Source organism: Triticum aestivum, chromosome 2D (assembly GCF_018294505.1).
Source record: "Triticum aestivum cultivar Chinese Spring chromosome 2D, IWGSC CS RefSeq v2.1, whole genome shotgun sequence".
Taxonomy (NCBI): Eukaryota; Viridiplantae; Streptophyta; class Magnoliopsida; order Poales; family Poaceae; genus Triticum; species Triticum aestivum.
The window spans coordinates 437,421,457-437,493,545 of record NC_057799.1 but is presented as its reverse complement, the minus strand read 5'-3'; the positions used below and the strand labels follow the sequence as shown (position 1 = coordinate 437,493,545).

The 72,089-nt window shown below is 49.1% G+C and overlaps 1 pseudogene; it reads right to left on the bottom strand.

Annotated features, from left to right (window-relative positions):
• Nucleotides 1-12,752: 12,752 nt before the first annotated feature.
• Nucleotides 12,753-69,965, bottom strand: LOC123055825 (BAG family molecular chaperone regulator 1-like; annotated as a pseudogene).
• Nucleotides 69,966-72,089: the final 2,124 nt, after the last annotated feature.

The window sequence follows — 72,089 nt, the reverse complement described above, 5'->3', positions numbered from 1 at the left end:
TTATCTCCACAGCCACAGCAGCACGGTCCCTCGTCCAGTTTCGTGTTTCAGCCAGAGCAGACGTCACACCCAGCAGGTATGTGTCTTCATATTTATTGTTTTCAATATTAATTGACGCGACCTCATTCTTCATGATGAAACGTTCCATCGCGTAGGGGCCTATGGATATCAGGCGTCTATGTCGGCATCACATGATACGTGGGGGAGTGATCAACATCCCGAGGACAACATACAGGCTTAGATGTCGCAGCACACCCAGTGGATGAACATGTTTTCGACTCCTCCACCAGGCCCCACACAGGATACACAGCATGACCAGGGAGAGTCTGAGATTCCTCCTCGTCACATTAGGGCACCCGACAGGTTGGGATGGTCCCCGATTCCAGATCCGCCTCCCCGCCAGGCCAGACGTCGTCACTGACGCTTCTATGTATCAGTATAGACATTACCATCTATTTCTGTGTAAAACTTATGTCTATTCTATGTATGAGACAAATGACTATGTACTTATGTACGAGACATATGCCTACTCTATTTTAGTACTCTGTTATCGGAAGTACAATATCATATTTAGATAGAACATAATATTCACACAACGAGACATTGCAAACAATTAGATAGAACTACATCTAAATTAAATGGTACGTAACTGAACTCACAACATACAGCATAAAAACTACATGAAGTCATCATCGTCATATGTTCGCGCCAACTTTTTCCCTCCATATGTTCGCGCCAACTTTTTCCCGCCACCCGTTTCCCGCCACCCGTTTCCCTCCTCCCATTTCCCGCCCCATTTCCCGCCACCCGTTTCCCGCCACCCGTTTCCCTCCTCCCATTTCCCGCCATACCGCAGTCGTTCTTTCCCGCCATTTTCTCCTCTCTACCTATAAAACCCCCTTCAGACGGAGCTGGATAAGCATTGCAGTGTGCTGGTGGTGAAGTTGGGGCACTGTGGTGGAGGTGAAGCTGTTGTTCGTCGTTCTTCGTTGGAGCCGGAGCACCGGCAGTTTGGTGGCCACCGTTCGTCGTTCTTCCTTCGCAAGCACGCTTCAAGGGTATATTTCGGCCCACATTTTATTTTTCGTAGGTGCTCCGGTAGTATTTGTTAATATATTTACATGTCAACTAATTAGTTGTGTAAAAATGTGTAGTTGCTCCGGTAATAATCCGTCCTATATGTGGATGTCAAGTATTTAGGAGTGTCAGTATATGTAGGAGTCCAGAAAAAAGGTCCGTAATATAGGCAGTCCAGTCAAATATATTAATCTGTCAATATTTGTAGTTGCTACGGCAAATATTCGTAATATACTTGTAGGTGGGTGAATTGTATTAGTTGCTCCGTTAATATTCTGTAATATATAGCTTCGTAATATATAGACATGTCTAATATTTGTTAGTGAGGATATTAAGGGGTAGGTTAGGTACTCAATGCGATTTGTGTGTTGCAGATGGCTGAGGGTACTCAGTGGGTGCTTAGCCCTATTGTTCATGTCCAAGGCTTGTCTCCAAGTGTTGTGCAAGTTAGTGAAGTGGGCCTCACTTTTGATTGGTTGAAGACTAAATTCATGTTGAAGCAAGGGTTGAAGGAAGACGATTTTGTGTACTACGTCAGCAGAAAGCATTCAGATGGCCGTGGGGAAAGAAAATTGATTGACATAACTGATGATGGCAAGATTCAAGAAATGCTGAGCGAATGGGAATGGAAAAGGGTTGATCAGTTGCATTGCTATAGGAAACCGAGTTATATGTGATGAATTTGTCATTCGAGATCCGCCTCCCCGGCAGGCAGACGTCGTCATTGCCGCTCCTATCTATCAGTAGAGACATTACCATCTATTTCTGTGTGAGACTTATGTCTATTCTATGTATGAGACAAATGACTATGTACTTATGTACGAGACATATGCCTACTCTATTTTAGTACTTTGTTATCGGAAGTACAAGATCATATTTAGATAGAACATAATATTCATACAACGAGACATTACAAACAACTAGATAGAACTACATCTAAATTAAATGGCACGTAACTGAACTCACAACATACAGCATAAAAACTACATGAAGTCATCATCGTCATCCTCGATCGATGCAGAACTCTTGCCCTTCGACGATGAAGAACTCTTGCCCTTCGACGATGCAGAAACCTTGCCCTTCGATGATGAAGAACTCTTGCCCTTCGACGATACAGAAACCTTGCCCTTCGATGATGAAGAACTCTTGCCCTTCGACGACGCAGAACCCGGAAGCGGCGGCATGAAGATATCATCTTCGTCCTCGCTCTCCTCAGTCCATAAACATGGATTATTTGCTGCAATCCTTCTGAAAATTTCACTCTTCGGCACCACTACCTTCTTCCACCTGTCATGCAACCTAAGAAGTTCTTTACGTACCTCCTCATAGGGTCCTTTCAGGCCACCCAGACCTACGTAATTGGTGAGACAACTCATTCATTATGGTGTCACTACCGGTGAGTTCGTCCCATGGAACTATCCTATTATCCATCCTGAAATCGGTAGCTAGCCTCAGAAGAGTCCTACTCATCCCAGGGTGAAAACTACGATCGAAAGGATAATGGGACATCTCAACTACACTACACTGCAATGCTTATCCAACTCCGTCTGAAGGGGGTTTTATAGGTAGAGACGAGAAAATGGCGGGAAAGAACGACTGCGGTATGCCGGGAAAGGTTGGCGGGAAATGGCAGGAGGGAAACAGGTGGCGGGAAATTGGTTGGCGGGAAATGGGTGGCGGGAAAAGCGTAGTTTGGAAATGTCGATAACTTTCAAAACAAATGTTCATCACAATGAAAAAAGGTTCCCGCCTTTCAAAAAATGCATGCAATTTTTTTGGAAAATATGAAAAGAAATGGTTCGTGCCACTAAATGAATGTACGTCACCTTTGCTGAAATATTCTCGTGTTTCCAAAAAATATGCATGACATTGTAAAAAATGGTACTCCCTTCATCCCATAATATAAGATGATATTACAATCAATATACTCACATATCACGTGGGTTAACAAATGTTTAGATGGATCATGACATTTTAAGAAAATATTCGCGTGTTTCTAAAAAAAGTTTGTGAAAATTTCAGAAAAGCATTTTAAAAAATGTTGTGTGGTTTACAAAAATGGTATTTCCATTAAAAATGTATTTGAAGAAATGTTACCATGTATTCATAACGTGTTAAAATATATACTTTTAAAAAATATCATCATGTATTATTAAAAATAGGCATGCACCAGTCGGCCCACAGCAGGCCAACTGAGCATAGTCGGCCCACTGCAGGCCTATCGGTGTACTGCAGGCCGACTGGACCCTGTCGGCCAACTGCAGGCCGACTGGGCTTGAATCTGGTGGCCGACAGCCCAATCGGCCAGCAGCAAACTGATGGGCCACCAGTCGGCCTGCTGTGGGCCGACTGGGCTCAGTCGGCCTGCAGTAGGCCGATGGTGTATTATTTTTAAAAATTCTTTTTTTTTGCGTATTATTTCTGTAATTTTAAAAAAATGTATTATTTAAAAAAATAGCACGGAATCTGCATTATCCCCGAGCAAAGCTTCTGTCTCCATGACACGTACGGAGGCTCCCAAGCCACATGCGCGCGGCCGGCGCCTTGTTGCGTTGATTCGGATTCCCCGGCCCCGTCGTCTGCGGCGGCGATCTTGCCTGGTGGCTCGATCCACCTGGTGAGGATATCGCGCCACGCAGGTATGTTGATCCTTGTAGCACATGGCCGTCTGAGATTGTAGAAGAAGCGTAGAAAATATTAGCGCAGTTGGTTAGGAGAGCGGCGATGTTGCACACGGGCTCGCCTGCTCGCGCTAAGTGTGCCAATCGAACACTGGCGAGTGTAAGCGGGCATTGAATGCGATCGAGGGCCAAGACATATGTACGTACCGTCGAACAGTCGTATACGGTGAGCTCGCCGCTTAGAGCAAGGACGCGCGCTTTGTCTTTTTTTTGTCTGTTTGGGTCGGCCAGACGGACGTGCGCGTCCGCATTTTAAAATGTATTGGCTTGACCGCCCAACAGAGAGACCGCCCCAAATGTGCCAGCGTGGAAAAAATACAAGTTGCACGAAATAAACATAATTAAACATAAAGTGGTCGGTCAAACGTCGGCCAAAGTCCACCTAAATCTAATAAACATTAAATAAAACATTGAAAAAAGTCTGCGCCCGCCTGCTGCCGCCCCGCACGCTGCCCTAGACGTCGTCGGCCTTGCCCTTGCCCTTACCCTCGACGTCGCCGTTGTCGGTGAGGTCGATGAAGACCGGAGCAGGGCCAGCCCGCCCGAACGCCGCCTGGTACGCTGCCAGGGCAGCCTCCTCCGGCGTCTACTAGGGCGGCGGCATTGCGGCAAGCCGCGCGCGCTCCTCCTCCTCGAGCCGGAGCGCCTCCGCGTCGCGTTGGAGCATGGCCTCGTAGCGCATCTGCTCCTCGCCGTCGGCCTGCTCCTGGCGGAGCCAATGCTCCTTCCATCGCTCGAGGTGGGCCGCCTCCTCCTCCGGCGTCGCGGCGAAGTGCACGGGAGGCGCGCTCACCCACTCGCGGTACTGGCCCGTCCACAAGTAGGCCTCCTCCGGCCAAGTGGGTGGAGGCGGGGAGCGCTTACGCGACGGCTCCGGCTCCGGCTTGGGCTGTACGGGCGGCGACGGTGGAGGCGGCGGCACGAAGAGCGGGGTGTGGACGGAGTCCTCCGCCGCCGGCAGGGCAAGGGCTTGCTCCAGCCCATCCCAGTGCGCGTCCTCCTCGATGTGGCTAGCCTCCAGCGCGTGCTGCAGGGCCTCCTCGAGGGCGGCTTGGTACTCCGCCTCCGGCTCCATGTCCTCCGGCTCTACCTCCGGGGGCGGCGGTGGGAACGGCGGCGGGACGGCGTCAACACCCGAGCGCCGTTGCTCCTCGTGTTCGAGGGCGAACCAAGCCTCCCAGTTAGGAGATTCGGCGGCGTACTCGGGCAGCCGACGCTGCTCCGGCGTGAGCAGCGCGCGGCGCCGGCGCACCTCGTCGTCGTGCGCCCGCTGGGTCCGCGGAACCGCCGGCACCGGGATCCGGTTTGGATCCAAATGCCAACGGTGCGGCAGCGTCACGTCGAGATAGGGGAGGGGCTGCCTGTACTCACAGTGCCACCGCGCTTGGTGCACCGGGATGTGCAGGCGCCGGCGTTCAGGGCGGAAACGCGCCGGCGGTGGAGGGGGAGGGGGAGCACGGGATGACGAGGCGTCGGGGGTGCCTTGCCCTTGCCATTGCTGCTGCCGAAGAGGCCCATGGCGCGCGCTAGGGTTTGCGGTCGCCGGCGAGGAAGCAAAGGGAGTGGTGGGGGGGCCAGATGTGGACGGGGAGAAGTGAATGAGGCCGACCCCGCCGCACGCGTGGTTAAAAAGGGACGCGCGCACTGGCTGACGCGTGGCGGTGTTCGTCATAAATAAGACGACCGGTGGCGGTTGGATGGCCGCCGGGTGGGGACACGGCGGACGGCGAGGAGACGCGCGGCGCGTCCGCTTCGCGTCCGCGCCGACGCATTCCAGGCGCAACTTTGGGCCGGAAATGGGTCTGCGCGGACGCCAGGCAGACACGATTTGAATTTGGGTCGGCGCATTGAGCCGCCACTTTTATCCGCCCCGACCTAAACGGACATGAACGGACAAAATGGGTCGCCTCATTGGAGTTGCTCTTAAAATAACGATCCCGTCACGCCGGGATGTTACCTGTTCCAATTGTACATAACGGGATGCATTTTCCATGGCCCATGCGTTATGGATACATGCCCGCATCAAATTGGGTCAAGTGGGGCGCCACCACGTAGGCAGGGCTCATACGTACGTTTCCGAATATCTGCAAGTCGGCCGGCAAATACGTGTACGTATATCTGAAGGGTCTTTTTGATTCGTAGGATTTTGAAAACGTAGGAATAGAAAAGTATGGGGTTGGAGTGCCATGCCCATTTAAATTTTATAGGATTATCAATGAATGTTTGATGTCACAGGAAAAACGAAGGAATTATAAAAAAAGATTGGAGTAGATGTTAGATTTCCTGTGAAATGTAGTACCAAAGATTCTATAGGAAAAATTCCTACAGAAACTAATCCTATAAATCAAAGGACCAACATAGAAAAGAATCCTAAGGATTTCAATCCTTCAAAAATCCTATAAAATTCCTTTAAATGAAAGGAGCCCGAATATCTGATCGATAGTTGCGGTGTTGCAAATCGATGGAAGAGATAAACATCGATACTGTTTTGCCATCTGTATCTCTTCCATCACCTGAGCCTTGCTCCTTTGCCTATAAATACACAAAAATGCTAGGCTGTTACAGACTCCTTTCAAACTTAATTTTTTTTCGAAAAGAGGGGCTTCCTAGCCTCTACATCAGAACGATGCATACGGCCACCTTTATAAAAAAGCAATACGTTCAACAAGGTCTTATAGTCTCGAAAAAGTAAAGAAAACCTCACAAAGAACCAATAAAAAGTAGCCAAAAAAGCCACAACCGGCTGGCATAAAAAAGATAGGAAAATTAATTGTTTATCCTATTACATGACGGCCATCCATACCGGTTGAAGATATTCTGTGCTACCATCTCCCACCGGATAGATCCAGTAACCAAACGCTCCCTGGCCTCCGTCGGAGTGAGTGGCGACCACATAGGGATCAACGCAGTGGCACGGAAGATATCCTACAAAAAATGAATATTTGTTGTTCTGTTAAAGACCAAATCATTTCTGCAGTTCCAGACTGCCCACAATAAAGCACATACTCCTACGCGAATGTGGCTCGCTGTTTCGGACTCTATCCCATTAAGCCACATTGCAAATAACATGCTGACAGAACTCGGAGGAGTAATGTTAAAAGCTATGTGCACCGTCCGCCATAGAACCTTGGCCAACGGGCAATCCAGAAAGAGGTGTTTGATAGTTTTATCCCGATCACAAAAGCTACACCTAGTAGGTCATGTCCAGTTACGCTTTGCCAGATTGTCGTTAGTTAAGATGACCTATTTATGTACAAACCACATAAACACTTTAATTTTCAACGGAACCTTGACTTTCCAAACATATTTGAAACTAGGAATGGAGCTAGAATTGATAACATCGAGATTACCTTGTCCTTCCAAACTTAATAAACATCCCCTCTGATTTTCATGGAGGTGGACCCGCGTACTCCCCTTACACCCAATCAAAAACTGCCACATCAAATCAATCATGTAAACTCCTGTAAAAACCTGTATGTGTAGCATTGCTGATAAATACAGGGGACACACATCAGAGAGCACCGGTGGAGCTGCAGCAAGGCTGAAAGAGCCATGGCCCGCCCTGGGCTGGAGCAAAATAAAGTTTTATATGAAGTTCAGCCGAAATAGATCATTGATTTCTATTTCGATAGCATTGTTTGTATTACCCGGCCCGCCCTGGAGCCAAGTTGAAGTTGAGACGCGCCCACGGCGGCAGCGGTAACGAGATGGACTGAGGAGGCCGAGGAGAGGGCGCGCCCACGGCGGCGACGCACTTGCCCAATAACATGCACGCGGCCTGGTGCTGTCCGGCGGAGCCAGCGCGTGCGCCGAGGAGGACGCACGGCAGCGAGCAGAACACGTTGGCGGCTGCGTCTACAATCCGGCGGATCGCACGTTACGGACCACGCCCACTCGAAGGTGGCGTGCACTAGTGCAGATCCTGCGCGGGACGCCTGACGATCGTGCTATCGATGGCACAACGTGGAGCTTCGTCCAGGTCAACATAATTTTTATACATTCATCTATCTCTTGTGTACCCAGCCAGGATATTACTTGAGTGTCCGGGAGCAGCACCTCCAAGACACGGAGGAGGGAGACGCGCCCATGCGGCTGCGTTGAGGAGATCGTATCGACGGTGACAACTCACGTAAGAGAAGATGGCAGCACAGAGGGCACCAGCCGAGAAGGAGATGCGCCCACGGCGGCAGCGTCGAGGAGGCCCGGAAGGAGCGCCCACGGCGGCAGCAGCACGTTCGGCATCGCGGTGACACCGGCGCCCTCGCACACACCACTCCTGTGTGTCGGGCTAAACGAGCCCGCGGCGGAGATGCGTACGCCAGGTGAAGAATATGCCATGCAACTGCATCGTATCATTATCTAAGCGGGACACGATGTAGAGCGCGGCCGGTGGAGACACGCCCACGGAGGCCGTCCGAGGAGATGGAGGCAGGGGGAGACACAAGAGGCCCTTAGCACTTGGTGCACTTGCTCCAAAGGCAGGCATGGACGACGTGACTGGCGACTGCAGCTCCATGAACGTATCACGACGTCGACGAGCGCCCGCCTACTAGTAGAAAAACAACTTTTAGTACCGGTTCGTAAGGACCTTTAGTACCGGTTCTGGAATCGATACTAAAGAGTGGAGACTAAATGTCCCCTTTAGTCCCGGTTCAACACGAACCGGGACCAAAGGCCCACCACGTGGCACGAGGCACGCCGTGGTCTGGGGGACCTTTAGTCCCGGTTGGTAAGGATTTATTATTATTATTATTATTGAAATAAAGCAAAAACAACCAGCCTACTGGGCCGGCACGGCCTGCATACGACTAGAAACCCAATCTCTAGTTGGGTCAGGATGCAGGCCCGTACGGCCCAGTAGGCCCCACAGGACAGAAGACTTGCAATAGGCCCACAAAGGCCTGCTTAGAGAGGAGCTCGACACGGTAGCCGCGGGGCTTATAAACCGGTGTGAGCTCCTCTCAACTAGCGAGATGGGACTAAACATTGTGCACTGCGGGTGGCAGCGCACCACCTTTAGTACCGGTTGGAGCCACCAACCCGTACTAAAGGGGGTCTTTAGTACCGGTTGGAGCCACCAACCCGTACTAAAGGCCACCACCTATTTAGTAAGGTTCGCCACGAACCGGTACTAATGAGCGCCACCCGCCTGGCCGTTGGAATCGACACTAATGATCACATTAGTGCCGGTTCAATTACAAACCGGGACTAATGAGTTTCACATTAGACCTTTTTTACCAGTGGCCGGAGAGCTCGCTAGCGGTATCTCCTTCCATGTACGTTTCCACGACAACGGCAGCGAGGCCGTCAGCAAGTAGCCCGGCACGAACTCCACCTCGGCGGCGATATCGAAGGGATGACCGGCGTGCGGCCCGACAACATCTACACCACCACGACGATGTAAGAGCGCGGGCAGCCCGGCGCCATCTCCTCTTCCTCGAACCCCTGCACGTACACGACGGTGATGGACGCGCGCTGGAAAATGACCCGACGATGCTTTCTTCCATCTGCACCGACACTTGCATCCTGAAGTAGCCGGCGGTGCCTTCTCCTATCTACATCGAACCCCTGCACGTACACGACGGTGATGGACGCGCGCTGGAGAATGACCCGACGATGCTTTCTTCCATCTGCACCGACACTTGCATCCTGAAGTAGCCGGCGGTGCCTTCTCCTATCTACATCGACGCCCTAAACGTACTACGACGATGTCGGAGGGCCGGCTGGCTGTACCTTCTTCCATCTGCACCAACACACTGCATCGACACCCATCCAGGAGCGGTGACGCCGAGAGCGCCCCAGACGGAGCATCCACACACGTGCCCAAGGTGGCCACAAATGGCGCGCCAGCCAGCAGGGCGTAAGTCGAGACGATGAAGCAGCAAAGGCATCCATCATCAGGCGAAAAGGTTAAAGCCGTGTACATGCAAGGAGGAGGAGGCCGATGTCCAAGGCTTCATCACCATCTACCTCAACTACGTGAAGAGTGAAGTCAAGGCATCCATCTTCTTGGGTGGCATGCCTCCATAATTCATTTTTCATCTATTTCGTTCTCTCTTTTTCCATGGAAAAAAATCCTATACGACCCGGGTCGTATCGTTTCAGTCGCGAGACCCACTCACTTGCGCGACATGTGGCATTGTGAATCTCAAAGCAACATGCTACCTTCTTCCCCAATGCCTAGCGATGAAATCGAACGTCGTGGCCACTCCCAGACCATCCCAATTCCCAACCTGCCGCTGGTGCTAGCTCCGCCGCCGCCGGCGTGGTTTTCCTCCGCTCACATCGTGCGTCCAGGCTGCTTGCCCGATTGGCCGCGTCCAAACTCTTCGACGCCGGCACAATCACACTGCTCAGCCCCGCCGGCCGAGGGCAGGCTCCTGGCGCGGAGCAAGTCCGCTGCTCGCCGCCGGTGTAACTCCACTGCTCGCCGCCGTCATGAGCCCTCTCACTTGTCTGGGGCTGGGCACCGGTGCAGCCAAGAAAATCAATCTAGTCAAAGAAGACGAACGCCAATGGAGTTTGCTGGTTGGTTGCTGCCCTCTGGCTATGTCATCGCCGTCTTGCTGCGATGACTTCGCCGTCAGGAACGAGCGCGGCAAGGTGAGAATCGAGATTTGGCAAAGGGAATCGGGGAAGAAGTTACCTTGTTGCGTCAAGATTCGCGCAGCCACGTGGCACTCGATTGAGTGGGTCTCCCGGCTGAAACGATACGACCCGGTCGTATAGGATTTTCTTCCCTTTTTCCATCTCTCATTTCAGGGCATCGAGCGAGTGGGCGATGCAAACCACAGCGGAGGGAAGATCGGAGCTGGCCCACGTGCAACCGGTTGCTAGCTCTGTGCCCCACAGTACATCACCAAAAACGAATATCATATGACGACTGCTGGCGAGCAATCCTACCTCGGCGTGGCCCTGCATCGTCTTCACATCTTCGTCAACCTCGCCGGTGCCGTCATCACCAACCTCCGGCTCGACGAGGAAGGCTCCTACATCAACATGATTTCGCCTTCTTCATCAGCTTCTCTCCTGGCAAGGACGGCGACTGCATCGACACCCCGCCTGACTACATCGACATGGCATCGCCAGCTTAATCAGCTCTTCATCCGGCGAGGAGGTCGTCTACATCGGCGTTACTGGATGCCTACATCGACATGATGTCTCCACCTTCATCGACTTATCGCCCGACGAGGATGCCTACTACACTGGCACGTTCTCGTTCTTCTACATCAATCGTCTACGCCAAGCAGGGGTTGTCCCCATAATTGCGACGCCTTGAGGTCTACACCGACGAGCTCATATTGTCGTTATCTTCAAGCAACGCCGCCACGCGGCGACACTCAAGTCTACTCAGACTTCTACATCAACATACTTCCCCAACCTCCTCCGACGGGGCGAAGCCATTTTACCGACATGCCTTTTTCCGATGAAGCTACCCATATCTTGCTGGGCACCGACGACGCGAAGGCAAGCTACCATGTCCGAAAACGACGAGGCGGACACCACCAGGCCGGGCACCGACAAGGCGAAGGCCGTCTGTCTGAGCGGACGAGGCCAGACATCTTCATCATCGGACATCGACAAGCCGGAGGGATACGACTAGCATTGCCGGAGCGACAGACGTACCGCTCCTCCCTCCTCCCCCGCCTATTCTGCCACATCATCACCATCGTCTACACCGAGCACATGGAGAATACGAGACTTGAAGACGACGATCATCGCAGCAGCTTAATTGGAGGTGGTCTGCGACTTCGACGAACTTCACAGTCGCCCAAGTCACATCGGCCGCGCTACCAGGCCACGGAGCACCTTATATAAAGGGATCATATAATTTGTATCTCCGATGAGAGATTAATAAAATACAAATTTCTCTATATTTTATTTGTGTACTTAGTATACTGGCATGTTCTCAATGTTTATTTACCGTGACGCGTAGAAAGATAATGATATAACAACCATGTTATTTTTATTATTTCTTCGTGTCAAACAATTTCATTAGATTTAAAAGTAATGAGACTTTCCATTCAGTGCCTAATTATGGCGACAAGCATACCACCTTTGTTTCCTAACTAGTGGTTGGGGCCCGCCATTGCGGGCCTCCTGAGAGGAAGCTGGGCTGTGCCAGGTAGTTAGTTGCCCCTTCTGATTCCTTAGTTCTCTTCATTCTCAACTTCCTTCTGATTCTTAGATTCTGTTCATTCTCAACTGATGTATACATAACATGCATGCTTGATTGTCCTAACAACTAATGGCATGCATACTTGGTGCTTGACACAGTGGAGCAGATTGTTTCAACAGCTTGCCTGGCTGCATAATAAATCTGTAGTTTCTGACCTTCCAAAGACGTACAAATTCCAGTGCTAGCAAAAACAAATGAAAAGGAGGCAAATTTGGTCCATATGATACATGGTTTATGTTTACATACACCACCAGTTCACCATATATACAAAACAAAACATGCACTTAATTTATTCGGACATATGTATGTCTGCAATTTGCACTTCGTACAGACAGACTAATTTTTCATGACTATGTTGCACATGCAAATATTAGTAGTTTTTTAAAGGGTGCTCTATGTTAGCAATCTACCATTGGCAAAACCAGAAACATGACTCATTAGCAATGTCTAAGACACACTACTTTGTAAAAGAGCAGATAGAAGACGTCAAGTTGAAGGACTGTACTTCTCAACCAATGCTAGAAGGTTTTCTAGTTATTTTGATCCTCCAACATCGAAGAATTCATCAACAATGGTTCTGAGCACACCGTTTTTGGCCCAAGATATGCAAGCATCAGAAAGTTCAGGGGGGAATTGTAGCAGCAGCAGATAGATAACAATATGTCATTTTCTGTGCAAATTGTAGCTGGTTCAACTTGTTTTCTTTCACCCACCTGTTGCAACAATGCATTTTTAAAATCTCAAAGAAAAAAAGGAAGTTTCCATGACCAGACAGCAGGATAGCCAGATAACCTATCAAGATGCAGAAGTTCATCCTAGTGGATAGATTGAGAGAATGTGAAATCTTCATCAGCCAAAGCAAAAAGTTCTTGGTTGATACCATATGGCCTGATTCAACAAAATGTTTGAAATTTTAGTATGATATCTAATTAAAATGATTTGAAGTACGATACCATATGGCGCGAATCTTACAAGTATTGTGTCTTCAGGATGTGAGAACCTCTAGCATCAGAATGTATGATGTTCCACTTGCGGTCTAGACGTTCGAGCGTGGTATAGAAGGGAAACTTAAGCGCATAGTCCATCTGAAATTACAAGAGCACAGAATTAGACATAACTTGGAACTACTAAGTAACATAGGTATCTGAAATTTCATGCATGCACCTCTCCAAATAGTAGCAGTTGGGGCGCCGCCCTGTGTTGCCGCCTGAGAGTACTGGTATTCAATGTCACTTAATTTGAAGCATTCTATACAAGATTACGTAAAAATGACACAAGTAGGATGTGTGTGTAAAACATCAGAACTCATGTATCCAGGAGCATGGGTCCGAGAGATGGTTGGGCCAGCCATCTAAATCCTGATGTACTGACAATTCACCCAACTTTTCATGGTAATGAACTCGCACCTGAGAAATTTGGGGCTGTCTATATACAAACCAAAGAAAAATATATCACAAACCTATACCAATAATGTCCTGAATGTTTCTAACATGAAAAATAGTATATATTCTGAAGCATGACGATATCAAAAATAAATATGATCGATGATACTAAAAATAGAATATATGTTAAAACAATGCACCGTTATCTTTCAGTACCTGTACTCAAACAATTCAGGATAGCTTTCTAAATTGGCAAAAACACCAAACTAAATGAACATTTTACAATTTCTCTGACAAAGAAGTACTCACCTTCAAGCTAGTGCTGCAAAATCCTATTGCCCGCAAAGGAAAGAGTTCATAGTCTAAACATGTCTATGGTATAGCTAAGAACCAGCTAGAATTAGCTAGCTAGCTCAGATATGTTTCTTTTCCAATATTTTTTAAAATAGATAAAGAAAGTTGAGAACTACCATAGCAAGTTAAGAACTAATATCGCAATAATCTGTAGTCCTGCATGCGTCTACTTTGGGGATCAACCAAGCATTTGATAGCAGCCAAAAGAAGTTGTAATACAGTTATAATTGGATCAACACCTATGGTTTGCAAGAACACAAACAGTCACTCTAAATCCATAATTAAAAACAATATGGAAATAAGGTATGCTACTGATGATTTATTTCATATAAAATAAGGTCATGGATATTGCATTAGTAAATAATAACTAAGAAATTGTACTTGTGTCTAAATCTACATATGACACTCCTATTGGAAAATAGAGAAAAATAGAACAGCTAGCAAAGTGATGAATTAGTCTCAATACGTAAATTCGTGAACAAAGAGGTTCCTTTGGCACAGCAGCGGTGTCTTGTGGTTAGTACGAAGGCTCAAAACATTGTAAAACAAATGTAAACCAACGACGAAAACGAAGAGAGCTACATGACAATGGGAAATCGAAATTTCTAAATAGCATGAACTACTGACATTTTTTTTGGAAACTTGAAAGACAACTGTTGTAGACTACATTACTCATCTTATCGCAATTAAAATAGAAGGTTGCTACACTGGATGGTCAGCAAGACTAAAAGATCGCCATACTTCCCTACCACTATATGTATGAACAGCGTAACAAAATGATTTGTCGGGAAATTTTTGAAAACAGGGGAAAATCAGAACCTATACTGAACTGAGAAACTTCGTCGGAACCTGTACTGAACTGAAACTCACAAAAATCAAAGGAAAACCAGTCTTACTTTGACCACAAGCAGGAAAATACGTGAATAAAAAAAAGAAACATAAATTGAGAGAAGTGAATTAGTGCATCTTGGACCATGCTGAATATTTTCAGGTTTAACCATAAGCCGCTTACATGATTCAGCTAGTACAGGTTGCTTTTGTGGTTCAGCTAAGAACAGTCATAGTTATTCAGAATAGTTATTGTTTGCTTTTGTGGTTCAGCTGCATCACACAACTGGAAAAATGTGAGAGGTTATTAGTTGCCATGGAGAGGAGACATTATCCCACGCGTCTAAATTAAACCAGCAAGTGGGCATGTAATTTATTTTGAAAGAAACACCACGTACAGCAGGCTAATCAACAATTTTCCTTCTTCACTAATTTCCTTCTTCTTTGTAGCCCTAAATTAACATGGCACAATGATTTATCCCCTATTTTAATCTTACACCGAAATCTAAATTCAGCGTGTGGAACATATGTTTATAAAACTAGCCTAAAATCTGAGAAGAGCAAAAACCCAAAAAACTGAGAAAGTCACCTTGGTCATTCTAAGTTTGCAGCCAAACAGAACATACATGACAAAATATGCATTGTTGGTTATCCAATATTTGTCCAGATGACCTGCTTACTCACAAACCTGGAGATAGTATGTTAAGATAAAAGCATCAAAGGGTGTCCAGCACAAACAACTACCATGATCCATCTGCCATGCCAATCTTATCCTATCACATAAAGTCCATACCTGCATCGTCATCGTTGTTGATTACTCGGCATTGTAATCCTAGAATGCAAAAACCCGATTACCATCTTGCAAGGACTTGATCGCCTACAAAGCAGCCTGGTCATAAGCAACCAAGCAGGCTCTCTGTGCACATGCCAAAAAAAAAACCTTCACTCCATCGAAGGCGACTGAAGTTTTACGCCACCTGTAAGAACTCAACCTCCTCAGCAACCTCACAAATGTAGGACAATTAAGGTAAGCGACAATATTTCGAGGATGAAAAAACTGCATATAGATACATGATTTGAAAAGGCACTATATACCTTCAGATTCAACAACTCAATTATTCCAGAAAGATGTTAGGCTTGAAGAGTCCTTCAAACCGAACCAAAACCAATAAGCCCGCAAATCAACAAACACAAGAGGCAGTTTGTTAGGACGGCGGGAGAGACAGAGAGGAGGGACTGGTGGTGCCACTGCAGGCTTAGACGCCAGGGCTGCGGTGTAGTGGCCGGAGGAACAATCCGAGTTTTCGCATCCTTGGATAGCACCTTCCAAACCTGAAATCAAGCAAACTATTAGCCCAATTCCACAGATGAATATGACATCAAATAGATTTCTTGAAGAACTGATGCATTTCACAGAATAGTCACACCTGGAGTCGGCAGTCTCTTGCCTTTTTTTTCCGAGGAAACAGCAGGAGCTCTGCCTTTGCATTAAGAAGAGAATTGACTAGTTTATAAGGAAAACTAGCCGAAAACCGATACATCAACACACACCAGCCCCGGGGCTGCGTACCTAACGAACCGACTTCCCTGTCGCCCACACGACCAGAGTTGCCACCCCACCACACGACCTGGAGCCGCCACTCCGGCTTACAAACCACTTAAACTCACACACGTCGGCCCCGAGGCCGCACTCCACACGAGTCGACGACTCTGCCGTCCACGCGACCAGAACCGACACTCCACAGCACAGAGGTGCTCTCCGGAGCCGCCGCTCCGACTTCCCCGCCGGCCCCGAGGCCGCGCTCCACCTGAGCCGACGACGCTGCCGCCCACGCGACCAGATCCGACACTCCACAACCTTGTTCTCCGGAGCCGCCGCTCCGACTTCCTCACCGGCCCCGAGGCCGCGCACACGCCTGGCCGACGATGAACCCGCAAAGCCACCCGAGCCACCGCGACCTGACGAAGGACCAGACCTCCAAGGCATCGCCCCCAAGAGGGAAGCGACAAGTACGCCGCCGACGCCCGCTCCGACCAAGGTCGAAACTTGGGTTTTCACCCGGAGAGCCCGAGACCGAGGCGACAATGGTGGTGAAGGGGCTCCACGACGACGCCTCCAAGGAGGGAACGACGTCCTAGGACGCCGTCGACGCCGGCAACGACCGAGGTCGAGCTAGGCTTTCGCCCGGAGCTCACCAAGTCCATCCTCACCACAGCCTGCCCAGCAAACCGTCTCCGGCAACATGCCGACCGTCCTCCCCCAAGCTACGTGACCAAGCACGCAAAGCAGCACGCCACCGCCAACCACCACCGGCTGCAGAAACCATTGCAGCCCACCACGCTCCACAAGCCGGGTCTGGGAGGAAGTAGCGCCGCGAACACAGCCCGAGGCAGGACCACCCGCACCATGCAGAGGCCACAACCCGGGGTGCCCAGCAGCCCAAACCGGCACCACGCCGGCCGGGGCACACCACAACACCTTCCCAGAGGGCCGGCTCTGCCAAACAGCTCCGCCAAGCTAGGGAGGCCGGAAGCTGCAGCTCCAGATCCACCCACGGCCGCCCCGAGCCACCGGCCCACCACCACGCGCGTCCGCCCTGCCGCCCGCGGGGCCCAGGACGGCCAGCGCCGCCGCATCCCGCCGACGGCCTGCGCCCCGCCGGATCCGGGCACGAAGCCCGCATCCACCGCCAACCGGCACGCCGCCACGACTCCACTGCGAGGAGGAGGGGAGGACGACGCTGTCGCAGTCTGGGGCCGCCGCCCCAGCGCCCAGCGCCACCGCGCAGCAGAAGAGGCCAGGAGGCCAGATCCGCCCCGGCGCGCGGCCCCGCGAAGCACGCCGAGCCGTCCAGGGCCGTCCAGCGCACACGGCAGAGCAAGGAGAGGCCCGCCGCCGCCGGCTGCCGCACGGGCTTTGCCCGGCGGTGACGCCCGACGGCGGCGAGGGGGGCGGGGGCTAAGTGGAGGGGGGCGGCGGCGCGCAAGGTTTCGCCCGAGTCGCCCCAGTCTCTTGCCTTTCGATGTCGAAGGAGGATTATTATGTTGATTAATTAGATGGTTCTTCACATAAAAGGGTACTTTTCTTGCCTGTTAAGTACATATATCTCACATGACCATGCTATTCATAACTCACCAATCAAATTACCGTTAATTTGGTGCGTTGCCCAATCAGAAACCGATAATAAAGTAGGAAAAACTCTACACCAACCGACAAGACATGGTGATACACGACAAAATTCCAACTTATCTTGCAACCAATCAACCAATCACAAAAAAGAAGAAAAAAGAAAGAAAAGGAGCCTCACCTCATGGTCGCAACCAATGGCTGCTCAGAGAGCACCTCCATCTTGCCCGTCAGTAGATAGTTGCCCTCCCCCAATGCCCCGGACGCGCTGACCGCTGAGTGATCAGCGCGATCCACAAGAACCCACAAAATCAACAAGTTCAGGGACGGGGCAAGATCGTAACATAAAATGACCAAAGAATGAGAGGAATCACCGCACATAGTCAACTCACCACCTCGAGTAGGGCCACCGTCAGAACCTCGATGCCATCCCCTTCCTCCCCTCCTCTGCAACCATCATGGCGGCCTAGCGGAAAGGAAGACCAGAAGGTTTGGGGGAGAAACGGATCTGAGGAGGAAGCCTTGTCCGGTAGCCGACGCTGGAGGAGCTGGGATGGGCTGATGGGGAGGCGGCAGCGGCGGCGGCGGCGCCAACCCTAGCTATGCGCCATGGGGTTTGCTTCGTGGGGAAGGGGCGAAGAGAAAAAACCTATCCAGGTAACACCTCGCTCAGCGAGGGCCCTTCTGTCTTTTTTTCCTCTCCCGTCGAAACAGTGCCCAGTGCCAACATGGACATCGCCAGAGTGCGCGCATTGCGCGACTCTTATAGTGTTTAATGCTTGCTTGAGCAATGGTCTGGTCCAGGACTGTGCAGGTACGAGCACTCCCTCTGTGTGCCCACGTCGTAACAGGTGTCGAAACATGCACGGCTCCTCAATGCAGCCGGGCGGCCGTTTGCCTACGGCTCACGTTGGTACAGTACCTCGACGCTGTCGCTATGTCCTGGACGTCCGTCCACCCTCACTGAACAACTATCCTGCGCATACTCCTTGACTACGGTGACCAACCCAAATCCCATTGCAAACTAACGAACGAAGATACCGTGAGCAGGCGTGGACGAGCACGCCAATGAATTTTCGAGTTGGTTAGCCGCAGATTGGATTGGATTGGATTGTATCGATAGCCCTGTCGTAGGTGCTATCAAGGATTCAAGGTCGTTGAGTTGCATGGTAAATTGGTAAGAGCATCTAGAATGCAGGCGCAGGTGCTCAGCTCATCCTCTCCGGATATTTCTTTCAGGTGGGATTTGTATGGCCCTTGGCTTTTTTAGGCAGAATCTTCTCTTTAGATTGAATTTGGTTAACCTCACGCAAGGATGAGATGTTTTTCGATGGAATCTCACCACATATGGGTTCTTCACAGTTGAGTTTATGGACCATGCACTTTCACATTTAGAAATTTCAGTAGATAATAAAAAGCAAATTTGAAGGGTCAAGATTCCAACCTCGTTAGTCGAAATTGGCAAGGAAGTAAGAAGAGATCAAACTTTCTGGTTCTGACGGTGATCTGTTAAACAACTTGACGATCTATCATAATCTCACCGGCACTTTTGCAGTACATGACCATTGCTCGTCCCGATCTCTCTTACATTGTTCAACGAGCTTGATCATGCAAGCTCCTCTCTTCCCACTTTAATCTAATCAAAAGGATTGTCCTGTATCTCGAGGGAACCTCGCATTTCAACCCCCACATATACCCTTTTGCTCCCTCTACACTCCTAGCTTATTCAAATGCAGGTTGGGCCAATCATCCTGACACTCGACGCCCCACCTCAAGATTTTGCGTATTTCTTGAAAATAATTTCATATCTTGGTCGTCGGAACTTTAACTTATTGTTTCCAGGTTGAGCACCGAGGCGAAGTATCGGGTCGTTGCCGAGACCTCTTAGTTGTGCCAACTTCTTCAGGAGCTCCATCACCCCATCACAAAGTATCTATTATGATAATATGTGATTGTTTTAACAACCGTGTACATGACACGTTTTTTTCGAAAAGGGGGAGCTCCCCGACCTCTGCATCAGAACGATGCATACGACCATACTTATTAATAAGCAAAAAGGTTCAACACAAGTCATCATGTCTCAAACAAAAGAAAGAAAAATGCTCACAAAGAGCAGAGAAAGAAAAATAAAGCCACAACCGGCTGGCATAAAAAGGATAAGAAAACTAATTTCCTATACATAACCGCCATTCAAACCGGTTGAAAATAGTCCGTGCTACCATCTCCCATCGGATAGATCCACACGTGGGTAAGAGTTGATAAATTTGGCATCACAAATGTGAACTCTAAGCATTTATTTTACTCTGGTGTCCGACCAACCATTCATTCTGGCTTCGCAAGCAACTCAAGTGTATTATGCCCAAGATCCCATTGACAAATCTCATCCACAACTTAAGCATGAGCACGTCTCATGACACATTGATACATCTCACCCATCTAAGCTTGCACTCTCCGATCTAACTTGTTAAGATGCATGACATCCACACTTAGACTTGCAACTCTGGGAGCCTAACCCTTGCATTATCTAAAAAAAAGAACATAAAAACTTGCAACCGGCTTCAAATTGCACAATCATGCAATTAACTAGTCAAAAGTTGGTAGTACTCAAACTCTCACACGAGGAGGCCCTTTGCCCTTCCATTCCATGCAGTGGTACTCAAGTACTCATGACCAAACAGCAGCGAACCACGCCATGCATCAGGCTCCCAAATAAGTTTCTTTTAACAACTTTTTCTGAGACTGACTGGCTGTGGCTGATGATGTGATTGATTTGATTTACCCTAACTGTTAGCAAGGTGGGCGAGGCGGGCCTGCCTACACCTTGATAAAAGTGATACGGGCTCTGCACGGCAGGGCCCGCGAGCGCGGCATGGAGCTTCATGTCCTTGAGGGTAGGGTCCTCAAGGAGCGGCAAAATTTCGTGTTTTGACCCTTTTGTCAAACAAAATCGAGATCCGACCCCAGTTTGAAAGTTTTTCGAGATCTGACCCTTTTGCTACCGCCAGGCCTTCAGGCGGTAGGGTTGCACAATCTACTGCCGCAGGTTCTGGCGGTAGGTGTGGCTGACGACCGTTAAGCCGTTAACGGCTGCTTACGGACCTACCGCCATAGGCCACGGCGGTAGTCAGCACAAACCTACCGCCGAGAGCCCTGGCGGTAGGTTATCATAGTGGCATGAAGTTAACTGCTTTGATTTTGTATTCAATTTTTTTGCCATAGACATAAGAAACAATAAGCACAATTTCATAGACATAAGAAGTTTGATCACATAACGTAGTTTGATCACATCCAAATAGTTTTGCCATTACGGACTAAGAAACAAGTACCAAATAACATAATTTGATCACATAACATAGTTTGATCACATCCAAATAGTTTCACGAAGCCAACATAAGAAGTTTAACAAGTTCAACGGTCATCGACCACATAAAAGGTTTCATCCATAGGTAGCAATCAAACATGACGATCATCAGCAGCCACACGCATATATAGTTCTAGATGATATCGATGACGATCATCATCTTCAAGCCTTGACGGTGGGTGTTCCTGATAGTAATTAGGATGGCCTGTCCAACATGAAGATTCTTGTCAACGAGGAAGCTCTTCCACCCAACCGAGCTTAAGTGCGTGCGACCGTCCGTGTCCACGCCGTACGCACAAGTAGTGACGGAGCCCCTTGCGGTAAGGCGTATTCCAGCATAGCCTTCTTCATCAGCCTCGATGCCACAACTCTCAGATAGGCTCTTTGGCAATTTCTGAATATGAAAAACATATCAATTAATAAGTATGGATTATCTAAACTATTAACAGTTCCTTGGATTCTACACTAATAACATACCATGACATGTCGATCGATCATGGTACTTGTCAGACGGGTCACGAATGGCACCCCGACCAAGTCGGCACGTGGCAGAAAGTTGTCCCATAGGTTGCACACCTCCTGATCGCTCAGCCTCACTCTTTGAGCACAGATGGCTTCCTCAAGTGGGTCTTCATAGTCATCATCCTCATCAAGTGGTGGTGGTGGCGCCATTTTCCTTATATAAGCATTGATTGGATAAAGTTAATTAAACATCAATATTTGTTCTAATGCAAGCATTCATCAGATATAGGTAGATTCCACGTAAATCAATGGAGATATATAGCAAAACAAATATCTACAATATTCACACAAGAAATCATCACATCATCCTCATCTTCAGGGTTCCTCATATGGCTATAAGAAAGACTAAACCTAGGGTTCATCTAGGTTCTAGGGTTCATCTAGGTTCTAGGGTTCAGCATATCAATTAGCGAGGGTTCCTCATATGGCTGTAAGAAAGACTAAACCTAGGGTTCATCAACTAGGTTCATCACATTGCAATCATCTAGGTTCTAGGGTTCATCATATCAACTAGAGAGGGTTCCTCATATGGCTATAAGAAAGCAGATTGATTTGACTCAAACTAATTGGGGGATTGGAGGAGCTTACCTTCCTCTTTCCGTAGCCAGCTCGATCCGCAAAATCCGTGAATCAACGAAGAAGATCGGAGTGGGGAAGTGGAGGAGATGAGAAAATGGGCGAGAGGAAGAAGAAGGCGGCTGGGTGGGTGGGGATTAGGGGTTGGGGTGGGGTGGGCGGGCGGTTGGGTTTATAAATGCCCAAACCCTACCGCCATAGGGCGCGGCGGTAGGAGACCACATCCTACCGCCATCACACCCGGCGGTAGGGTGCCTCCCCCCACGCCCCCCTTCTGTGACCAAAAATTCGAGCAGCGAAGCGGTAGGGTAGTCCTACCGCCTAGGGCCTCAGCGGTAGGGTGTGCAACCCTACCGCTTCGATGCTCGATTTTTTGGTCACAGAAGGGGGGCGTGGGGGGAGGCACGCTACCGCCGGGTGTGATGGCGGTAGGCTGTACAGACCTACCGCCTTAGTGTGTGGCGGTAGGGTGGCCCAGTGTGCATTTTTTTCACCTTCTAACTTCTTTTGTCTTCAATTTTTGGCACACAACATTTAAACAACATATGTATGACATATGAAGCACACAATGTATGATATATGATGCACACACCACAAATCTATAAATAAGGTAGGTTCGATACATAGCAAATAGACATCCATAAAGGTTTTCACCAAGTTATACATAGCAAATTAATGAAACAGTTTCACGAGCAAATCCATATGGTTCACGAAGCAAATATGCAAGTTTTTAGTTCAACAACACGGCAGCAACTTCCGTCCTTCCTTCCCCTCTTCGACTTTCGGTCCTCGTTATCCTTGGATCGCTTCTCGGCCGCCGTCTTCTTGCGGGCTGTAGGACGTGCTTTTTGAAACGGGGATGGACTCTTCCAATCCTTCTTCGGCACATTCCTCTTCTCATGTTGGGTTGGCTGAGTTGCTGGAGGTCCGTCGTCATCATCGTACCCCTCCTCCTCCTCATCATCCTCTTCCTCTTCCTCACCATGTTCTTCTTCTGCGCCCTCTTCTTCATCTTCCTCTGCATCATCATCGTCGTCGCTCTCCTCCTCGTCATCTTGAACCGCCCTAGACGACGAGGCTGCATGGCTCGATGAAGCGTGGCTACGCATCGGTGCAGGAGGAAAAACATCCTCGGTGTTTGTAGCGCACCCAAGCAGGCCCACAAGCCGGCGTGCTTTGTTGACGTATTTCTGCAATGATAACGAAACAATATGAACTTCTCGAATGTCCAATGATAATGAAAATGAACTCCGTATTACCTTCACCGTTTCCCTCAACTTGTTCTCACTAGCTCGAGTCCCAGGGACAACACTAAGCGCATCAGAGGCATGAAAATGCTTTTGTTCAGCTCCGAAGACTACAAAGTAATAAAATGAGTCAATAGCACTAAAAGCTGATTTCATCCAACCGTCGGTTCAAAAGAGGTAAAAACCAACATACCACTATGTTCGTGAGGGGTCCGTACTCCCTAAACCCGCCTTGAAGCTGTCTGATGCTCTCGTTGTAGGCTTCATTCTCTGAGGCGTCATCGAACAGGTCTTCGACATCTGCTATCGTCCACTGGGGCCTCAGACGCAGACGATGCTTGATGCCATCATCGTACCACAACATGTGATCCTCGTACTCGTCCCAGTCAATCACTCTCCTCTCCGTGTCTTTGCCTCCTTTCCACTCGTTCCATTCCTTCACGTATCTCGCATGTTCGGCTTCCCAATCCGTGATTGATTGATTCTTCTGCCTGCTCATCCTACAATGCATAAGAAAGAATGTAAAACACCCTTCTTTTATGAATGTAAAGCATCAAAACAAGAACTTAGAATCGATGAGGACGGCTTGTGGTACTCACAGGTGTAGGTCGTAGCCACCGGTATCGTGGCCGGCTGGTGGTGTGAGTTGCGCCTTACCAAATTCTGCGGCAACGCGCTGTGGCAAGTGGTACTCCACGGCATAGACACAAATCATGGGCACGATGCACCGGAAGAGAAGCCGGTCCTGCTTGCACATGCTGTTCATCGCCCAATCCTCGAGGGTCACGGTCATCTCCCCACATGGAAGATGAAAGCTGTGCGTCTCTGGCCGCCACCGGTCGATCAAAGCCGTGAGAGCTGAGTGAACGAGCGTCAGCGATGAAAGGATCTAGATGACGACTAGAGGGGGGTGAATAGGCGTTTTAAAACTGTTACGGATTTGGCTTTATCCTAATGCGGAATTAAACTAAATGGATACCTTTCAAGCACAAATCCTAAATATGCTAGGCTCAACTAAGTGCACCAACAACCTATGCTAAACAAGATAGGCACTTAAGGAAACTAGCAAGCACAAACTATATCGCAAGACATGGAAATGTAGGAAAAACTAAACAATTCAACTAGCACAAGATATATCAATATGAGCAAGTATGAATTGCGGTAAGTAAAGGGTGTGGGTAAGAGATAACCACAAGTGAGTCGGAGACGCGGATTTATCCCGAAGTTCACACTCGTGAGAGTGCTAATCTCCGTTAGAGCGGTGCCGAAGCCAAAGCTCCGGGGCGTCACCAAGTGACTCACCGTATTCTCCTTTTCGAGTCACCCCCAACGGATGAGCCTCGATTCACTCGGGGTTGGTCTTGAAGGCGACCACCACACCTTTACAAACTTCTCCGGAGCACACCACAAGCAAGGAAGCTTCCGGAGGAACTTGACCACCTAGGCCACTTCAACACCCTTCCCCGGAGCACACCACAAGAGGAAGCTTCCGGGGGAACCTTGGCCACATAGGCCTCTTCACAATCTTCACAATGAATATCACCAAACCGTTTAGGAGGCCGAAACCTCCAAGAGTAATAAACTCACGGACTCTCACTCGAACTAATCGATGTGGGGAGCTCAAACCAATGCAACAAATGCAATGCAATGCCAAGCAACAAATGCTCAACACACTCTCTCAATCTCACAAGATGCACTTTTGAAAGTAGGAGATTGAGGAGAGGGGATGCAATGGATATGATCAACAAATGGCTCACAAATCCATCCACAAATCCCCCTTCACATAGAGGGGAGAAAGGGCTTTGGGAGAGGTGTAGAGAGGCTCAAAATGGTGTTTTGAAAGTGTAAGAACCAACCCCCAACCGGTGGGAGGAAAGGGCCCTTAAATAGCCAAACTCAGAAACTAGCCGTTGGGGCTCCAACGGGCATTTCCTGGGCACCCCGTGTGCACGGGGGTTGAGACCCCGTGTGCACGGGGTCCCATGTGCACGGTACGAGCCCGTGTGCATGGAGTACCCAGAATTCTAGACACCCCGTGCGCACGGGGGTCAAAGACCCCGTGCACACGAGGTCCCCAGGACAGCCAGCAGCAGCCCACTAAAACATCGATAACTTTGGCATACGGACTCCGAATTCGATGATCTTGAGCTCGTTTTGAAGCTATGGAAAAGCCCAAGGTCCTCAGATAGAGAACCACCCAAGATCAACAAGAAAGAATGATGCAAGAAATGCAAAGGTTTGAGCTCTCTACATGCGACGTGATCAAGCTACTTGCCCGAGAGTCCCTCTTGATAGTACGGCTATCAAACCTATAATCCGGTCTCCCACCAAGCACTATGAGACCGGAAAAACTAGGAAAACCTAGTTAAGGTATACCTTTGCCTTGCACATTCAACTTGAGCTTGATGATGACTTTAATGCTTGCCTCAAGTTGTAATCCCTTTCTTGTCCACGACCACTTGGTGAAGATACTCGAATTGCTTCCTCATGATGCAATGAGGGAAGCCTTATCTCAAGCCCATCTTCACATGCACATTATCATGATGTGGACCGCAAGCTTCAAAGCATATAACCTCCGGCTTCTCATCTTGCACCTGGACTCCTCGAATCCGATGACCATCACCACTTGATGTCATCCACACATAGGCTACACGAGATCTTTCCTTTTGATGCAAGCCTATGAGAAACACCTAACCCACATAGACATAACAAACATATAGCATGGGTTAGGTAACAAAGCACAATTCACAATTACTTACCATACCACTAGATCACTTGATCTCACGTGGTACATTGTTTGTGCTTTGTGAGTTGACTGTTGGGAATCGCAGCATAATTTTAAAATTTTCCTACGCTCACCAAGATGCATCTATGGAGTCTACTAGCAACGAGGGGAAAGGAGTGCATCTACATACCCTTGTAGATCGCGAGCGGAAGCGTTCCAATGAACGTGGATGACGGAGTCGTACTCGCCGTGATCCAAATCACCGATGACCGAGTGCCGAACGGACGGCACCTCCGCGTTCAACACACGTACGGTGCAACGATGTCTCCTCCTTCTTGATCCAGCAAGGGGGAAGGAGAGGTTGATGGAGATCCAACAGCACGACGGCGTGGTGGTGGATGTAGCGGGTCTCCGGCAGGGCTTCGCCAAGCTTCTGCGAGAGAGAGAGAGAGGTGTTGCAAGGGAGGAGGGCGGCGCCCAAGGCTGTAGGTTGCTGCCCTCCCTCCCCCCCTTTTATATAGCCCCCCTTGGGAGGGGGGGCGGCCAAAACCCATCTAGTGTTGGGGGGGCGGCGGCCAAGGGGTGGAAAGGGGTGCCTTGCCCCCCAAGGCAAGGGGGAAGCTCCCCCTAGGGTTCCCAACCCTAGGCGCATGGGGGGAGGCCCAAGGGGGGTGCCCCAGCCCACTAAGGGCTGGTTCCCTTCCACTTTCAGCCCACGGGGCCCTCCGGGACAGGTGGCCCCACCCGGTGGACCCCCGGGACCCTTCCGGTGGTCCCGGTACAATACCGGTAACCCCCGAAACTTTCCCGGTGGCCGAAACTTGACTTCCTATATATAATTCTTCACCTCCGGACCATTCCGGAACCTCTCGTGACGTCCGGGATCTCATCCGGGACTCCGAACAACTTTCGGGTTTCCGCATACATATATCTCTACAACCCTAGCGTCACCGGACCTTAAGTGTGTAGACCCTACGGGTTCGGGAGACATGCAGACATGACTGAGACGCCTCTCCGGTCAATAACCAACAGCGGATACCCATGTTGGCTCCCACATGTTCCACGATGATCTCATCGGATGAACCACGGTGTCGAGGATTCAATCAATCCGTATGCAATTCCCTTTGTCAATCGGTATGTTACTTGCCCGAGATTCGATCGTCGGTATCCCAATACCTTGTTCAATCTCGTTACCGGCAAGTCTCTTTACTCGTACCGCAATGCATGATCCCGTTACTAACGCCTTAGTCACATTGAGCTCATTATGATGATGCATTACTGAGTGGGCCCAGAGATACCTCTCCGTCACACGGAGTGACAAATCCCAGTCTCGATCCGTGCCAACCCAACAGACACTTTCGGAGATACCCGTAATGCACCTTTATAGTCACCCAGTTACGTTGTGACGTTTGGCACACCCAAAGCACTCCTACGGTATCCGGGAGTTGCACGATCTCATGGTCTAAGGAAAAGATACTTGACATTGGAAAAGCTCTAGCAAACGAAACTACACGATCTTTTATGCTATGCTTAGGATTGGGTCTTGTCCATCACATCATTCTCCTAATGATGTGATCCCGTTATCAATGACATCCAATGTCCATAGTCAGGAAACCATGACTATCTGTTGATCAACGAGCTAGTCAACTAGAGGCTTACTAGGGACACTTTGTGGTCTATGTATTCACACATGTATTACGATTTCCGGACAATACAATTATAGCATGAACAATAGACAATTACCATGAACAAAGAAATATAATAATAACCATTTATTATTGCCTCTAGGGCATATTTCCAACAGTCTCCCACTTGCACTAGAGTCAATAATCTAGTTACATTATGATGAATCGAACACCCATTGCGTCCTGGTGTTTATCATGTTTTGCCCTAGGGAGAGGTTTAGTCAACGGATCTGCTACATTCAGGTCCGTGTGTACTTTACAAATATCTATGTCTCCATTTTGAACACTTTCACGAATGGAGTTGAAGCGACGCTTGTTATGCCTGGTCTTCCTGTGAAACCTGGGCTCCTTCGCAAGGGCAATAGCTCCAGTGTTGTCACAGAAGAGAGTCATTGGGCCCGACGCATTGGGAATCACCCCTAGGTCGGTAATGAACTCCTTCATCCAGACTGCTTCCTGTGCTGCCTCCGAGGCTGCCATGTACTCCGCTTCACATGTAGATCCCGCCACGACGCTTTGCTTGCAACTGCACCAGCTTACTGCTCCTCCATTCAAAATATACACGTATCCGGTCTGTGACTTCGAGTCATCCAGATCTGTGTCGAAGCTAGCGTCGACGTAACCCTTTACGACGAGCTCTTCGTCACCTCCATAAACGAGAAACATATCCTTAGTCCTCTTCAGGTACTTCAGGATATTCTTGACCGCTGTCCAGTGTTCCTTGCCGGGATTACTTTGGTACCTTCCTACCAAACTTACGGCAAGGTTTACATCAGGTCTGGTACACAGCATGGCATACATAATAGACCCTATGGCCGAGGCATAGGGGATGACACTCATCTCTTCTATATCTTCTGCCGTGGTCGGGCATTGAGTCGTGCTCAATTGCACACCTTGCAATACAGGCAAGAACCCCTTCTTGGACTGATCCATACTGAACTTCTTCAATATCTTGTCAAGGTATGTACTCTGTGAAAGACCAATGAGGCGTCTTGATCTATCTCTATAGATCTTGATGCCTAATATATAAGCAGCTTCTCCAAGGTCCTTCATTGAAAAACACTTATTCAAATAGGCCTTTATACTTTCCAAGAATTCTATATCATTTCCCATCAATAATATGTCATCCACATATAATATGAGAAATGCTACAGAGCTCCCACTCACTTTCTTGTAAACACAGGCTTCTCCATAAGTCTGTGTAAACCCAAACGCTTTGATCATCTCATCAAAGCGAATGTTCCAACTCCGAGATGCTTGCACCAGCCCATAGATTGAGCGCTGGAGCTTGCATACTTTGTTAGCATTCTTAGGATCGACAAAACCTTCCGGCTGCATCATATACAACTCTTCCTTAAGGAAGCCATTAAGGAATGCCGTTTTGACGTCCATCTGCCATATCTCATAATCATAGTATGCGGCAATTGCTAACATGATTCGGATGGACTTCAGCTTCGCTACGGGTGAGAAAGTCTCATCGTAGTCAACCCCTTGAACTTGTCGATAACCCTTAGCGACAAGTCGAGCTTTGTAGATGGTCACATTACCATCCGCGTCCGTCTTCTTCTTAAAGATCCATTTGTTTTCTATGGCTCGCCGATCATCAGGCAAGTCAGTCAAAGTCCATACTTCGTTTTCATACATTTATCCTATCTCGGATTTCATGGCTTCTAGCCATTTGTCGGAATCCGGGCCCGCCATTGCTTCTTCATAGTTCGAAGGTTCACCGTTGTCTAACAACATGATTTCCAGGACAGGGTTGCCGTACCACTCTGGTGCGGAACGTGTCCTTGTGGACCTACGAAGTTCAGTAACTTGATTCGAAGCTTCATGATCATCATCATTAACTTCCTCCCTAGTCGATGTAGGCACCACAGGAACATTTTCCCGCGGTGCGCTACTTTCCGGTTCGGAAGGGGTGACTATCACCTCATCAAGTTCCACTTTCCTCCCACTCAATTCTTTCGAGAGAAACTCCTTCTCCAGAAAGGACCCGTTCTTGGCAACGAAGATCTTGCCTTCGGATCTGAGGTAGAAGGTATACCCAATAGTTTCCTTAGGGTATCCTATGAAGACGCATTTTTTCGACTTGGGTTCGAGCTTTTCAGGTTGAAGTTTCTTGACATAAGCATCGCATCCCCAAACTTTTAGAAACGACAGCTTAGGTTTCTTCCCAAACCATAATTCATACGGTGTCGTCTCAACGGATTTCGACGGAGCCCTATGTAAAGTGAATGCGGCAGTCTCTAAAGCATAGCCCCAAAATGAGAGCAGTAAATCGGTAAGAGACATCATAGATCGCACCATATCCAATAGAGTGCGATTACGACGTTCGGACACACCATTTCTCTGAGGTGTTCCAGGCGGCGTGAGTTGTGAAACTATTCCACATTTCCTTAAGTGTGCACCAAACTCGTGACTTAAATATTCTCCACCACGATCTGATCGTAGGAATTTTATTCTCCTGTCACGTTGATTCTCAACCTCACTCTGAAATTCTTTGAACTTTTCAAAGGTTTCAGACTTGTGTTTCATCAGGTAGACATATCCATATCTACTTAAATCATCAGTGAGAGTGAGAACATAACGATATCCTCCGCGAGCCTCAACACTCATTGGACCACACACATCGGTATGTATGATTTCCAATAAGTTGGTTGCTCGCTCCATTGTTCCGGAGAACGGAGTCTTGGTCATCTTACCCATGAGGCATGGTTCGCACGTGTCAAATGATTCGTAATCAAGAGACTCCAAAAGTCCATCTGCATGGAGCTTTTTCATGCGCTTGACACCAATGTGACCAAGGCGGCAGTGCCACAAGTATGTGGGACTATCGTTATCAACTTTACATCTTTTGGTATTCACACTATGAACATGTGTAACATCACGTTCGAGATTCATCAAGAATAAACCATTGACCAGCGGGGCATGACCATAAAACATATCTCTCAAATAAATAGAACAACCATTATTCTCGGATTTAAATGAGTAGCCATCTCGAATTAAACGAGATCCAGATACAATGTTCATGCTCAAAGCTGGCACTAAATAACAATTATTGAGGTTTCAAAACTAATCCCGTGGGTAGATGCAGAGGTAGCGTGCCGACGGCGATCACATCGACCTTGGAACCATTCCCGACGCGCATCGTCACCTCGTCCTTCGCCAGTCTCCGTTTATTCCGTAGTTCCTGCTTTGAGTTACAAATATGAGCAACCGCACCGGTATCAAATACCCAGGAGCTACTACGAGTACTGGTAAGGTACACATCAATTACTTGTATATCACATATACCTTGGGTGTTGCCGGCCTTCTTCTTGTCCGCTAAATATTTGGGGCAGTTCCGCTTCCAGTGACCACTTCCCTTGCAATAAAAGCACTCAGTCCCGGGTTTGGGTCCATTCTTTGACTTCTTCCCAGTAACTGGTTTACCGGGCGCGGCAACTCCCTTGCCGTCCTTCTTGAAGTTCTTCTTACCCTTGCCCTTCTTGAACTTGGTGGTTTTATTCACCATCAACACTTGATGTTCTTTTCTGATCTCCCCTTCCGCTGATTTCAGCATTGAATATACCTCGGGAATGGTCTTTTCGATCCCCTGCATATTGTAGTTCATCACAAAGCTCTTGTAGCTTGGTGGAAGCGACTGGAGGATTCTGTCAATGACCGCGTCATCCGGGAGATTAACTCCCAGCTGAGACAAGCGGTTGTGCAACCCAGACATTCTGAGTATGTGCCCACTAACATAACTGTTCTCCTCCATTTTACAGCTGAAGAACTTGTCGGAGACATCATATCTCTCGACCCGGGCATGAGCTTGAAAAACCAGTTTCAGCTCCTCGAACATCTCATATGCTCCATGTTTCTCAAAACGCTTTTGGAGACCCGGTTCTAAGCTGTAAAGCATGCCGCACTGAACGAGGGAGTAATCATCAGCACGTGATTGCCAAGCGTTCATAACGTCTTGGTTCTGTGGGATTGGTGCATCACCTAGCGGTGCTTCTAAGACATAATCTTTCTTGGCTACTATGAGGATGAGCCTCAGGTTCCGGACCCAGTCCGTATAATTGCTGCCATCATCTTTCAGCTTGGTTTTCTCTAGGAACGCGTTGAAATTGAGGACAACGTTGGCCATTTGATCTACAAGACATAGTGTAAAGATTTTAGACTAAGTTCATGATAATTGAGTTCATCTAATCAAATTATTTAATGAACTCCCACTCAGATAGACATCCCTCTCGTCATCTAAGTGAAACATGATCCGAGTTTAACTAGGCCCTGTCCGATCATCACGTGAGATGGACTAGTCAAGATCGGTGAACATCTTCATGTTGATCGTATCTTCTATACGACTCATGCTCGACCTTTCGGTCCTCCGTGTTCCGAGGCCATGTCTATACATGCTAGGCTCGTCAAGTCAACCTAAGTGTATTGCGTGTGTTCCGAGGCCATGTCTGTACATGCTAGGCTCGTCAACACCCGTTGTATTCGAACGTTAGAATCTATCACACCCGATCATCACGTGGTGCTTCGAAACAACGAACCTTCGCAACGGTGCACAGTTAGGGTGAACACTTTCTTGAAATTATTATAAGGGATCATCTTACTTACTACCGTCGTTCTAAGCAAATAAGATGCAAAAACATGATAAACATCACATGCAATCAAATAGTGACATGATATGGCCAATATCATTATGCTCCTTTGATCTCCATCTTCGGGGCACCATGATCATCTTCGTCACCGGCATGACACCATGATCTCCATCATTGTGTCTTCATGAAGTCGTCACGCCAACGATTACTTCTACTTCTATGGCTAACGCGTTTAGCAACAAAGTAAAGTAATTTACATGGCGTTATTCAATGACACGCAGGTCATACAAAATAATAAAGACAACTCCTATGGCTCCTGCCGGTTGTCATACTCATCGACATGCAAGTCGTGATTCCTATTACAAGAATATGATCAATCTCATACATCACATATATCATTCATCACATCTTCTGGCCATATCACATCACATAGCACTTGCTGCAAAAACAAGTTAGACGTCCTCTAATTGTTGTTGCAAGTTTTTACGTGGTTTGTAGGTTTCTAGCAAGAACGTTTCTTACCTACGTATGACCACAACGTGATTTGCCAATTTTTATTTACCCTTCATAAGGACCCTTTTCATCGAATCCGTTCCGACTAAAGTAGGAGAGACAGACACCCGCTAGCCACCTTATGCAACTAGTGCATGTCAGTCGGTGGAACCTGTCTCACGTAAGCGTACGTGTAAGGTCGGTCCGGGCCGCTTCATCCTACAATGCCGCCGAAACAAGACACGACTAGTAGCGGCAAGAAGAATTGGCAACATCAAGGCCCACAACTTCTTTGTGTTCTACTCGTGCATAGTAACTACGCATAGACCTGGCTCATGATGCCACTGTTGGGAATCGTAGCATAATTGAAAATTTTCCTACGCTCACCAAGATGCATCTATGGAGTCTACTAGCAACGAGGGGAAAGTAGTGCATCTACATACCCTTGTAGATCGCGAGCGGAAGCGTTCCAATGAACGTGGATGACGGAGTCGTACTCGCCGTGATCCAAATCACCGATGACCGAGTGCCGAACGGACGGCACCTCCGCGTTCAACACACGTACGGTGCAGCGATGTCTCCTCCTTCTTGATCCAGCAAGGGGGAAGGAGAGGTTGATGGAGATCCAACAGCACGACGGCGTGGTGGTGGATGTAGCGGGTCTCCGGCAGGGCTTCGCCAAGCTTCTGCGAGAGAGAGAGAGAGGTGTTGCAGGGGAGGAGGGAGGCGCCCAAGGTTGTAGGTTGCTGCCCTCCCTCCCCCCTTTTATATAGGCCCCCTTGGGAGGGGGGGGGCGGCCAAAACCCATCTAGGGTTGGGGGGCGGCGGCCAAGGGGTGGAAAGGGGTGCCTTGCCCCCCAAGGCAAGGGGGAAGCTCCCCCTAGGGTTCCCAACCCTAGGCGCATGGGGGGAGGCCCAAGGGGGGTGCCCCAGCCCACTAAGGGCTGGTTCCCTTCCACTTTCAGCCCACGGGGCCCTCCGGGACAGGTGGCCCCACCCGGTGGACCCCCGGGACCCTTCCGGTGGTCCCGGTACAATACCGGTAACCCCCGAAACTTTCCCGGTGGCCGAAACTTGACTTCCTATATATAATTCTTCACCTCCGGACCATTCCGGAACCTCTCGTGACGTCCGGGATCTCATCCGGGACTCCGAACAACTTTCGGGTTTCCGCATACATATATCTCTACAACCCTAGCGTCACCGGACCTTAAGTGTGTAGACCCTACGGGTTCGGGAGACATGCAGACATGACTGAGACGCCTCTCCGGTCAATAACCAACAGCGGGATACCCATGTTGGCTCCCACATGTTCCACGATGATCTCATCGGATGAACCACGGTGTCGAGGATTCAATCAATCCGTATGCAATTCCCTTTGTCAATCGGTATGTTACTTGCCCGAGATTCGATCGTCGGTATCCCAATACCTTGTTCAATCTCGTAACCGGCAAGTCTCTTTACTCGTACCGCAATGCATGATCCCGTGACTAACGCCTTAGTCACATTGAGCTCATTATGATGATGCATTACCAAGTGGGCCCAGAGATACCTCTCCGTCACACGGAGTGACAAATCCCAGTCTCGATCCGTGCCAACCCAACAGACACTTTCGGAGATACCCGTAATGCACCTTTATAGTCACCCAGTTACGTTGTGACGTTTGGCACACCCAAAGCACTCCTACGGTATCCGGGAGTTGCACGATCTCATGGTCTAAGGAAAAGATACTTGACATTGGAAAAGCTCTAGCAAACGAAACTACACGATCTTTTATGCTATGCTTAGGATTGGGTCTTGTCCATCACATCATTCTCCTAATGATGTGATCCCGTTATCAATGACATCCAATGTCCATAGTCAGGAAACCATGACTATCTGTTGATCAACGAGCTAGTCAACTAGAGGCTTACTAGGGACACTTTGTGGTCTATGTATTCACACATGTATTACGATTTCCGGACAATACAATTATAGCATGAACAATAGACAATTACCACGAACAAAGAAATATAATAATAACCATTTATTATTGCCTCTAGGGCATATTTCCAACATTGACCACTTAGATATACTCTTCGAGCTTCATCTTGGTCAACCAACATCTTTACTTCAAGCTCCATCTTGGTTTCTTGAAAGCCACAATGAACTCTTCATTTCACTTCATTGCTTCAAGACAATATCACCAAAGACTCTTTCATGACCATATCAAGTTCCACAATGAATATCATCTTGGTCACCACTTGCCCTTCTAAAAACTCCATCCCAAACTCTTGAGAGGCATACTGAATTCGTCACTCTAGTTGCTTGCTTCAAGGCTTGATCAACCGAAACCCAACACATGAGCTCACCATGATCTTGTCTTGAAACCATAACTCGAATTCTTCTCTTTGATTATTCTCTCAAGCCTTGATCCTCAGAAGACCAACTTGAAACCTCGCTGGATATGGAATCTCGAGAGCCAACACCTAGGCCCCATGAGCACGGGGTATCCAGAGAGTTGACACTCGACCCCGTGCGCACGGTATAAGTCCGTTTGCATGGGGTATCCAGAGAGGGATACCATGAGGACTTCTTCGGATGCTTTGATGGCAATCTTCACATAACAACCCAAAGAACTTCAAGCATCACTATGGAACATATCTTCATATAAGATTCAATGCACTTGATGCTCCATAGGAATTGTCATTTAATACCAAAGCTTAGAGCAAATATAACTTCATATATATGGACTTCATCCTTGATTCCATCCAATATCCTTGAGGCATTATCTTCATATATATGGACTTCATCCTTGATTCCATCCAATATCCTTGAGGCACCATCTATGGACAAAACCTTCAAATATATCTCACTGAAAACATTAGTCCATAGAGATTGTCATTCAATTACCAAAACCACACTTAGGGGCTACATGCCCTTTCAGGCGGCTTACACTTGAACTGCAGGACGAAACCCAATAGTCGGGCTCTCCTGAAGAACGATGCGTATCGATCGTCGTACTCCATCTTAACCGTCGTCTTGTGAGCCCTCATCCGCAGTGGCGGCAGCATCTGTGAAAATCAATAACCAAAGCATAATTAGCATGGACATAATAGTTAGCAACTTGTTTTCATCAATTCAAAAGATTTGGTTTAAAATGATAATCACCACTCCATTCTCAATAAAACGGGCACGGTGACGCTTGTCGAACCTAGGGTCAGTCATTGTGTACTTCGTGTCGATGTCGTCCGCAAGAGGTGGCCTCCTAAAAGAATTGCATAAGCATATCAAAAGATTTTTCAACATGAACTAGGGTTCAACATTAACTACGAAAAATATCGATGCATAACAAAAATCAATCACATCCAACAGAACCTATGAGTTCAATCTTTGAATAATCATATATCAAGATTATCATGAACATGAACTAAATACAATACATATATCAAGAACTAAATAAAATACTTTTATGAAGATGCAATCACCATGGTTCAAATGCATCATAACATGTATTTCTCCAACAACATCCAACATGCATCATCTCATATTTTGTTAAAAAACAAAAAATGAACTAGGGTTCATCTTGAGGATTCGTACACTACATATAACAAATATATCAAATATTCATCATACACTACATCCAATACTTGCATCATAGCATAGGAACATGCATCATCTATCATAACAAATACCTCCAACATCCATCATATAAAAAAAACCATTCAAATCAAATATGAACTAGGGTTCATCTTAACACAACCATACCAACTATTCAATATAGTTCATATCTAACACAATATAACATCTAGAATCAACCTAAATCAATCCTAGGGTTAAAAAAAATTCAATCTAGTTCAAATAGGAGTGATTTGAATCGAATAATGTGACGAATCGAAAGGTGTTTGATTAAAACTTATTGGAGGGATTGAAAGAGCTTACTTTTCTTTCTTGGGGCCATCTCGATCTGCAAAATCCGTCAAGAAATGAAGAAGATCAGAGGGGGGGAGTGGAGGGGATGAGAGAGGGCGAGTTGGAGCAACTGCTCTGTTCTTCGTGGTGGGGGCGGCTGGGTGGGGGGGGGGAGAAGGGGGTGGGGGTGGCCGGCCTGTGGTTTATATATGTCCACATCCTACCGCCAGAGACTCCAGCGGTAGGTTCAGACATCCTACCGCCGGGCGGAGCAGCGGTAGGGTGTGACGGAGGGGGCACGGAGGCCGTTATCGTTGCTGAGGTGCAAGTTCGCTACCGCCGCAGGTCTCGACGGTAGGCTATAGGATCCTACCGCCGTGCCTCGTGGCGGTAGGGGAAAGGGTCAAATCTCGAAAAACTTTCAAACTGGGGCCAGATCTTGATTTTGTTTGACAAAAGGGTCAAAACACGAAATCTTGCCTCAAGGAGCAGCACCTTGTCCTTGTCCCTCACCCCAACCATATGGAGGTGGTCGCTGTCCTCCCTCTCCTTGCCCCTGAAGAGCAGCCTCTGCTCCCTCGGCTCCAGCCCCGTCACCATGGACACTACCACCTTCAGCTCACCTGCATAGATTAATTTTCATAACACATGTTAGACCTTGATCCAATGAATCTACTTAGTTTATATTCAGTGATTGCTTTGTACTAGCAAACAAGGTGGAGGTAATTTCCACTCAGGTTCCGACTCTGAACCATCGTGTGCACATTATTTAGTGATAGAAAAACACAATGAGCTTATGCTTTGTATACTAAAAAATCCGAACCATCGTGTGCATGCTAGCACGGCAGGAAGCCTGCCACATTGCAGGCCGTTGTTCAGACATGTCCATGCATTTTCTTGAAAAACAATTACAAGGACAACTCCATGATTTATTAAGGAGAGGGTGAGCTGCTAGGAAGGAGAGGGTGCACAACACTGATCCTTGTCATCAGTTGTTTGATTACTGAAGCCAGGAGGAGACATTGTGTAACACCCCGGATGTAACTTTCCATATTTGTAACTCCAACTCTTGCCATTTTCGGCTATGTGCTATGATATTCCCTCCGTGGTCGGGTTTTGTCTTTCGTTTTGCATTTTTTCCATGTCATGCATTTCATATCATGTCATCATGTGCATTGCATTTGCATACGTGTTCGTCTCATGCATCCGAACATTTTCCCCGTTGTCCGTTTTGCAATCCGGCGCTCCCATCTCCTCCGGTGCACCCCTCTTGTTTTCTTTCATGAGCGGGTGTCAAACATTCTCGGAATGGACCGAGGCTTGTCAAGTGGCCCTAGTATACCACCGAGAGACCACCGGTCAAGTTTCGTTCCATTTGGAGGTCGTTTGGTACTCCAACGGTTAACCGGGTAACCACAGATGCCTCCTGTGTGTTCCAGAAAAAACCCCCTCTCTAAACAGCCCAAAACCCAGCAAACTCTCTTCCATGCTGTAGGTCGTTCGATCACGATCGTGTGGGCGAAAACCGCACCTCATTTGGACTCTCCTAGCTCCCTCTACCTATAAATAGGCATCTCTCCCGAAATACGCTTGTTGAGGATATAACCATTAGAGTCACCCGCCCAGGAGGGGCCGGGTTACGTCATGATGGTCATCACGCGAAGCCTAGTACCAAACTTGAAGACGGCGGGTCAATAATGGGCTTAAGACCCGGAGATGGCTTAAGGCCCGTAGTGATAAACCGCCGTTATGGCAAGACTTGTAGTGTAAGGCAAGAATAGTTAAGAGTCCGAGCCGGACACTGTTATGAGCCGGCCGGGACTCTGAGAGCCACTGGGCGTCAACCTCTCTATATAAAGGGACGACCCGGCGGCGGTTTAGGGACAAGAAGACAAATCGATAACCAGGCAGGACGGTTTAGCTCCTGGTCATCGAAACCCTAATCAATACCACCTCAACTGGACGTAGGCTTTTACCTTCACCGTAAGGGGCCGAACCAGTATAACCCTCGTGTTCCTTGTCCCGTTTAACCCCTTTAAGCTTCCTAGCTGCGATGGCTCCATGACTAAGTCCTTGCACGAGGACATCTGCCGTGACAATTCCACGACAGTTGGCGCCCACCGTGGGGCCAGCGCACGGTGGATTTGAGTTCTTGAAGGGCAGCTTCGAAGGGCTCAAGGGATACGCTGTGGGCCGGATGACCAAGAGTCGTCGCGGCAAGCTCTACATCGACGATGCAAACTGGGGCCCCGACGCCGGCTCAATTGAGTACGGGTACCGGGTCCCCTTCGGCGGAATTCATGTCTTCATTGGCAAGATTGGTGAGCCGGGCCCTGAGCCGGATCTCTGCGCCGATCTCATCGAGACGGCTCAGCGTGCACGACCCGCCCGGGCTCTACCTGCCTTGAAGCATGCTTTCGTGGGATGTGTCCATGGAGGACTCTCTGAAGGATCTGGATCTGGTGATGAGACGGCCGCCGGCTCTGACGGCGAGTCGTCTACGGATGAGTCAAACTCGTTGTATCAACTTCAAGATGGCAGGCTCAGGGGTTGTTCCGATGGCGACAGCATTCCGGACCCCTTTGAGCCGCCGAGCCGGGTTGGAATCTTCATGGCCGGCGCGCAACCTGTTCAAAACCCCGCCTCCGGGTCAGGAAGCCCGGTGCCTTCGCCGGCTCAGGTGCTGATGGATCTCACAGACAAGATGACGGTCCTGTTGACCGCTACGGTTGCTCCGGCGGATCAAGTTCAGCATGACGCGGAGGTGGCACAGTTAAAGTTGGATCTAGCAAAGGCCAAGGAGGATCTGGCGGCGGAGGGGATCAGGATGGCTGCAGAGAGGGCGGCTCTCGACGCCCAGACTCAGCTGATTCAGGCACAGTCCTTCCGGCTCACGATGGATCAAAACGCGTCCAATGAGGTCATGAGAAGGAGGCATCAAAAGGCCCAATCTCGACTCCCTCCGGTTTACGATCCTCGAAACCTCTTCAACACGCCGGGTGCAGGGTCTAGTAACCCGCCAGAGATCATAGTGCCCGGGGCTGGGACGCCAATTCAGCCCCAAGTGATGGGACCTCCCCGGGTGAACCCTGCCCCGCCTCAGTACGTGCCAATACCACCAGGTCATTATGCCAACCCGTTGGAAAACATGGTCGCCGCGGCGGCGCGGCTGGCGGCTCTCCCAATTGATGGTGACTCTCCAACGGCGGTTGAAACCCGCCGGGTCAGAGAACTCCTTCAGACGGCTCTGGCGCAGCAAGAGGCGTATTCTTATAGCCGGGACAGGATTCATTCAACCCCTCGTCCAGGCCGGAGCCCGAGTTATAGCAGACACATGGTCTCAGCGACCGGCTCAAGTAATGTCCGACGCCATGACTTGCCTCCTGGCCACGGCCCGGCTCATAACGGAGCCTTTCACGCAGTAGACCAAGACAGAGCACGGCAAGAGGCGGAGCAGGTGCCTCAGTTGACGGCTTACCAGCCACCCCCGGCTTATCCGACGGCTTCCATCGACGTGGGTATCCCTACGAGGACTGGAGGTGTCCCTTGTCTAGTGCCGGCTCTCCGCAATGAACGTCTGCCCAAGGATTTCAAAGGGCCTAGGAAGGTGCCTAATTACACGGCTGATTTACAACCCGGAGCCTGGATCGAGAGTTACGAGATGGCCATGGAATTGCTGGAGGTCAGCGAAGCGGCAATGGCCAAGTACTTCACCATGATGTTAGATGGGACTGCCCACACTTGGTTGAAAGGGCTGCCACCGAATTCTATCGGGTCTTGGGCTGAGCTGAAAGCCCGGTTCATCCAAAACTTCAAAGATACCTGTAGGCAGTCTATGTCAATTGTGGATTTGACTAACTGTAAACAGCAGGAGGGTGAGTCTACAACCCATTGGGTTCGCCGGGTCAAAGAGATAATACATTCATCTGATAAGATGGATGCCGGCTCTGCAGTCTTAATGTTGGAGCAGAATTGTCGTTTCCTGCCCCTGAAGATGAAACTCGGGCGGCTCAAGCGCGATTGCAATGATATGGGTACGCTGATGGCGGCTCTCGTCAAGTACGCCGACTCTGATAGTACCAAGGACCCCGCGTCAGATGATGAAAGGACAGGGAAGGGAAAGAAGAACGGCAATGGCAAGGGTCCTCAGCATAACCCGGCGAACCAAGGAGGTAGCAAGCGTAAGGCTGATGGCAGCATAGAGTTTGTGGCCAATGCCAGCTCACAGGGTAACAACCAGCGACGTAAGGGGAGGCCACCTCCCCGAGCCGGCGGTTCAGGCCCAACGCTTGAGCAGTTGTTGAATGAGCCTTGTCCAAGGCATGGCTCTAGGGAGAAGCCAGCTACTCATCTATGGAAAGATTGCGCAATCATGAAGGCCTTTAAGAATTCCAATGCCTTTAATGGCAACAATGGCTCGGGCGGCGGCTCAGGCGCTGGCGGCTTTCATGGCCCGGGCGGCGGCTCAAATTCCAATCCTCAGAATGTTCAAGGGGGCTTTAATCAGCAGTCCGGCCAGGGTCATCAACAGCAGCAGGGGGATACCAGACCAATCCAAAGCAGCTCAATGGTGGACAGTATCATGTGTTTACCACCAGTCTGTGTAAGCGAGATCAGAAGCTTCATAAGAGGGCTGTGAATGCTGTTGAGCCGGCGGTTCCACGCTATTTAAGATGGTCTGAGCAGCCTATTGTGTGGAGTAGGGAGGATCACCCTCCCCGGGTTGATAATCCGGGTCACCTGGCCCTGGTGGTGGCTCCTCAGGTGGGAGGATATAAGTTCACTAAGGTGCTCATGGATGGAGGCAGCAGCATCAACATCCTCTATTATGAGACCTTCCGTCGTATGGGGTTGATTGATAAGAACCTCAGCCAGTCCAATACTGTTTTCCATGGTGTGGTGCCTGGTAAGTCGGCTTATCCAGTTGGTAAGATCGAGCTGGAAGTGGCCTTTGGAGATGAGTACAACTACAGGGCGGAAAAATTGACCTTTGAGGTGGTCAAGATAAGAAGTCCGTATCATGCCATATTTGGGCGGCCGGCTTACGCCAAGTTCATGGCACGGCCGTGTTACGTATATTTACAGCTCAAGATGCCGGGTCACAATGGGACCATTACGGTTCATGGCAGCCGAAAGATAGCCTTGGAGTGTGAGGAAGGTGACGCGGCTTATGCAGAATCTGTTTGTGCAACAGAGGAGTTGAAGTTTTACAAGGACAATGTTGACCCAACAGATATGACATCTCTGAAAAAGCCGACCACGGAGCATGAGCCGGCAATGAAATTTAAGTCAGCTGATGAGACTAAACTTGTTGATTTCGTTCCAGGTGACTCATCTCAGCAGTTTAGCATCAGTGCCAATCTGGATCCAAAATAGGAAAGCGCGCTCATCGAGTTCATCCGTGAGAATAGGGACATTTTTGCATGGAAACCTTCTGACATGCCAGGTGTACCTAGAGAACTCGCTGAGCACACTCTCAATATTGATCCGAAATTTAAGCCGGTCAGGCAATTCCTTCGGCGGTTTAATGAGGAGAGGCGGAAAGCCATTGGTGAGGAGGTGGCCCGGCTCTTGGCGGCCGGGTTTATTGTCGAAGTCTTTCATCCAGAATGGTTAGCTAACCCGGTGCTCGTGCTCAAGAAGAATGGCACCTGGCGGATGTGTGTGGACTACACGGACTTAAACAAGGCGTGTCCGGCTGATCCTTTTGCTCTCCCCCGTATTGATCAAATCATTGATGCTACGGCGGGTTGTGAGCGCTTAAGTTTCTTGGATGCTTATTCTGGATACCATCAGATTAAAATGGCAGTTAAGGACCAGGAGAAGACGGCGTTCATCACTCCCTTTGGAGCCTTCTGTTATGTGTCTATGCCTTTTGGACTCAAGAGTGCACAGGCGACTTACCAGCGTTGTGTGCAGAATTGTCTTCATAACCAGATTGGGCGCAATGTTCATGCCTATGTGGATGATATCGTGGTTAAGTCCAGGGAGAAGGAGACCCTGGTCGATGACCTTAGAGAAACCTTTGATAATCTCCGGGTTTACAAGATGATGCTTAACCCGGCCAAGTGTGTTTTTGGTGTTCCCTGCAGGCAAGCTCTTGGGTTTCCTGGTTTCTAACAGAGGCATTGAAGCTAACCCGGAAAAAATCAAGGCAATCACCTCTCTGGCTAAGCCGGCGTGTATAAACGACGTCCAGCATCTGGCAGGCCGCATCGCTGCTTTGAGCCGTTTTATAAGCCGCTTAGGTGAAAAGGCCATGCCACTATACCAGTTGATGAAGAAAACTGATGACTTTATCTGGAATGATGCTGCTAATACTGCTTTTGAGGATTTGAAGAGACAGCTGGCTGAGCCCCCAGTTCTTGCTGCTCCGGTTGACAAGGAGCCCTTATTACTGTATGTAGCCGCCAACACACGAGCCATCAGTATGGCTGTAGTGGTGGAGCGCAAGGAAGAGGGTAAGGAATATCCGGTTCAGCAGCCGGTTTACTATGTCAGCGAAGTGCTCATTGAGTCCAAGCAACGATATCCACATTGGCAGAAGCTTGTTTATGGGGTATTCATGGCAAGCCGGAAGCTTAAGCATTATTTCCAGGGTCACCCTATCACTGTGGTTAGTTCTGCTCCCCTAGGAGATATCATCCAAAACAGAGAAGCCACAGGGAGAGTGGCTAAGTGGGCTATAGAACTTGGACCTCATGGTCTGAAGTATGTGCCACGTACTGCTATCAAATCTCAAGCATTGGTGGATTTCATCAATGATTGGACAGAGCTGCAGGTGCCTGAAGAGAAACCGGATGATACATATTGGACTATACACTTCGACGGTCTAGGCAATTGGAGGGCTCGGGGGCTGGAGTTGTATTAGCTTCCCCTCGAGGTGACAATTTTGCTATGTGCTACGGTTGATGTTTCCCTGTACTAACAATGCGGCTGAGTACGAGGCCTTGCTCCATGGTCTTCGGATGGCTAAGGAGATGAGCTTGAGCCGGGTAAGGTGCTTTGGCGACTCAGATTTAGTGGCTCAACAAGTATCAGGCAAGTGGGATTCCAAGGACCCTCTCATGGCGGCTTATCGCCGTGAAGTTGATGCCATTGCTGGACACTTTCAGGGTTACCAAGTAGAGCACATCGATCGCAGGAAGAACGAGGCGGCTGATGCATTAAGCCGGCTGGGCTCTCAGCGAAAGCCGGTGCCGCCTAATACTTTCTTGGACATCTTGCATAACCCTTCTGTTAAGTTGCCTACAGAGGAAGACTTGGCTGTCCCTGACCCGGAGGCACAGTTGGTGGCGGCTCTCCACATCACCCCAGACTGGACAGTACCATACTTGGCTTACATGACCCGGGGAGATTTGCCTGAGGATGAAACTTTGGCCAGACAAATAACCCGGCGGTCTAAGTCAATGGTCATTATCAATGGTGAGCTGCATCGCCGCAGTGTTACTGGAACTTTCCAGCGTTGTGTTTCCCCTGAGGAGGCCAAGAAATTTTACGTGAGATTCACGAGGGGATTGTGGCCATCATGCCGGCTCAAAATCCCTTGTGGCCAAGGCTTTTCGTCATGGTTTTTATTGGCTGACGGCTCATGCTGATGCGGAGGACTTGGTCAGTAAATGTGACGGTTGTCAGAGGTTCTCGCGACGGGCTCATGTGCCGGCTCAGGAGCTGAGGATGATTCCAATTACTTGGCCATTTGCGGTCTGGGGGCTTGATATGGTTGGGCCTTTTAAAAGGTCCAAGGATAAGAAGACCCACCTCTTGGTGGCAGTTGACAAGTTCACAAAGTGGGTTGAGGCAGAGCCAGTTAGCAAGTGTGACGCAGCCACGGCGGTTCAGTTCATGAAAAGGGTGATATTTCGCTTTGGCTTTCCACACAGCATTATAACTGACAATGGTACCAATCTGTCTAAGGGCGCCATGGAGGAGTTTTGTCAACGAGAGCATATTCGACTTGATGTTTCATCAGTGGCTCACCCTCAATCCAATGGTCAAGCTGAGAGAGCTAATCAGGAGATCTTGAAGGGCATCAAGCCCCGGCTTTTGGTCCCTTTGCAACGGACGCCGGGTTGTTGGGTGGAGGAGTTACCCTCCGTGTTATGGAGCATCAATACTACTCCTAACAGGTCTACGGGTTACACGCCTTTCTTCATGGTTTATGGAGCGGAAGCAGTCCTCCCTAGCGACATCCGTCATGACTCACCTCGAGTGGCGGCTTATGTTGAGGCGGATAATGAGCGGGCGCGCCAAGATGCTCTTGACTTGTTGGACGAACAGCGTGATGTGGCAGCAGCTCGCTCGGCGATTTACCAACAAGACCTGCGCCGTTATCACAGCCGCCGGGTTAAGTCCCGGGTCTTCCAGGAAGGTGATCTGGTGCTCCGGCTCATCCAAGATCAAACAGATGCACACAAGTTATCCCCGCCTTGGGAAGGGCCCTTTGTGGTCAGCAAGAACTTGCACAACGGGTCATACTACCTTATCGACGTTCGGGAGCACAAAGATTCACGCAAGTCGGAGGAAGAGACCCGTCGGCCGTGGAACATAGCTCAGCTTCGGCCTTATTACACTTGAGCCACCGGCTCTCATAATGTACATATTTCTATAGCCATGTATATATTATGATAAATAATAAAGCAGGACCTCTGTCCTTTTCTCCTCCAAAGGTAAACGTGTTATTTCCATTACAACATCACATGGTCACTTGGAGGTGGATCCGGCTTATGATCGTATTCGAATCTAGCCGTAAACAATATGATCACCTGGGGGCTTCCTGTTCAAACATAGGTCGTATTCGAACCAAAGAGAACATAGCTGTCGATACCCACTTGATTGGCAAATTGCCGAGCTCATTGGGGAGTTTTCTTTGATCATATTTGAATCATAGCTCAACCCCCTTTGGGAACCGACGTGGATCGTATTCGAATCAGCGTCGTTAAACAACTCTTAAGGTCATTTGGGGGCTTCCTGTTCAAACATGGGTCGTATTCGAACCAAAGAGAACATAGCTGTCGGTACCCTCTTGATCGGCATCGCCAAAGCCACTGGGGGCTATATGATCGCATTCGAATCTTAGCTTAACCCCTTTGGGACGGTTCTCTGGTCGTATTCGAACCGGAAGCCCCTAAGTTTTGATCTTCTGACTTACAACAAGTTCTTTTGGTCACATCAACAGTGTGCAAGGGCGGCTTTTACTTCGCCGGCTTAATTTTGATTCACAACGTTGATAACACATAGTAAGTATTCTTGATGCTGGTAAACCGGAGTTGAGATCTTCAACTCATTATTCGGGTTACATAAACCGGAAGTATACTTGAAGGCTTGTAAGTATGCTATTATGGTTACATCAAAGATATAATTGAGGGCCAGTCTTTGGTGACTTTTGTTCATATTCCGGGTTATATATATAAGGTCTATGATTCTCAGTGCGGTAAGCCGCCTGGAGACTTGTGACTTGTTTTCTATGCAGGATGGTTAAAGACAGCTATTCGAGCTTAAGGAAAATAACTGATCAATTATGAACCGGAGGAATAAGAAGAAGCAACTTCAATGGAGTTAAGCATTCAACACGTGCACGATGGCACGACACAATTAAGTGTTTGTCCTACTCTATTAAAAGACTCCCCGAGTCCAAAAGGTGAGGCATTGTTTTAAGGTGCAACCATGAGCCGCCTAAAAGTCAAGGTGCTTGTTGAGTTGAAGCTTCCGGCTCATCCCTCCCCGCTCCTCCGGCTGATTCCATGACCTGGAAGGTTATGATTTCCAGTCAATGCCGCTCAAGGCTTCAAATTGAGCCTCGTCATCAATTAACCCGGCCGGGTCAACTTCTAGGGCGAAGGTATGCTTACGCGTCGGAGGGATCAAGCTGATGGCTTCATAACGTGGAGTGCGGATCCTCTGATTTTCCGCGTCGTAGCCCAGCTGATACTTGGTAAGGTCGGTGTCATTCCCAATCAGGGTGGCCACCGGGCGCACGCTCTTCACACAGGCAGCAGTCTTTTTGGTCGAAGGGGGTGCCGTCTTCCTTCAGGCTGGGGTATCCAAGAGCGATGTCGGCCGGGTCTAGCTCCGGCAGAAAAGCCTTGGCCCGGCTCAGTGCAGCTATAGCTCTGGCTCTTGCAGAGGCTCGTCTTAGCTCTTGGAAGCGCTGAGGAAGAACGGCGAGCCACCTGAGTACATTCGCCAGGTGAGTCGGAACCTCGTTGGACAGAGCCACAACGGCTAACGCACGCTGTGACCCGGTATAGAGTTGCTCCACCAAGGTGTACACGGCCTTCATCTTGGTCAGAACATTCTGGTTAAGGTTGGAGCTTCAGGGACCTGTTTAACAAAGTCAGGTAAGCCGATGGCAGTAGTGGGACTTACGAGACATAAAGAATGAAAACTTGTTAAAAGCTTGCAGAATGACTTACCGAAGATTGCGGCGACCATCTGTGACACATGGCGCTTTAAGCCGGAGAGTTCGGCAGTTCTCTCAGTTAGAGCAGCCTCTGCTTTTTCGGCCCGGCTCAGCAAGGCGGTTCTCTCCTCGGCCCAAGTCTTTCTTTCTGTTTCAAATTTCTTCTTCAGTTGTTCCTGTGCAGCAACACTGAACTTGAATTTAGCATTGGCCTTCCGGGTCTCAGTTTCCTGAGTCTTCAGGCGGTTCTTCAGCTCAGAGATTTTAGATTCCAATTTCCTGCCAACAGCCTGTACAAATTCCGGGTTACAGTTTGAGTAATTATTATGAAACATTAAAGTCCCAAGCACTTTGCAAGCAAAGACACTTGGCACTTGGGGGCTAATGTATGCTGAAAGATTCTATTTCTAATTGCTGGTTAATGAAGGTAAGCCGGAAGCTAAGTCTACAACCTATTCTATCATAAGTAATAGACTTGGGGGCTAGCATGGTAAGGACGACTATGGAGTAAGCAAGAGAGTCATACCTCAGATTTTTGTTGTATCTGCTTCACCATGTCAATCTCCAGGTCCCGGCTGTTGTGCACTTGACCAACGTAACTTGAAACAATGTCTCCAATGCTCAAATTCGCATAGTCAGTGATCTCCAGCCTAGCCCTGCGGCATTCCAACAGTTCTTCTTTGGCAGAGCATTTGGCCAGCGCAGTGGGTCTCCCCGGCTCAACAAACTCTGTCCGGGTGATTACAACATCCGGGTCATCGGCCGGCTGAGCTGGGCTGGGGATTTCCGGGTTAGTAGAAGCCTCTATGATTGGCTCGTCAGTTGGAGCGGTGGCTTCAGGAGCTGAGGCAGATGGCGGCTCTTGAGCTGAAGCCTCCGGTTCAGTCAGGACCGGTTCTTCGACCGGTTTATTCTTCTTCGCCCTCTTGCTGAGCTTTGCTTGAGCACTGAAAGGACAAAAGATTAGCACAAAAGCATGAGTAAGATAAGCACAACATAAGATGATCATCATTACCCGGGTGCGGTCTTGAAAGCCGGCAGGTTAGATTGCATAGAGTCCCCGGAGGAAGGTGAAGTTTCCTGATAGTTTGAATCAGAAGAATTGAGCGGTTGACGAGTAACGCCTGCCAAAGGATGAAAAGGATATAAGTTGGAGATAACCTCGGTCCGGCGCTTCCTTGATGCTTCAGGTAAGCCGGAGGAGAGGTCTGCATCCTTGTTGGTCCGGGTGTGCCGCCGGCTCTCATGAATCTGTCGCTTCAAAAGACATTAAGGATCTTGATAAGCTAAAGGATGTGAAAATCTTACTTTCCGGGTTACTCTTCGGACTTTCAGCCTTGGCAAGGGCTCCGAGTCGGAGGAAAGTGTAGTTACCTCTTCAGTCACCGGGTTACTTGCTCCGGTGTCCTCCTACTGATAATCAGTACCGATAAGGCGGATAGGAATAAACAAAAAACAAAAGAAGAGCCTAAAGAATCAAGGGTTACCTCTGACTAGGAGCTATCACTTAACTGAAGCAGCTCTGAGGCAGTAGGCTTGCTTCCCTTCTTGCGGGGAGCGGCTCTCCTGGCGGCCTTCTTAGCCTTCCTGGCTTTTTTAGCCGCCTCATGGTCATATTTGACCTTCCAGAACTTGTCATTAGCCTGAAAAATACAACAAAGATTTCTTAAGGTTTAGATGAAAACTATTAAAAGGAAAAACAAGGTGTTCAGGTCAGTGGCTTACCGCCGGAGCCGGGTTAGTTTGGCAGAAGGGGCTTAAGCCGGTTCTCCCGTAGTCTGTCAAGCTCTCATTCAAGAGGGACTTGGTCATGTCGTCAACGACGTCTTCAGGTAGATCGTTGCGGCTGTGCCGCAGAGGGTCATCTTTCCGGCCCGTGTAATCACACATTAAGCCGGGGCGGCGGCTCAAGGGGATCACCCGCCAAGAGATCCAGACCCGGACCAGATCAATGCCGTTGAGGCCATTTCCCAGGAGAGCCTTAATCTTGTTGATGGTGGGGATCAGAGGTTGACGCTCAGCTTGAGATAGCTTATCTGGCAGGGGGTGATTTGGCTCCAGACGCAGGGCACAAAAGCCGGGCAGAGGGCTCTCGTCAGCCGGAGAAGTATCCTGGCAGTAGAACCATGTCTGGTTCCAGTCCTTCGGATGGCTTGGCGGCTCAGCATAAGGAAAGAGGCAATCTCTCCGTCGTTGAATGGAGATTCCGCCAAGTTCCAAGCTAGGCCCGTTGGCACACTCATTCTGGCGGTTCAGATAAAACAGCTCCCTAAAGAGCAGGAGGCTGGGCTCTTCTCCAAGATATACTTCGCAGAATACTTGAAAGTTGCAGATATTTGACACGGAATTGGGTCCTATGTCTTGCGGCCGCAGATCGAAGAAGTTCAGAACATCTCTAAAGAATTTTGAGCCAGGAGGTGCGAAGCCCCGGCTCATGTGATCAACAAATATCACGACCTCTCCATCTCTTGGTTGAGCTCTCTCTTCCGACGGGTTAGGGGCACGATAGGACATGACCTCCTTTTTTGGCAGATAACCCGTCTTCACGAAATCCGCGAAGGTTTCATCCGTAACATTGTATCTCATCCAGTTCCACGTGATGGGTGCCTTGGGAGCTTTGGGCGGCATTGTGAAAGATGAAAGCCTATGACAAAAGGAAATCTCCGGTTCAACTATAAGTCGGAGGAGGTTTACAGTTCAATATTCAAGATGGCGGCTTATGAAGGGGCCTAATGACATATGGCTAATTGCGTCGGGTTATCTAAGCCGCTGAGGGCTTCATGAGTAATTCAAGTTGTCTAAAAACTTTATCATAAATGAGCCGGAAATTTTACAGCGCGTGGCCTCTTTAAAGCCGGAGATATGAGCCGCCATAGCTAAACAGATGCAATTTTTGACTAAGTGTGGCACAAACAAGTTTCACAGATCGCAGTAATTATTTTGGATCAGACGATCGTTTAGAAAGGAAAAATTTCTACACCTAGAAAGCTGATACTAAGAAGTTCATGGGTTCAGAACGAGATCTTATTGCAGACAAAGGGGATCTACTAGCATAAAAATGGATGCGCAACAACTACCGCAGGAGCTCCGTACTACTTTTGGATCAAACATGACTGTAGTGGAAGAACTACAAGGAACTCGAGAAGAACGGCGAAGAACAGAGGAAGAACAGCAGAACCCTAAATGCGGATCTACGGTGGAGAGGTGCAGGGACTTACCGGCGCTGAGGAGTCGCGGAGGTCGCCGCCGTTTCTCTGGACAGGTTAGGGTGATGCAGCGACCGAGGTTGACGAAGACCAGGAGAGCGGCGGCGGCGGCGGAGCTCGAGCTCTCGGGTGTCATAGGAGGAAGACGATGGAGGCGACAAGTGAATGAAGGCTCATGGGCCGGGCTTATTTATAAGGTGCGGCTAATAAGTGGGCGCGAGAAACGAGGAGGCCACGGCATGATTATCTCGCCACAGAAGCGCCTCGATTTTCGGGATGGCCATTAAAGATAAGATCCGTTGAGATATGACAGAATAAAAAATGAACTTAATGGAAGATGACGTCATGGCGGGTTATCAGGAATCCAGAAGATGACGTCACGGCGGGTTAAAACCTTCGCACAAATATAAGCCAGAAGATTCTCTCTCAAGGGGATTGAAGATTGACATGAACCGGTTCAAATCAATCTGGGGCCTAATGTTGAGGATATAACCATTAGAGTCACCCGCCCAGGAGGGGCCGGGTTACGTCATGATGGTCATCACGCGAAGCCCAGCACCAAACTTGAAGACGACGGGTCAATAATGGGCTTAAGACCCGGAGATGGCTTAAGGCCCGTAGTGATAAACCGCCGTTATGGCAAGACTTGTAGTGTAAGGCAAGAATAGTTAAGAGTCCGAGCCGGACACTGTTCTGAGCCGGCCGGGACTCTGAGAGCCGCTGGGCGTCAACCTCTCTATATAAAGGGACGACCCGGCGGCGGTTGAGGGACAAGCAAGATCAAATCGATAACCAGGCAGGGCGGTTTAGCTCCTGGTCGTCGAAACCCTAAGCAATATAACCTCAACTGGACGTAGGCTTTTACCTTCACCGTAAGGGGCCGAACCAGTATAACCCTCGTGTTCCTTGTCCCGCTAACCCCTTTAAGCTTCCTAGCTGCGATGGCTCCACGACTAAGTCCTAGCACGAGGACATCTGACGTGACAATTCCACGATAACGCTCGCAGTCCAACCCTAACCCTATCCCTTCGCGCCGACGGACACGTCCGCCGCCGGCCGGACAAAATCGCGCTGCCGCCCCGGACCAATCCAGCGCTGCCACGTAGCGCCGCCGCCCCGCGCCCGCGCTCGCCCGCCGTCTCCCGCGCCAGCGCCGCCGCCGCCTCGCCGCTCGCCACCGGCCGCCGCCGCCGCCGCGTCCGAGCGCCGCCGCCTCCGCGCCGTCGCCCGCCGTCGCCCCTCCTGCCGCCGTCCTCCCCTCGTCGCCCCTCCTCCTCGTCCCCGCTGCCGTCTCCGGCGAGCCGCCTCGGGAGCCCGAGCCCTCGATCCCGATCCAGTCAACAAGGTTGACCCGAGACCCCCCCGATTTTTCCTAAGTTTTTTTGCATTTTCACATTATATACCCCTGTTCATTATGGCATAACTCTCTGCACATAGCTCCGTTTCGTGCGTGTAATATGTCAAATTGTTTGCCTTGTGATGCTATTCATTTTGTTCAATTGCACCATGTTTATTAGAGGCCATCTTGATGCCGAAATCTCTGGTGCAAGAGTGCTAGTTGCTGTTATCTGCTGGTTCTTATCAGAACTTGGAGATTTGTTATTTTTGTATCATTTTATCTGTGCATCTTATGGGCATGAGCTCTACATGTGTTTTGTTGTATACCATGCCATCTTTCCAGAGGTGTATGCCATGTATTTTTGTGATCTCTGTGATGACTAGCACAAGCACGTAAACTAGGCTCCGTAATGTTTCTGATTTCAGAGACATTAATTTCTCGAAGTCTTTGTGTGCTGTTATTTTGTTGCCATGTAAACTTGATGCTACAGAGAGATCCATGCATATTTTGGTGATGTTCAGTAAGGATGTTTTGTAGATATTATTGTAATTGATCCATTACTGCCCTTTTTTGCATTTATGGAGTGCCATAGCATGACGCAATCTTGCTCTACGTTTGCTATAAAATATTTCTGGCAGATTGTTTACGTGTTATTCAATTTTGCCAAGCTTGTTGTAGTTGTTCCATACATGCTATGTACTTGCTCTTGCCATGGATAGGTTCATAAACATGCCATCTTGCTGTAGGTATGCTTGTTTTGTCATGCATTGCTTTGTGGTGAGTGCATCAAGCTCACCAAGATGCCTTCATATTATTGTTTCTGCCATGCTCTGTTTTCTGCCAAGTCTGAGATCTGTTAACGAAACTTGCTATGTTTACATGGTTGCCATCATATCTTCTGGTCCTTTTTGGCTTATGGTCAGTAAGGGACTTTTGTCATATGCATTTAGTAGAATACTGCCATGCCTTGTTTTGCCATGTTAATTTCCTGTAGCATGTTGTTTTCGTGCTCTGAACATTGCTACCTGATGCTGTTTTCTGCCATGTCCAGTAATTTCACCAAGTCTGTGATCCTGTTATCTTTTGCTCTATTGCCATGCTTGTTTGAGCTTGTTGTGTTGTGATCTAGCTATAGCTCAGTGTTCATATTTTGTCAAGCATCTTCTTTAGATTACTGTCATATTCTTTGTTGCTATGTTGGAGTGCTGTAGCATTGTTACTTGTTGCATTTTAAGTGCTATCATGCTGTTAATCGCAGATTCTTGTCATTCTTGTTTTGCTTGCCATTTGCAAACCGTGCATCCGTTTCCGGTGATCTTTATATCGATTTCAACCGAAATCATCTCATCTTTCCAGTGGCATGCTTGGTTTGCCAAGTTACTGCCTTGTTCATCATTTTTCTTCCGGATCACGCATATGCATCGCATATCATATCTTGCATATCATTCATGTATTGCATCATGTTGCTTGTGCATTTCCCGTGATTGATTGTGGTTCCGTTTGCTTGTGTTCTTGTCTTGGGTAGAGCCGGGAGACGAGTTCGTGAACGAGGAACCTGTTGAGTACGCTTACGAGGATCAAGCTTTCGACAACTCTGAGAACCTTGCAGGCAAGATGACCACCCCTTGAAATCACTTCTATCTTTGCTTTGCTAGTTGTTCACTCTATTGCCATGCTGCGCTACCTACCACTTGCTATATCATGCCTCCCATATTGCCATGTCAGCCTCTAACCATCCTTTCCTAGCAAACCGTCGTTTGGCTAAGTTACCGCTTTTGCTCAGCCCTTCTTATAGCGTTGCTAGTTGCAGGTGAAGTTGAAGTTTGTTCCATGTTGGAACATGGATACTGTTGGGATATCACAATATCTCTTATTTAATTAATGCATCTATATATTTGGTAAAGGGTGGAAGGCTCGGCCTTATGCCTGGTGTTTTGTTCCACTCTTGCCGCCCTAGTTTCTGTCATACCGGTATTATGTTCCTTGAGTTTGCGTTCCTTACGCGGTTGGGTGATTTATGGGACCCCCTTGACAGTTCGCCTTGAATAAAACTCCTCCAGCAAGGCCCAACTTTGGTTTTACCATTTGCCACCTAAGCCTTTTCCCCCGGGTTTTCGCGAGCCCGAGGGTCATCTTTATTTAAACCCTCGGGCCAGTGCTCCTCTGAGTGTTGGTCCAACCTGTCAGCCGCCGGTGGCCACCAGGGGCAACTCTGGGCTGGCCTATCGGAAGCTTGGACAATCCGGTGTGCCCTGAGAACGAGATATGTGCAGCTCCTATCGGGATTTGTCGGCACATTCGGGTGGCTTTGCTGGTCTTGTTTTACCATTGTCGAAATGTCTTGTAAACCGGGATTCCGAGACTGATCGGGTCTTTCCGGGAGAAGGTTTATCCTTCGTTGACCGTGAGAGCTTATGATGGGCTAAGTTGGGACACCCCTGCATGGTATTATCTTTCGAAAGCCGTGCCCGCGGTTATGAGGCAGATGGGAATTTGTTAATGTCCGGTTGTAGAGAACTTGTCACTTGACCCAATTAAAATACATCAACTGTGTGTGTAGCCGTGATGGTCTCTTCTCGGCGGAGTCCGGGAAGTGAACACGGTTTCAGTTATGAATGACGTAAGTAGGAGTTCAGGATCACTTCTTGGTCATTGCTAGATGACGACCGTTCCGTTGTTTCTCTTCTCGCTCTCTTTTGCGTATGTTAGCCACCATATATGCTCATTGCCGCTGCAGCTCCACCTCATTACACCATGTTTTCCTATAAGCTTAAATAGTCTTGATCTCGCGGGTGTGAGATTGCTGAGTCCTCGTGACTCACAGATTCTACCAAAACAGTTGCAGGTGCCGACGATGCCAGTGCAGATGATGGGATCGATCTCAAGTGGGAGTTCGATGAGGAACGTGGTCGTTACTATGTGTCTTTTCCTGATGATCAGTAGTGGAGCCCAGTTGGGACGATCGGGGATCTAGCATTTGGGGTTATCTTATTTTCATTTGGATCTTGACCGTAGTCGGTCTATGTGTGTATTTTGGATGATGTATGAATTATATTTATGTATTGTGTGAAGTGGCGACTGTAAGCCAACTCTTTATCCCATTCTTGTTCATTACATGGGATTGTGTGAAGATGACCCTTCTTGCGACAAAACCACAATGCGGTTATGCCTCTAAGTCGTGCCTCGACACGTGGGAGATATAGCCGCATCGTGGGTGTTACACATTGCTAATGAGAATGCATATCTCGACATCACCATGTCAGGAGCTCACACGGGTCAACTACTCTACTTGGAGAAATGGTAGCAAAATCAGCGCATGTGGCTGTGGACAGGAACATGCAGACTCTTGTCAAAATGCTTACACGTTTCTAGTTGTTCTCGCAAAGATGCTACTCAACTAATTTCAGTATTTACATGTACAGACCGGTTGCACAGTGAAACAACTGAACTAGCATTGTTGAACTTGCCCGAAAATTTGCAGTTTATGGTGCCTAACACAAGTGAATTATGTGAAGGAGTGCCAGTGTCCATCCATGCCACACCCACGGCCACGATCACTCCTTAAGCTTTTATCGTGCGTAAGCTTGGGGGATATTCATTCAACTTTGGCAACATAAAGATGTGCTTACTACTTTAGTATGTGAGAGAAGCCCCGAAAGGAATCAAGAAAGAAGTGTTTGAGGCCATATCCCAGATGAAAAATAATAAGGCTCCCGGCCCGGATGGATTTCCGGCTGAATTTTATAAGAAGTGCTGGCATATTATTAAGGGGGATCTGTTGCCTTTGTTTAATGATCTATTCTCTGGACAGCTTCAGCTTTTTCGACTGAATTTTGGAACGATAACCCTTCTTCCTAAGAAAACAGAGGCTGTGAGAATTGAGAAATTCAGGCCCATCTGTCTTCTTAATGTTAGTTTCAAAAAATTTACCAAGGTCGGGACTAATAGGCTCACGCAGATCGCGCATGCTGTGGTGCAGCCTACCCAAACTGCTTTCATGCCGGACAGGAACATCCTCGAAGGGGTTGTGGTCCTTCATGAAACGCTCCATGAGATTCACACGAAAAAACTTGATGGAGTTGTTTTCAAGGTGGATTTTGAAAAAGCGTATGATAAAGTCAAATGGCCTTTCCTTCAGCAGGCCTTACGCATGAAGGGTTTTGATGAAGCTTGGCGACGCCAGGTAAAATCTTTCACGCAAAAAGGAAGTGTTGGAATTAAAGTGAATGACGACATAGGTCATTATTTCCAGACACACAAGGGCCTGAGACAAGGAGATCCAATGTCTCCTATTCTGTTCAACATTGTGGTTGACATGTTGGCAATTATGATAGGAAGGGCAAAGGAGGCTGGTCAGGTGGGTGGTTTGGTGCCTCATCTAGTTGATGGTGGTGTGTCCATCCTGCAGTACGCTGATGATACAATCATCTTTATGGAGCACGACTTGGCTAAAGCGAGAAATATGAAGCTGGTGTTATGCTTATTTGAACAATTGACAGGATTGAAGATTAATTTTAATAAAAGTGAGTTGTTCTGCTTTGGTAGAGCCAAGGAGGAACAAGAGGCTTATAGGCAATTGTTTGGATGCGAATTGGGTGCATTACCTTTCATGTACTTAGGTATACCCATTCAACATCGTAAGCTGACAAATAGAGAATGGAAATGCATCGAGGACCGGTTCGAGAAGAAACTGAGCTGCTGGAAGGGCAAACTCATGTCATATGGAGGCCGGCTGATTCTTATTAATTCGGTGCTCACGAGTATGCCTACGTTTCTCTTATCTTTCTTCGAAGTCCCAGTTGGTGTTAGGAAAAGGCTGGACTTCTATCGATCACGGTTCTTCTGGCAGAGTGATGAACTTAAGAGAAAATACCAACTTGCCAAATGGGATGTCATCTGTTGACCAAAGGACGAGGGGGGCCTTGGTATTGAGAATCTTGAAGTGAAGAACAAATGTCTTCTCAGCAAGTGGCTGTATAAACTTTCAATTGAGACAGAGGCCACGTGGGCGCAGATTCTTCGTAGTAAGTATCTGCAGTCCAAGACGTTGTCCCAGGTCACTGTGAGACCGACAGATTCGCCGTTTTGGAAGGGGCTTATGAGAGTCAAAGCTGCCTTCTTTAATAGGACAAAGTTTATAGTCAGTAATGGAAACACCACTCGCTTCTGGGAGGATACATGTAACGCCCACGATGCGGCTATATCTCCCACGTGTCGAGGCACGACTTAGAGGCATAACCGCATTGTGGTTTTGTCGCAAGAAGGGTCATCTTCACACAATCCCATGTAATGAACAAGAATGGGATAACGAGAGTTGGCTTACAATCGCCACTTCACACAATACATAAATATAATTCATACATCATCCAAAATACACACATAGACCGACTATGGTCAAAATCCAAATGAAAATAAGATAACCCCAAATGCTAGATCCCCGATCGTCCCAACTGGGCTCCACTACTGATCATCAGGAAAAGACACATAGTAACGACCACGTTCCTCATCAAACTCCCACTTGAGGTCGATCCCATCATCTGCACTGGCATCGTCGGCACCTGCAACTGTTTTGGTAGAATCTGTGAGTCACGAGGACTCAGCAATCTCACACCCGCGAGATCAAGACTATTTAAGCTTATAGGAAAGGATGGTGTAATGAGGTGGAGCTGCAGCAGGCACGAAGCATATATAGTGGCTAACATACGCTAAAGAGAGCGAGAAGAGAAGCAACGGAACGGTCGTCATCTAGCAATGACCAAGAAGTGATCCTGAACTCCTACTTACGTCAAAGCATAACTCAAACCGTGTTCACTTCCCGGACTCCGCCGAGAAGAGACCATCACGGCTACACACACAGTTGATGTTTTTTAATTGGGTCAAGTGACAAGTTCTCTACAACCGGACATTAACAAATTCCCATCTGCCTCATAACTGCGGGCACGACTTTCGAAAGATAATACCCTGCAGGGGTGTCCCAACTTAGCCCATCATAAGCTCTCACGGTCAACGAAGGATAAACCTTCTCCCGGAAAGACCCGATCAGTCTCGGAATCCCGGTTTACAAGACATTTCGACAATGGTGAAACAAGACCAGCAAAGCCGCCCGAATGTGCCGACAAATCCCGATAGGAGCTACACATATCTCGTTCTCAGGGCACACCGGATGAACACTACGTACAACTAAAACCAATCCTCGAGTTCCCCCAAGGTGGCGCTGCAAGTGGCTCTAGTTTGGACCAGCACTCAGAGGAACACTGGCCCGGGTGTCGTGGAATTGTCACGGCAGATGTCCTTAGCGGGAGGACTTAGTCGTGAGGCCAGCGCATCTATGTAGTAGCTTGGGAGGGGTTGATTGGGATGTGAGAGACGCAGGGCAGATCAACGCACAAGACAAGGGTTTAGACAGCTTAGGGCCCCGGGAAACATCATCCGGTAACAACCCTACGTGCTGTTTGAGGCTAGGTCTCATTATGATCACCGGAGAGTCGCCGGCTCCGGCTCTCGGTGTTTAGCCCTAGAGATTATTTCTTGTTGCTTGTCCCTCTTTGGGGTGCCCTGCCCCTCCTTATATAAGTTAGAGGGGCGGGTTACATGTGGAGTCCTAGTAGAACTAGGACTAGTCTATCTTTTCTTACAAGTTGAATACAAGTCCGGGTCTCGCTTCCTTGGTAGGAGAATATTCTTTATGCCTTTCTTCATAAACCGGCCCACCATAACATGAGCCGGCCTTCTGGGCTTTGGGCCTACTCTTCTATCTGACCCGCCGTCGGGGCCATCATTAAGTCGCCAGGCTCGTGAGTCGTCACACCAGTGAACCGCCAGACCTATGAGTCGCCAATCACCCGGCGGGTCACGATGAAGCGCCAGGTCCGGCCGGGTCATACTTCCGGCCGGGTCATACCGCGGGGTATATCCCCGACATTAGCCCCCAGTTTAATTTGGATTTGTCCATGTTAAACTGATCCTGTAAAATAAACACAAGAACAAACTTGATAGGTTGTGTTCCGGGTTAAATATTTTCGTGAACCGGCACCTGATCATCTTTAAGTCCTTGTCATTTCCTCCTGGATGCATACTCAAGATCTTATAGCAAATCTCTTTTAACAGATATGTCCAAACCTTGCCAATGCAAAAAATCCGAGCACTTCTTTTGAAAAATCCGGGTCAATAGGCCAGCTTCAGAGTCAATTTGCTGGCATTGGTCTCTTGTAGAGAAATATTGTAAGAAATAATCCACTTGAGTCAGCTTCCAAAGCGCCGGCTTAAAAATATAGGTCTTAAAATACTCATCTGGTTTTCAACCGGCTTAAAGATATAGATCTTGCCGAGTTATAATTTCCAAAATCTCCGGGTTATAAAAGACTGATGATGCCGGGTCATAATTGTTGCCAACGCCGGTTCATGTTTATTGATGACGCCGGGTTGTAGTCACAGGGTCATAATGATTGGTGACGCCGGGTCAATCTGGTTTGCTCAAAACAAAGAATTTGAAAATATTTCTTCGATAATAATATAATACCTGTAACCCCCAAGTCTTGAGGAGAACAAAGTGATGGCTTAAGACTTGCTTCAATATAAATGCTGCCACTTTGAAGAAATCCATATTGTTCATCTCAGTCACTAGTAAAAACTGAATACTCCATATTATGTAGCCCCCAAGTGCCGGGTTGTCATGCTTGCAGTAACCTGGGACTTGTAATTGCCTTATGGTCATATAAACTTTAACCAGCGTAGCCCCCAAGGGCCGGGTCATTATGCAATAATGAGCAGGGACTTTGTAAATATGATCATTGATAATAACAGTATATGATGTAATCTCCACCATGGGGCTTGAACCCACGTCCACAAGGTTAAGAGCTTTGTACTCTACCAACTGAATAGTGGATCTTTCAATATAATGGATTAAGGCTTGTGTACCTCGAATTTTCGACAGGAGCAATTGGTAGCCCCTAAGGGCCGGCTCATTTAGAATGTGATGAGTCGGGTCTTCAATAAGTTGAGCCAAAAAGAATGACTTTGCATTAGCCCCCAAGTGCCATGGTGCATGCTGGCAGTGACATGGGACTTGTATATTCGTTGTAATCTCGATTTGAACAATGTAGCCCGCAAGTGCCGGGTCGTAAGCCTGCAGCGACTCGGGACTATTTCCTCCATTGTAAAATAAATCATGCCCATTGATAACAATAATAGCCGTTGCGCTGAAGCGACTTTGAAAACCTCAATCATAACACTGGTTATTGATAATCACAATAGAAATCCAGCCATGTTGGCTATTCAAGATTTGAATACCTCATCGGTTGACAAGTAAACCCGGAGTTTAAATACCTGGCGGCTCTTGGCCAATGGCGATTTATTACGCCTCCATTGTAAGCCGGAAATTTTATAACCCGGCTATTTATAGCCTTTTGAGAAAATCAAGAATTGATAACCTTTTTGAGACACCAATGTCAATCTTGCGATGATGGGCTTGGACTTAAACATTTATATAAGTCATAGTTCTGCAAATCCTGCACAGAGTTTAAACAACATACGCCCTGGCGACTTAATGTCAAAAGCCAGGGCGGGTAACTACCCAAATGTAGTCTTATCCTGCACACGAGTAGATCACAAGAAACCTCGGCGGTTTACCGCAGGGCGGGTCATAATATCTTACATATGACCACGGGTGTGTAAAAAAGGAGTCACAGATAAGCCTGTTATGAATCATAACTTTGAAACATAACAATAATATCATACTTGTGATATTGAATTTGCATTTGTCGGTTTATATGACCTGTGATATTGAACTGTATCGCCGGCTTACGATACCTGTGCAGTAAGTGTGATGACCCAATCCTTAGAAGCCAATTCTTCCACATAGATGATGATTGTCATAAGCCGGCGACTTATCATCGAAAATCAAGCCGGGTTTAAATAGAAACCACTCATATACACTTTAGATGTGTTCAAAAGAGCTTCAAATAAAATCCCAAAAATTATTTGCAAAAAGAGACTTCAAAGTTTTTGAGGCTTCTGATTCGAATACGATCAGAAAACCGTCCCAAAGGGGTTAAGCTAAGATTCGAATACGATTATATAGCCCCCAGTGGCTTTTGGCGTTGCCGATCAAGAGGGTACCGACAGCTATGTTCTCTTTGGTTCGAATACGACCTATGTTTGAACAGGAAGCCCCCAAATGACCTTGAGAGTTGTTTAACGACGCTGATTCGAATACGATCCACGTCGGTTCCCAAAAGGGGGTTGAGCTATGGTTCAAATATGACCAAGAAACTCCCCAATGAGCTCGGCAGTGTGCCAATCAAGTGGGTATCGACAGCTATGTTCTCTTTGGTTCGAATACGACCTATGTTTGAACAGGAAGCCCCCAAGTGATCATGAGAATATTTAACGACTCTGATTCGAATACGATCAGGGTCACACCAAAAGGGTTAAGCTAAATTCAAATACGATCAGCTCCCAATGGTCATTAAAGTAGGGTACCTTGAGCCGGACGTTTGAACCGGATTTAAGAGGTTCAAAACTTTGCGGGAGAAAGATATCTCTTGAACCGGATTTTAAACCAGAATCTTTATTTGAACCGGCAATTTTTTGACGGCCTTTAAAGTTTCATCAATATGGTAGAAGCCTCCGGAACCGGGTTATCATTCCCTCCAACGACCCGGGGTTCCCGAGTCATGTCACTGTAGCCCCCGAGTCTCAAGATGACTCGAGGAGTTGGCTTGAGATTCTCCATACTTAACTGTGATATAAACCGGCATAACTTGTATATCATTGGTGTTGATAGCACGATGTGTATCCACAGAAGGTTGAGGTGACTGCGGCGGGTTATAAATGATCCCGTATGAGCCGTGTCAGCAACTCGGCCAATGGTTCCTTCCAACTGGCTGTTTGAAGCTCAACCAAACCGTAGTGACAGCGACTTGTGCGCATGTCCATTGAGCCATCCGGTGCAGACGGCGGTTGATAGTATATGATAATTTGCCTCCATTTTGTTGAAAGAAAACCGGGCTTCCCAAGCAGTGACTTGCTCATATTCGATAATCCGCTCATGCAGACAGGTGCGGCCCAGTGTATTGTTGTAGACCAGGCCGCGAGAGACGGACGGTAAAGATGACCGCAACATCTGAGGCGGCACAGACAGATGAACCGGCCGTGGCGTTGTAAGCCGGTGCGGACGGGCAAGTTGTCCTCCTTGTTGTAAACCGGCGTGGCCGCGAAAGACGGCCACGACATTGTAAGCCGGCGCGGTCGCGAGAGACGGTCACGGCGTTGTAAGCCGGTGCGGGAGTCCGTTGAGTAACGACGACCACCTATGGCAAAAGATGTTGGCGTGCCTCCATCTCCGCGGTATAATATCATTTTTTGTCATAAATAATTGCCCTGCATAAACAATATTGCAGACCAAGGCAAAGATAAACTGTTCTTTGACAAAAAACAACATGTGCTAATAAAACATACTTGGATGGATATCACCTGATTTGTTAGGATGACGGATGATCCGTTTATCGCGACAGAGGTGGCTCAGGCAGATCAGTGACCCAATATAGTTTCGGCGGCTCGGGCAGACCGGCGACCTTAATATAATCCCGGCGGCTCAAAGCGGTAGGGGGCCGGCGGTCAACGCGGCTCCGGCGGGTTGATGTAGATTAAACTGTACGGGCGGCGACTTGCGCGCACCTGTTTCATAAGTAAGCAGGCAGGTGCGGTCCGGTGCGTGACGATGCTGACACACACTTCATAGGCACAACATGGCACCACCTTTGCTGCACATAGAAATATACAAACCAAAGTAATTGCTCTTCTTGATTAAAATATGTATTAAAAGTAGATAGAAACAATAGCACCTGGTCTGCTTTATCAGATGAACACAAACACTGGCATTGAAATAATGCTGGACAGCGTTAGACGCAGTACCACCCACGTGGCCCCTTTTTTAATTCTTGCGTAGACGCTGGTGCTTGGCCCTTCACGTGGGTGGCGGGGCTGCAGCTCCAGAGTTGTGACAACGGGACTGCTGCTATATCAGCTTCAGTTCCCCGTTTTATGACAACATGCATGCCTTGGTGGCAGAAAAGAGCAGCTCCACACGCAGGTGAGGGCGGTTTAAACACGGCCGGGGCGACTTCTAGCGACCACGGCTTGGTGGATGCTTAACACGGAGGCGAGGTCCGCGACCCGGTGGGTCCTTCACTTTCAAGGTTGGAGAACGGTGATCCGCCAGTGACGACGGGGTGAGGCAGAAAATCGGTCACGCGAAATACAGCGAGGCGAGGCCGACTTAAGCCATCGTGGGACAGGGTAACGTAACCAATCATGGCAGAAGCACGCAACGGCGCCGGCGACTCAGAAGTAGAAACCAGCAATGGCGCAGACGGCTCCGAAGCAGCAGCCCAAGGCCACGGTGGATTGAAGGCGAAGTAGGGCCGGCCCGCAACAGCTCGAAGCGAACGGTGACCCCAGCGGCTCAACGGAAACATCGCCGGTGCGGAGGCGTCGGGGCATATGGCCGCAGTGGCGGTGACCTGGCCGCGTGGGCGTGCTAGTACGGAGGCGAGGGTGATTTGACGCATGGCGATGGAGGCGACCGGACCGCGCAACGACGGCGGGTTAAGGCAGGCCCACTGCGGCGGTTTTGATGGAGGTGACCCAGCGCGGGGACGGCTCAGGAGGCGGCCGTAGTAGGAGCGGACGGCGAAATCCGGCGGCCCATGGGCGAGTCACCAGTGAGGCCGTGGTGTAGATCAGTTTGCAGACGAACGATGGCGGGTGGATGGCCGAGGCAAATCAGGCAGCTCGGGGCGCAGTTACGGCTATAGTGGAACACAGAGACCACGGCGGCTCAACGCAGATGAAACTGTGGAAACAGCGGTTCAGACGCGGAAGAAGTGGCCTGCGGCGGAGGCAAGTTGCTCAGCCGGGCTGGCTCAGTGCCGGCACGGCGAGGCAGCGTGGGATGGAGACGAGGGCCGCGTGGCGGAGGTGCCGGCTCAGTTCCACATCAGCGGGGGCGGCTCGGCGACGCAGGGCCGCAGCTAAGGCTGAGAGCAGCAGCGGCTCAACGGGGGTGTCTCACATGGCGGCGAGGGAGGCTGAGCGTGGGCGGAGTAGCACGAGGCCCAGGCAGCAGCGCGTTGCAGCAGTGGCGACTCACAGGCGACCGGAGGATCTGACAATACCCGAATCGCTGGTATCTTGTGATGACGACGCCAGCCGATGGGCGTTGAAAGCCTCTGTACTAGTACTCCGGTCCCCTTGCCCCCACGTGAGAAGCATTCAATTTTGCGAGATTTGAGCCAACGTCAATCGAGATGATTATAGTTTCAACTGTCCTTTCCTTTTAAAAATATTTTATCTGATCCCAGTGAAATTTGGAACTTGATGTCTTGTCTCTGTTAATCTTTCCTGTAATTGCTGGCCTACGTATATTCCCATCGGAGACTTTGGGCGTTGCTGTGTTGGTATTTTGAGGCTTTTCTTGGTGCGGTTCCATAGGCATACCTATATGATGTCCCTAAAAATAGTGTACGTGCATGTACCTTTTTCCAAATGATCAGCGGCGCTGGTAGTATTTGCATAATGGTTTTTGTTTGCCTCCTCGTAATTCTGCCAGACTGGCCGCACAAGAATCAATCTCTATCGCTGTGTACGAGTTGAATCGGCAGCAAGAACTTGTCGGTCTCGGCGATTTGTACAAGACTCCTGTCGGTCTCGGCCTCTTGCAGGCGGGTACTCCAAACATCGATCAGACTTTGGATCCCTTGTACATTGAAGGAAATAGCACCAGCAGCTACGAGTTGATGCTCCGTAACTTGTAATGTGTCCAATCAAACTTCTAACGGAAGTTGATGGTCTCAGCGACGTGGTGATTTGACAGCTTGATGGATTTTCTAGATGCCACGCACAGCCCGCCGAGAAAAGTTGACCGCATCCGCCTGATTGCACAGCACATTGCATGACGACGGCGACGGACAAACTGTAACCCTAATTTTTTTCTGAACATAATTTTATCCTCGTCGTTCCAACTCATCGTTGATGATATAAATTCTTCCGTGCCGGCTATTGCTCATCCGGCGGGTTGTGAACTTCTCGAGTCCTGAAAAGATCCCTCCAAGAACTCAACACCACTGTGCGCAGGCCCCACGGTGGGCGCCAACTGTCGTGGAATTGTCACGGCAGATGTCCTTAGCGGGAGGACTTAGTCGTGAGGCCAGCGCATCTATGTAGTAGCTTGGGAGGGGTTGATTGGGATGTGAGAGACGCAGGGCGGATCAACGCACAAGACAAGGGTTTAGACAGCTTCGGGCCCAGGGAAACATCATCCGGTAACAACCCTACGTGCTGTTTGAGGCTAGGTCTCATTATGATCACGGGAGAGTCGCCGGCTCCGGCTCTCGGTGTTTAGCCCTAGATATTATTTCTTGTTGCTTGTCCCTCTTTGGGGTGCCCTGCCCCTCCTTATATAAGTTAGAGGGGCGGGTTACATGTGGAGTCCTAGTAGAACTAGGACTAGTCTATCTTTTCTTACAAGTTGAATACAAGTCCGGGTCTCGCTTCCTTGGTAGGAGAATATTCTTTATGCCTTTCTTCATAAACCGGCCCACCATAACATGAGCCGGCCTTCTGGGCTTTGGGCCTACTCTTCTATCTGACCCGCCGTCGGGGCCATCATTAAGTCGCCAGGCTCGTGAGTCATCACACCAGTGAACCGCCAGACCTATGAGTCGCCAATCACCCGGCGGGTCACGATAAAGCGCCAGGTCCGGCCGGGTCATACTTCCGGCCGGGTCATACCGCGGGGTATATCCCCGACACCGGGGGTTTAAATAAAGATGACCCTCGGGCTCGCGAGAACCCGGGGGAAAAGGCTTAGGTGGCAAATGGTAAAACCAAGGTTGGGCCTTGCTGGAGGAGTTTTATTCAAGGCGAACTGTCAAGGGGGTCCCATAAATCACCCAACCGCGTAAGGAACGCAAACTCAAGGAACATAATACCGGTATGACGGAAACTAGGGCGGCAAGAGTGGAACAAAACACCAGGCATAAGGCCGAGCCTTCCACCTTTTACCAAATATATAGATGCATTAATTAAAATAAGAGATATTGTGATATCCCAACATATCCATGTTCCGACATGACAAACTTCAACTTCACCTGCAACTAGCAACGCTATAAGAAGGGCTGAGCAAAAGCGGTAACTTAGCCAAACAACGGTTTGCTAGGAAAAGGTGGTTAGGGGATTGACATGGCAATATGAGAGGCATGATATAGCAAGTGGTAGGTAGCGCAGCATGGCAATAGAGCGAACAACTAGCAAAGCAAAGATAGAAGTGATTTCGAGGATATGGTCATCTTGCCTGTAAGGTTCTCAGAGTTGTCGAAAGCTTGATCCTCGTAAGCGTACTCGACAGGTTCCTCGTTCACGAACTCGTCTCCCGGCTCTACCCACAACAAGAACACAAGCAAACGAACCACAATCAATCACGGGAAATGCACAAGCAACATGATGCAATACATGAATGATATGCAAGATATGATATGCGATGCATATGCATGATCCGGAAGAAAAATGATGAACAAGGCAGTAACTTGGCAAACTAAGCATGCCACTGGAAAGATGAGATGATTTCGGTCGAAATCGATATGAAGATCACCGGAAACGGATGCACGGTTTGCAAATGGCAAGCAAAACAAGAATGACACGAATCTGCGATTAACAGCATGATAGCACTTAGAATGCAACAAGTAACAATGCTACAGCACTCCAACATCGCAAAAAAGCATATGGAAGTAATCTACAGGAGATGATTGACAAAAGATGAACACTGAGCTACGGCTAGATCACACCACAGCAGGTTCAAACAAGCATGGCAAAAGTGCAAAAGATAACAGGTTCACAGACTTGGTGAAATTACTGGACATGTCTGAAACAGCATCAGGTAGCAATGTTCAGAGCACAAAAACAACATGCTACAGGAACTTAATATGGCAACCAAGGCATGGCAGTGTTCTACTAAATGCATATAACAAAAGTCCCTTACTGACCATAAGCCAAAAAGGACCAGAAGATATGATGGCAACCATGTAAACATAGCAAGTTTCGTTAACAGATCTCAGACTTGGCAGAAAACAGAGCATGGCAGAAACAATAATATGAAGGCATCTTGGTGAGCTTGATGCACTCACCACAAAGCAATGCATGACAAAACAAGCATACCTACAGCAAGATGGCATGTTTATGAACCTATCCATGGCAAGAGCAAGTACATAGCATGTATGGAACAACTACAACAAGCTTGGCAAAATTGAATAACACGTAAACAATCTGCCAGAAATATTTTATAGCAAAGGTAGAGCAAGGTTGCGTCATGCTATGGCACTCCATAAATGCAAAAAAGGGCAGGAATGGATCAATTACAACAATATCTACAAAACATCCTTACTGAACATCTCCAAAATATGCATGGATCTCTCTGTAGCATCAAGTTTACATGGCAACAAAATAATAGCAGACAAAGACTTGGAGAAATCAGTCCCTGAAATCAGAAACATTACGGAGCCTAGTTTGCATGCTTGTGCTAGTCATCACAGAGATCACAAAAATACATGGCATACACCACTGGAAATATGGAATGGCATACATCAAAACACATGTAGAGCTCATGCCCATAAGATGCACAGATTAAATGCAACAAAAATAACAAATCCACAAGTTCTGATAAGTAACAGCAGATAACAGCAACTAGCACTCTTGCACCAGAGATTTGGGCATCAAGATGGACTCAAATGAACATAGTACAATGGAACAAAATGAAGAGCATCACGAGGCGAACAGTTCGATATATTACACGCATGAAACGGAGCTATATGCAGAGAGTTATGATGCGATGAACATGGGCATGTACTGTAAATATTTCATGACTTGGAAAAATCGGGGAGAAGAGAAAAGTCAACGCACGTTCGATGGGATCTGGATCGGGACTCGTCGAGGTCGCCGGAGCCAGGGGAGGCGCGGCGGTCGGGGAAGGAGCTCGGAAGGAAGGGAGGAGGCGGCGGGGCGTCGGGGGAGCGCGGAGGAGAGGGGCGGCGACCGGGCGGCGGCGTGGCCGGACGGCGGCCTCGGGCGACCGGAGGCGGCGGTGTGCGGCGGCGCCGGCGGCGTAGGGCGGCGAGGCGGCGGGGCTGGCGGCGCGGGGAGCGGGCAAGGCGGTGAACGGGCTCGGGGGCCCGCGGCGGGCCGGCGGCGCGGGGGCGGCGGACGCGCCACGTGACGGACGCGGAGTGGCTGCGGGGCGGCGGCGGCTTCGTCCGGCGCGGTACGGACACGTCCGGCGGCGCCGGAGGGCGAGGTTAGGGTTTGGACTGCGAACGTAAATCGGGAGGGATGCAAATATATAGGTAGAGGGAGCTAGGAGAGTCCAAATGAGGTGCGGTTTTCGCCCACACGATCGTGATCGAACGACCTAGAGCATGGAGATGACTTAGAGGGGTTTTGGTCTGGTTTTGAGGGGGGGGTCTTGCTGCAACCACAAACGGCATTGCGGTTACCCGGTTAACCGTTGGAGTACCAAACGACCTCCAAATTGAACGAAACTTGACCGGTGGTATACCAAGGCCACTTGACAAGTCTCGGTCCATTCCGAGAGCGTTCAACACCCGCTCACGAAAGAAAACAAGAGGGGTGCGCCGGAGGAGGTGGGAGCGCCGGATTGCAAAACGGACAACGGGGAAAATGCTCGGATGCATGAGACGAACACGTATGCAAATGCAATGCACATGATGACATGATATGAAATGCATAACATGAACAAAATACAAAACGACAAACAAAACCCGACCACGAAGGGAATATCATAACACATAGCCGAAAATGGCAAGAGTTGGAGTTACAAATATGGAAAGTTACATACGGGGTGTTACAATACATGGCTTGGGGAAACGCCGTTAGCACTTCAGTATCCGTCCCTGTATCGTATTGTTCAACGACGTGATGCTCTTATGTCCACGATTTTGCAGTCTATTCCCCTTAATATTCAGTTTAGGGGGGCGCTTGTGGGCGACCGGTGGGAAGCATGGATTCATTTGGTGAGTAGACTGATGGAGGTTCAGCTATCTCATCAGCCTGATCAGTTGTGTTGGAAGCTTACTAGGTCTGGACAGTTCACAGTTAAGTCGATGTATATCGATGTCATTAACTCTAGTGTTATTCCTAGTTCCAAAGAGGTTTGGAAAGTCAAAGTTCCTTTGAAAATTAAAGTGTTTATGTGGTTTGTACATAAACAAGTCATCTTAACAAAGGATAATTTGGTTAAGCGCAACTGGACAGGATCTACTAGGTGTAGTTTTTTTGATCGGGACGAATCTATCAAGCACCTCTTCTTTGACTGCCCGTTGGCAAGGGTTTTGTGGCACACGGTGCATATTGCCTTTAACATTACTCCTCCGAATTCGGTCAGTACGTTATTTGGAACGTGGCTGGTTGGGATAGAGTCCGAAACAGCTAGACACATTCGTGTAGGAGTATGTGCTTTGTTGTGGGCAATTTGGAATTGCAGAAATGATTTGGCTTTTAACAGAACAACAAACATTCATTTTTTGCAGGTTTTATTCCGAGCTACTGTGCGCTGATCCGTATGTGGTCGTTACTCACTCCGACGGAGGTCAGGGAGCGTTTGGTTACTGGATCTGTCCAGTGGGAGATGGTAGTGCGGGATATCTTCAACCGGTTTGGATGGCGGTCATGTAATAGGATAGGCAATTAGTTTACCTATCTTTGTTTTGCCAGCCGGTTGTGGCTTTTGGCCATATTGTTTTTGGCGTTGTGGCTCTTTGTGAGCTTGCCGATTTTTTGTTTTCAGACTATAAGACCTTGTTGAACTCCTTTATTTATTTATAAAAGTGCCTGTATGCATCGTTCTGATGCAGAGGTCGGGAGTCCCCCCTTTTCGAAAAAAGATGAGTTCATGACCAAATGAACCACCTTCCAAGAACACATACATTCTACTTACTAATGACACACTTGTCACATTCATATATTCTCTAAAAAAATCAAATCAGCTTTGCAAAGACGAGAGTACTCACCAAAGGTGCAAGTGGCTCCAATGGAGACCTCATGCCAGGAGTAGCCGGTGGCCACCCTGACGGTGATGATCTCGACCGCACCTCCCACTCGATCTCCCCGCTGCCGCCACCACCACGGATGCCACCGGCATCGCTGCTGCTGCTGCTGCTACTAGACCTGCTGATCTTGGAGGAGCTCCTCCTGAAGAGCCTCTTGGGGTTGGGGCACCTCAGCTTCAACATCGTCGCTCGGATGGCTCTGCTGTTGTGCCTTGCAGTTGGTGCTGAGGCAGTTGAGAGCTGGTGGTGGCTGTAGGAAGGAACAGGGCTTTGATGTGTATATATAGGAGGCAAGCTAGCTAGGGAGGCAATGGGGGCTGCCATGCAACAGGACAAGCTTTGGGAGCGTGCACCTGTTTGTGAAAGGCGTCAACGTAGGAGACACTGCGACAGACGAACTTGGCACAGTCCAAAGCCGCAAGAGCTTGCGGAAGTGTTCCTCGACAGAAGAAAAAGTGAAGGTGAGCAGAGCTTATATTAGTGCGATCGAGAGCATCCATGAAGCCACGCCGCTGACACGGGGCCCGTGTGGACTCAACGTCGCAACGAGATCGTTTCAGATGGACAATGACAAGCGGGCCCCAACAAAATGCGAGTTCATGAACATGTCAATTTACACGTCAATTTATCCTTACCACCGGTGTGGCCGTACTCTATCCCTCGAATTAGGGTAATGTTGTCAAAGTGCCAGGTACCTCTAAGTAGGGCGTATGATCTACTTGTTAGAAGGGAGAGAGGGATTGGTGGAATAGTTGTTGTATTGCTTGAGCCTCGTCGGCATATATATAGGAGTACAATGATCTACTTGGAGTACAAGACAAGTCAGAACAAATCCTAGTCTATCTCGTCTTTCCTAATAAACAATATACTCAACATCCCCCCGCAGTCACAACGGTAGCGACGCAGACGGTGAGACTGGAGAAGAATCCGAAGGCAAGCCGACGAACACCCCCCCACAGTCATAGCGGTCGATGCATCGCGGAAGTCATGGCTGGAGTGGAAACCCGACGAGGTTGTTCAAGCAAGGCGGTAGCCCTTTGTGTCGTTGTCGAGGTAGCCGAGAGCGTGGGTGGTGGAGCCGTGGTCGAGGTAGCCGTGCGAAGAGTGCCGTGGTCGATGTCGAGTCGGGGTGGCCGGTGTCGAGGAAGTCGCCTTGGAGCCGCGGGCGCAAGGAGGCGCCGAGTTAGTCATGGGCGCAGTGGTGTCGAAGTAGTGGTGCGCCAGCAGGAAGACGTTGTTGACGACGTGTCGCGCCGGGGTTGCCAACCCCGGGGACACATCGTAGACGAAGGTACGCGTTGGTGTTGCCAGCACCGGGCATGGGTAGACGGACGAAGACGAAGTTGACGAAGCGCCGCACCAAGCTTGCCAGGCCCGGGGACACGTCATAGATGAAGGCACGCATCGGTGTTGCCAGCACCGGGCATGCGTAGACGAGGGACCTGCATGAGCTGTACGCCATGTGAAAGAAGTCGGAGAGGCCAGCAGAGAAGAACTCGACGACGATTGCAGCGTCCATCGGCGCGGGGCCAATGTCACCAACGGTGGTCGGAGTAGACGAAGTGGTCGGGGTAGATGACGGCGACGCTGACGATGGGCTGGTGCTGGACGAAGACGAAGGAGGTGGACGGGCGGCTGCGGCGGCTACGGGGGTAGCGGCGGCGGCGGCGTGACGGCGACGGCGGTGGCTAGGTTAGGAGCGCGGCGGCGGTGCTCGAAGTAGGCGAAGAACCCTGACTACGTGACGAAGACCGGCACGGACGGTGGCGTTCCCGCGCCAAGGGAGACGGCGCGGCGCATACCACGGGAGGTCAACGCGCGGTGACGGTAGAGTGGACCGCGGGCCGCGGCGCTACGGCCCGAAGGAGTGACGCAGCGGCAGCGGGCAGGTCGGGGCGACGGCAGGAAGACCTCGGGGCGGCGGCAGGGACCGCGGGTCGGGGCGACGGCAGGAAGACCTCCGGGCGGTGGCGGGGACCGCGGGCTGCGATGCTACGGCCCGAAGGGGCGGTGTAGAGGCGGAGCGCGGGTCGGTGTAACCGCGGGGACGGCCTCGGGGCGGCGGCTGGGACCGCGTATCGCGGCACTACGGCCCGTAGGGGCGACGCAGCGGCGACGCACGAGTCGATCCAGCCGCGAAGAGAACCACGGGGCGGCGGCGCTGCGGCCCGACGGGGCGACGCAACGGTAGCCCGTTGCTCGATCGACGGAGGGGCGCGCTGAACTCGGAGACAATCTTCACGGGACCTGCGGAGGCGCGCGTAACCGACGGGCCAGGTCGGTCGCGCGGCGTAGAAGAGACGGATC